This window comes from Brassica napus, chromosome C1, assembly GCF_020379485.1.
Source record: "Brassica napus cultivar Da-Ae chromosome C1, Da-Ae, whole genome shotgun sequence".
In the NCBI taxonomy this organism is placed as follows: domain Eukaryota; kingdom Viridiplantae; phylum Streptophyta; class Magnoliopsida; order Brassicales; family Brassicaceae; genus Brassica; species Brassica napus.
The window spans coordinates 48,634,251-48,705,917 of NC_063444.1; the positions used below are offsets into that span (position 1 = coordinate 48,634,251).

The 71,667-nt window shown below is 38.7% G+C and overlaps 6 protein-coding genes, 1 long non-coding RNA gene, 2 other non-coding genes and 1 pseudogene across 9 annotated transcripts in view; 4 read left to right on the top strand and 6 right to left on the bottom strand.

Moving 5' to 3' along the window:
• LOC106378037 (probable pectinesterase/pectinesterase inhibitor 25) overlaps positions 1-1,334 on the top strand; it is a gene marked incomplete at its 5' end in the record, with an annotated part of 1,507 nt that extends 173 nt beyond the window's left edge. Inside the window, 4 exon segments of the mRNA XM_013818229.3 lie at positions 1-221; positions 324-515; positions 683-987; positions 989-1,334. The exon segment at positions 1-221 is cut by the window's left edge and continues 173 nt beyond it. Of these exon segments, the coding sequence (XP_013673683.2) occupies positions 1-221; positions 324-515; positions 683-987; positions 989-1,192 (922 nt within the window).
• Positions 1,335-4,500: 3,166 nt separating this feature from the next.
• On the bottom strand, positions 4,501-4,607 carry LOC125581147. The gene has a single exon (XR_007318858.1). It is a non-coding gene; the product is annotated as a small nucleolar RNA R71 (small nucleolar RNA).
• A 16,324-nt stretch (positions 4,608-20,931) lies between these two features.
• LOC106379606 (putative pectinesterase/pectinesterase inhibitor 24) lies at positions 20,932-27,361 on the bottom strand. Its single transcript, XM_013819523.3, has 2 exons — positions 25,396-27,361; positions 20,932-24,659 (listed from the first exon to the last, which is right to left on the bottom strand). The coding sequence occupies exons 1-2, from the start codon at positions 26,396-26,398 to the stop codon at positions 23,983-23,985; spliced, it is 1,680 nt and encodes a 559-aa protein (XP_013674977.1). The 5' UTR covers positions 26,399-27,361; the 3' UTR covers positions 20,932-23,982.
• A 3,214-nt stretch (positions 27,362-30,575) lies between these two features.
• LOC125580362 lies at positions 30,576-30,917 on the bottom strand. Its single transcript, XR_007318110.1, has 2 exons — positions 30,878-30,917; positions 30,576-30,771 (listed from the first exon to the last, which is right to left on the bottom strand). It is a non-coding gene; the product is annotated as an uncharacterized LOC125580362 (long non-coding RNA).
• A 6,024-nt stretch (positions 30,918-36,941) lies between these two features.
• LOC106379391 (inactive protein RESTRICTED TEV MOVEMENT 2-like) lies at positions 36,942-39,251 on the bottom strand. The gene is made up of 2 exons (XM_013819357.3): positions 38,922-39,251; positions 36,942-38,211 (listed from the first exon to the last, which is right to left on the bottom strand). Exons 1-2 carry the CDS (start codon positions 39,049-39,051, stop codon positions 37,052-37,054), a joined length of 1,290 nt encoding a protein of 429 aa, XP_013674811.1. The 5' UTR covers positions 39,052-39,251; the 3' UTR covers positions 36,942-37,051.
• A 1,321-nt stretch (positions 39,252-40,572) lies between these two features.
• Positions 40,573-45,242, top strand: LOC106381181 (annotated as a pseudogene).
• A 45-nt stretch (positions 45,243-45,287) lies between these two features.
• On the top strand, positions 45,288-46,944 carry LOC106381182. Its single transcript, XM_013821049.3, has one exon. It carries the CDS (start codon positions 45,327-45,329, stop codon positions 46,776-46,778), a length of 1,452 nt encoding a protein of 483 aa, XP_013676503.1. The 5' UTR covers positions 45,288-45,326; the 3' UTR covers positions 46,779-46,944.
• A 1,452-nt stretch (positions 46,945-48,396) lies between these two features.
• Positions 48,397-48,467, top strand: TRNAG-GCC. Its single transcript has one exon. It is a non-coding gene; the product is annotated as a tRNA-Gly (tRNA).
• Positions 48,468-48,647: 180 nt separating this feature from the next.
• LOC106378038 (probable aspartic proteinase GIP2) lies at positions 48,648-49,919 on the bottom strand. The gene has a single exon (XM_013818230.3). The coding sequence runs from the start codon at positions 49,917-49,919 to the stop codon at positions 48,648-48,650; it is 1,272 nt and encodes a 423-aa protein (XP_013673684.1).
• Positions 49,920-63,484: 13,565 nt separating this feature from the next.
• Positions 63,485-64,489, bottom strand: LOC106378039 (probable aspartic proteinase GIP1). The gene has a single exon (XM_013818231.2). It carries the CDS (start codon positions 64,487-64,489, stop codon positions 63,485-63,487), a length of 1,005 nt encoding a protein of 334 aa, XP_013673685.2.
• Positions 64,490-71,667: the final 7,178 nt, after the last annotated feature.

The following is a 71,667-nucleotide window of genomic DNA, read 5'->3' on the forward strand; positions in this document are numbered from 1 at the left end:
CACAACCATTACTGATGCAATAGCAGCAGCACCTAATAACGCTAGACCGGAGGATGGTTACTTTGTCATATACGCAAGGGAAGGTGTCTACGAAGAATATATCGTTGTTCCAATCAACAAAAAGAATTTATTGCTTATGGGAGATGGAATCAATAAGACGATCATTACGGGGAACCATAATGTTGTTGATGGTTGGACTACGTATAATTGCTCGAGCTTTGGTTAGTTTTTCTTTTATCTTCTTCTAATTTGTTCACTTTACTCATTTGGAATTGTGCATAGCAAATTGCTTAGTGTATGATAGTGTTAATTTGATTTTGTAGCGGTGACTGGAGAACGGTTCATGGCAGTTGATGTTACATTCAGAAACACAGCTGGACCTGAGAAGCATCAGGCCGTGGCCTTGAGAAACAATGCGGAAGGATCCACTTTCTACCGGTGTAGTTTTGAAGGCTATCAAGATACTCTCTACGTCCATTCTCTTAGACAGTTCTATCGCGAATGCGATATATATGGTATGATCTTATTGTTTATCTATATATATATATATATATATGTATATATATATATATATTTGGTTATTGTGTTATTGGAATATGAATTTATACGATTTTACATCAATGCCTTTTTCATTGATACATTTTAATCCTTGTCCCCCTTTTCTTCATTTCTTTTGTTATAGGTACCATCGATTTTATATTTGGAAACGCAGCTGCAATCTTTCAAAACTGCAATATATATGCTAGAAAACCAATGGCAAAGCAGAAGAATGCAATTACAGCCCATGGAAGAACCGAACCAAACCAAAACACTGGAATCTCTATCATCAACTGTACCATCAAAGCCGCACCAGATCTAGCAGCTGATCCTACCTCAACCATGACGTTCCTAGGACGGCCATGGAAGCCTTACTCAAGGACGGTTTTCATGCAATCATATATTAGTGACATTGTTCAACCAGTGGGATGGCTCGAATGGAATGGTACCCACTGGATTAGACACGATTTACTACGGCGAGTATGATAACTTCGGACCAGGGGCAAAGACAGACCGGAGAGTGCAGTGGTTAGGGTACAATTTATTGGACATGGCACAAGCGATGAACTTCACGGTTTACAACTTTACCCTGGGAGATACTTGGTTGCCTCAAACCGATATTCCATTCTATGGTGGTTTGGTTCGCAAAGAATGATAATCACATCATATAAGATAATTTTTATATATGCACTTCCTCATTTAATTATAAAGCAATAAATATTCATTTCTTCTAAGTATTGGAGTCTTGATTTTTGGTGTTTAGTTATACAATTAATAAAATCATTTTATCAGTCGAACCATAATTGGTTTTGCATAATATATATGAAAACATTACCTCTTTTGAGTGTAACCAACTAACCATATTAAAGTATTTGACCAGTTTATTTGTTCATTTTATATAATTATGTATCTAAGATAACACATGCATAAAGAATTCGAACTAATAAATTTTGAATCATCAACCATATATGCTATATATGCAAAAGGCATACACAGGAGAAATAACGAACAATATCTAATGACTACGAAAAAATACAACTTATTACATTGTGTGTATTGAGTGTCAAGGATAAGTCTCGTTGAGTGGAGTTATGACACTGAACATCTTCACGAGACTGTTGCCGACTAATAAAGCGTTTCCCAGTATTTCAAGTTTCTTTTCTAATACGAAACCCTGGATTATTTCTCTCCCTCAGTTATTCCCTGATTTGGAAACGTTGCAAACTATATCGTTTGATGGCTACATTGGCTAGTTGTTGTGTTGCATTACCTCTTCATAAGTTGGTGCGGAAGGATTAAGTGATACTGCTCCTATTAGAGAAACAGAATCTGTTTGTGGAAAATGGATTCTAATCTCATTAACCAAAAAATGTAGTTTACATGGAGTTTATATACACTTACGTTTAACCATAGTAAACCACAATCAATTGATAAAGTCTAATCTACTCTAAACCGGAATGAACCTACTATCTACATTAATAGCCTCCCTCAAGATGAAGGTGCACAGATGTTATGCAAACCCATCTTGCGTATATTTTCCCGGAAAGGAGTAGGATAAAGTGCCTTGGTGAAAACATCGGCCAGTTGATCACCAGTACGCACATACATTGTCTTGAGAAAGCCATCTTTCATCTTCTGCCTTACCTTATGACAATCGTTCTCTATGTGCTTGGTGCGTTCGTGAAACACCGGTTACTCGAGATGTGCAGAGCCGCCGTGTTGTCACAGTAGAGATATGTAGGAAGTGTAATAGCTCCAAAAATACTTTTTTTTTATAAATACATTATTTTTGCATAGATACATATGAAATATGATATTTTGTATATTATCTTATTTCGTTTTCTATGCACATTGATGTGTCTAGGTTTTTGGTACTTGTTTATATATTTTTTATTATATTTTTCTCGATTATTTGTAGTTTTTCGTTCGTGTTTCAGGTATATAGGTGATTGAGCGCGTTAGGAACCATTGGCATGTGCATACTGGAATTTCAAGGGATTTTCATATCCATCTGAAGGGGTTAGAGCACAGAACGAACAACGGATCGAACCGAGACGCGAAGAAAAGGAAGAAAAAAGAATCCATTGATCGATGGGTTTTTCAATCAAAACCCATCGATCGATGGGAGATCATGCGCCGGAAGTTTTCTTTTAAATGCATCGATCGATGCGTTAGAGCCCATAAACCCATCGATCGATGCATCCTCGCTGTGTCCTGTTCCACCAACTTCCTCCACTTCACCTACTGCATCCACTCGTCTTTCATGATGAAATAGGAGCCTCTGTCGAAAAAAGAGGGTCCTTGGCCGATTATAAATAGGGAGGATGAGCTCCATATGAAAACACACCATCTTAGAGATCAAAACTTGAGAGAAAATAGATTTGTGAGTGTTTTTCTAGTTTGAAGATTTGTTTGAGTTTGAAGTTTGTAGAAGAAGAAGAGAATCCCTTTTTCTTCCCAGAGAAGCTTCTAAACCCTCTGTTTTTCTTTATTTTCTTTTATAATGTCAATTATGAATTCTGTTTTTGGTTCCATGTGTGAGTAATCTACTAGTTAGGCTAGGGTGATTCAAAGGAATCCATGAATCCATGAAACTGATGTGTTAAAGAAAGGGGTAAATCATTTAGTTCTTCATCTAGATCTATCTTAAAGCTTGAATTAGACGGTACACCTAGTTCTTGATCATTAGGAAGTTCAACACACCAAAAGTGATAGTTAAACTCCTGAAAAGAATCTAGATGAGCAAGTCTTCGTAACCAACGAGAGTTGTTGTTATGGAATTTGTGAACAAATCGAACCTGTTAAAATGCATGTTTAGAATTATGAATATGGCGAGAGTTGATATTTAAGATTCTAAAACATAGGATTTAGTACTGCGAGAGTAGGCTAAATTATTTAAGCTGTTTGAGTTCAAGAACGGTTCTAAAACATACCCCTTGTTTAATGTTTGTTTCTCGATTTATGTCATTCTCGAGAATTACCCAATGCCTAACGTTTTAATCTATAAATTAAATTTCATTTCAATTTATTACCTACAAGTTGTGACAATTAAAAACAACAAAAACAATCATTTTCGTTCTAGCTTGACATTACTCTAATAGATTCATAGTGTAACCTTGGTCTCTGTGGAATTCGATCCCTAAAAACTACTGCGCACTACCGTGCACTTGCGGTTGGTTTTAGCGGTAAAACCTGAGGACAACAAGTTTTTGGCGCCGTTGCCGGGGACCAATAGCGTTACCTTTGGAACTAAGACTAGAGTCTAGTCTAGAACCTAATTTTTCATATTACTTATAAATTCTTTCTCGATTTTCTTGCTTGTATTTCAGGTACATGAACACGAGAAGCCGAAGTTCTGAAAACTTGGCGGTTGTTTCTAACGAAGAACTTGCAAGAATCGAAAGAGAGAACAACAGAAACAGAAGAAGAAACATGGCTGGAGTGCAAGACCAGCACGATGGACCCGGAAATGGGCAAAATTTTCCTATCGGTGATGAGCAAAACGCAGATAACACTGCAAATGCTGTCAACGCTGCTGCTGCCGCTGGAGTTTTCCGACAACCTTTTCCTATTCCAGGACAGAGGCAAAATCAACCTCGTCCCATTGGATCTGTCGACGCTCCGCACACATTCTATCACAATCGATCCGCGATACAACCTCCTCCTGTCAACAGGCAAGACTATGAGATCAAACCTCAAACGATAGCTCTGGTCAAACAGAGCATGTTCTATGGTCTCCCGTCCGAAAGCCCCATGGACCATATTGAGACTCTTGAAGAGATTTGTAGCACGACACGATCAAATGGAGTTCCTGCTGATTTTCTACGTTGTAAGCTGTTTGCATTTTCTCTGGGAGATAAGGCGATGAGGTGGCTGAAGTCTCTACCTCCAGGATCTATCACTACTTGGGAGCAATGCAGAGCTCTGTTCTTGGACAAATTCTACACCAAGCACAAGACGGCTAGTTTGAGGAGTAAGATCACAAATTTTCAGCAAAATACCTCTGAGCCGCTGAGTGAAGCATGGGCAAGATTCAAGGAATATCAAAGAGAGTGTCCACATCATGGGTACTCAGATGAGCATATCCTCAACATCTTCTATGATGGAGCAAACTGGAACGTCAAAAACTCTCTCAACGCTGCCAGCAATGGAGACTTTATGACAAGAACCCAGGAGGAAGCTTACACATTGATAGAAAATCTTGCCACAAGCTTCAGCAACCAAAATGAAGAATATGATAGATCGCGAAAAGGCGGAAACTCAGAAATCAAGAAGCTGGAAGAGATGAGCGCAAAGATCGATATGCTTATGCAAAGGGATCAAAGGGTTGTCAGTTCCATCGAGGAATATGGAGAAGGAGCGTTTTTCTTCCCCAATCAAGAACCACAGGAACAGCAGGCTGTAGTCAACTATGTGAACGGACAAAACCTTGAACAGCAAGCTGCAGTGAACTACATTGGTGGACAAAACTATGTGCAGAACAAGGGACTCAATAAAAACTATCCACATCAGTCAGGAGGACAAGGACAACAGTTTCAACCACAAGCTTACAGACCAAACCAAGGACAGCAAGGATATCAAAACCAAAACTACGGGCAGAACCGACCTTTTGGACAGAGCTTGGGACAAAACCGATATCAGAACTCTAATTACAACCAAGGAGGATTTCAGCAGAAGCAGCCTTTCAATTCTTTTCAACCAAAGAATCCAACACAGTTTCAAACCGGGGAAAGCTCTGTTCCGGCTGCTAAAGAGTCTAAGCTTGAGTCAATGCTCCAACAATTGATGCTCAACCAGAAAAAGACAGCTTCTGAAATAAACACAAAGGTTGATAACATCAATGTGAAGGTTAATACCATGTTCCAAGACATGAACAACAAATGGGAGTCTCTTTCAGCACATGTCAAGAAGTTAGAGACTCAAGTCGCCCAAACTGCTGAAGCTGTCCAAAGACCTACTGGAGTTCTTCCTGGAAGAGGTGAACACAACCCAAGGAATGAATTTGTGAATGCTATCACTCTAAGGAGTGGGAAGGAGCTGGTTTCTAAAGAAAAGAGAAGCATGCCCGCTGACGAAAAAACTGCGCAGATTGAAGAACCCACTGAGGTACAAGCTGAAGAGGCGGAAGCTGCTGAAAACATAACGCCTATGGTTCGAGTATACACCCCTAAGCTGCCCTACCCAGTGAAACAGAGGAAATCTCGCAGAGATTTGGAGGCAGCTAAGTGCAAAGAGATGGTGAGCGAGTTGAATGTGAAGCTCTCGTTTGAAGATGCTGTTGAAATGATGCCTGCTCTGAAGAGATATGTCAAGAGCTTGGTGACTAACAAAGCCTCACCTAAGGAGAATGTTATGTCTATCTCCAAAAGATGTAGCACACTACTTCAGAACAGAGCACCAGAGAAGATGGAAGATCCTGGGAGTTTTGTGTTATCATGTGAGATCGAAGGAGCTGTATTCGAGAAATCTCTCTGCGACTTGGAATCTAGTGTGAACCTGATGCCATACACTGTGGCACAGAGGCTTGGTCTCACAAACTTCAGGTCAACGAAAATCCAGCTAGTCTTCGCAGATCGCTCAGTGAGACATCCCGTCGGAGTTATTTTAGACATCGATGTGGTGATCGGAAACCATAGAATTCCTGCAGACTTTGTAGTGCTGGAGCTCGATCAGGAGCCAAAGGACCCTCTCATTCTGGGACGTCCATTTCTGGCCACAGCAGGAGCTATCATCGATGTAAAGAAAGGGAAGATAGATCTCCATCTGGGAGACATAATCATGAAGTTCGAGGTGAATAAGATGCTGAAAAGACCCACACTGGATGGACACACATTCTCCATCGATCATGCCTCAGAAGATGATGATGAAGATGATGAAGTAACTAAAGAGCTGCTGAGAGATGACCCCCTAGAGATTGCTCTTACTCTAGCTGAGAGTGAGCACGGGTATTTAAACGAACACACTGCCGAATTTGTCAAGATGCTTGATTTCGGTTTCCAAACAAAACACGAAGTAGCTTCTATGAGCCTTGAAGAGGGAGAATCACCAACACAAAAAGCTACTACAGACCACGTTAACCCTTGGAGCGAACTAAGAGCCCCAAAGATAGAACTCAAAACCCTCCCAGCTGGGTTAAGGTATGCATTTCTTGGCCCTAAGTCAACTTACCCTATTATCATAAATGCTGATTTGAATAATGCTGAGACTGCCTTACTTCTATGTGAGCTAAGAAAGTACCATAAAGCAATAGGCTATTCACTAGATGATATTTCTGGCATCTCACCTGACCTTTGTATGCATAGGATATATCTAGAGGATGAATCGAGGAATTCTATAAAACATCAGAGGAGGTTAAACCCGAATCTAAAAGATGTTGTAAAGAAGGAAATAATGAAACTTCTAGAGGCTGGAATAATCTATGCAATCTCTGATAGTAATTGGGTTAGTCCTGTGCATGTTGTGCCTAAAAAGGGTGGGATAACAATAGTGAAAAATGAGAAAGATGAGCTAATTCCCACTAGAACTGTCACTGGTCATAGGATGTGCATAGACTATAGAAAGTTGAATGCTGCAACTAGGAAAGATCATTTTCCTCTCCCCTTTATTGATCAGATGCTAGAAAGATTGGTTAACCATCCATACTATTGCTTCTTAGATGGTTATTCAGGATTTTTCCAGATTCCAATTCATCCAGACGATCAAGAAAAAACCACATTCACATGTCCTTATGGTACATTCGCCTATCGCAGGATGCCATTCGGTTTGTGTTACGCACCCGCCACGTTCCAGTGGTGTATGATGTCTATTTTTAATGATATGATTGAAGATATAATGGAAGTATTCATGGACGATTTCTCTGTCTATGGATCTTCTTTCTCTGCTTGTCTTCCAATATGTGCAGGGTACTTAGGCGGTGCGAAGAGAAAAATCTGGTGCTGAACTGGGAAAAATGCCATTTTATGGTTAGAGATGGGATCGTCCTTGGACACAAAATTTCGGAAAAAGGCATTGAAGTTGACAGGGCAAAGGTCGAGGTCATGATGAGTCTACAGCCACCTGATTCAGTCAAAGGGATCAGAAGTTTTATAGGTCACGCGGGGTTCTACCGAAGATTCATTCAACACTTCTCAAAAATTGCCAGGCCCATGACCCGTCTGCTCTGCAAAGAGACCAAGTTTCATTTTGATAAAGAATGCTTGGACGCTTTTCACACAATAAAAGGAGCATTAGTCAGCGCACCAATTGTCCAGCCACCAGACTGGGAATTACCTTTCGAGGTGATGTGCGATGCCAGCGATTATGCAGTAGGAGCTGTCTTGGGACAACGGAAGGAGAAAAAACTTCATGTCATCTACTACGCAAGCAGGACACTTGACGATGCACAATGCAACTATGCCACCACCGAGAAGGAACTACTTGCCATTGTCTTTGCTTTTGAGAAGTTTAGATCCTATCTTGTTGGATCTAAAGTTATAGTACACACTGACCATGCTGCGCTGAGGTATCAACTTCAGAAGAAGGATGCAAAGCCAAGGTTTCTGCGATGGATTCTCTTGCTGCAAGAGTTTGACCTGGTGATCAAGGACAAGAAAGGGATTGAGAACGGAGTCGCAGACCACCTCTCTAGGCTAAGAGTGGAAGAAGAGTTACCATTGGCAGATAATCTTCCCGTGGAGAACGTTTATGCGGTGAGCATCCAGTGCAATGATGGATACGCACCTATCAAGGACGCAAGCATCCCTAAAATGCCTTGGTTTTCAGAAATAGCAAACTACCTGGCCGGAGAACAAGAACCGCTCAAATTCACAGGAAATGATAAGAAGAAATTCTTAAAAGACGTCAGACGCTATCTCTGGGATGAGCCATTCTTGTATAAGCAGTGTGCCGACAATATTTACAGAAGGTGTGCTGCTGAAGAAGAGATACCAGGCATACTCTTCCACTGCCACGGTTCCAACTACGCGGGACATTTTGCTGTAAGCAAAACCGTTTCGAAGATCCTACAAGCTAGTTTCTGGTGGCCTACGATGTTCAAAGATGCCCACTCCTTCATCTCTAAGTGTGATCCATGCCAGAGACAGGGAAATATCAGCAACAGGAATGAGATGCCACAAAACTTCATCTTGGAAGTTGAGGTATTTGACGTGTGGAGGATCGATTTCATGGGACCATTCCCATCCTCTTACAACAATAAGTACATCCTTGTTGCTGTTGACTACGTTTCCAAGTGGGTAGAGGCCATAACAAGTCCAACAAACGATGCCACAGTGGTGGTAAAGATGTTCAAATCTGTCATCTTTCCAATATTTGGGGTGCCAAGAGTGGTGATTAGTGATGGAGGATCACATTTCATCAACAAAGTGTTCGAGAAGCTGCTAAAGAAGAATGGCGTGAGACACAAGGTGGCGACTGCATACCACCCTCAGACAAGCGGACAGGTCGAAATCTCCAACCGAGAGATCAAAAGCATCCTACAGAAAACAGTGGGAGCAACAAGAAAAGACTGGTCAACCAAGCTAGATGATGCCTTATGGGCATACAGGACAGCATACAAGACTCCTATTGGCACCACTCCCTTTCACCTTGTCTATGGGAAACCATGCCATCTCCCAGTGGAGTTGGAGTACAAATCAGCATGGGCTGTTAAACAGATGAATTTTGATGTGAAACCCGCAGCTGAGAGAAGGATGATCCAGCTAAACGAATTGGACGAGTTTCGACATATGGCATTCGAAAACTCCAAGATATACAAGGAGCGCACAAAGGCGTATCATGATAGGAAGATCATTCCGAGGATTTTTGCTGCAAATGATCAAGTCCTACTCTTCAACTCTCGCCCGAGGTTGTTTCCCAGGAAGCTTAAATCCCGATGATCCGGGCCTTTCACTATCAAAGAAGTAAAGCCCTATGGAGCTGTTGTGCTTGTGGGAACCGAAATTCGCACTGTCGATTTCCGTTTAAATAAGTAAACTAGGAAAACCCTAATTTCCCAGAGGACCCGGATATCTTCTAATTACCACACGTCAAGCAATCAGAACACGAGAATAACAACGATAAGAATAAGAAATCGAAAAAGAGAGCAAAGTAGATCTTATTCCGAATCTGCGTATGAGCGTTTACAACAAGGTATAAGCCTGGGCTCGAGATCTGTCGGCGAGATTCCTAGTTCTAGCAACCCTAAGACGGCTAAACCTAATTGAGTCGCAGCTCGAAATAACAAAAACGGAAGATTGCCTAAATTGCTCTAAGTGCTAAGTTTGCTCTGAAAAGTGCTCTGCCATGCTCCTCGCCTAGGACTCCTTATATACTAGCTCCAAGGTCGGTTTACGCTTTTACTCTTCTGCCCTTAAGCCGTCATAGCATAAAAATGGAGATATCCCATTTTTCCCGATCTTCCAATTATCTTCAAAACTTCCGTATTTATCCGCGGAAACTTGATATTTATCCTTCCCTGTGGACCAAGCGTAAACCGTGCTGCGGTTTACGGGCTTTTGGTTAAGAAATCATAGGATGGGCCTCGAGTCGTGTTTTAGATCTCTTTGGGCCGTCTTCCGACTCGACACGTTTACTACGAATTCTTTTTGATAAAGAACAAACTTTCCGCGGTTTTTAATCCGCGAAGTTTGATCGATGAATTTGAATAGCGGAAAACATGGACTGAGCTTGCTACGGTCTTCGGGAGATAGCATTCGAAGGTTTGATGAGAATGCAAGGATTGATGTCGTATCGATGTTCGGAAGGGTTCAATCGCTACACAGCGACTGTACTTCGGCTCAAGCCCGGTTGCTACGTAGCGACCGAACGGGACGAACACTCGGTCGCTACGTAGCGACCGAGCTTTGGCTTGAGCTCGGTCGCTACGTAGCGACCGAGCGAGACGAACCCTCGGTCGCTACGTAGCGACCGAGCTTTGGCTTGAGCTCGGTCGCTAGGTAGTGACCGAGCGGGACGATCGCTCGGTCGCTACGTAGCGACCGAGCGGGACGAGTGCTCGGTCGCTACGTAGCGACCGAGCTTTGGCTTGAGCTCGGTCGCTATGTAGCGACCGAGCGGGATGATCGCTCGGTCGCTACGTAGCGACCGAGCTTTGGCTCGAGCTCGGTCGCTACGTAGCGACCGAGCGGGACGAGCGCTCGGTCGCTACGTAGCGACCGAGCTTTGGCTCGAGCTCGGTCGCTACGTAGCGACCGAGCGGGACGAGCGCTCGGTCGCTATGTAGCGACCGAGCTTTGGCTTGGGCTCGGTCGCTATGTAGTGACCGAGCTTTGGCTTGGGCTCGGTCGCTACGTAGCGACCGAGCGGGACGATTGCTCGGTCGCTACGTAGCGACCGAGCCATGGCTTGAGCTCGGTCACTACGTAGCGACCGAGCGGGACGATCGCTCGGTCGCTATGTAGCGACCGAGCTTTGGCTCGAGCTCGGTCGCTACGTAGCGACCGAGCGGGATGGACTTTCGGTCGCTGTGTAACGACCTGTTTTCGAGCTTTCGTCGGACATCTCGATTCTTTCTTCTGTAAAGCTTTTTCGTAAGGAAGAATCTATTTCGAAAAGTACTCTTTGGAGAAATTCTTGTTTTCTTCCTCGAACGTTTTGAATGTTAAATTTGTCGTAACCGTTTTTGATCCCAACAATTAGCCCCCCAGCCTGTTAGAGTTGTGACTCTAGTGGGCGGATAGATGACTTTGACAAGGTTAAGTGTATTGGACGAAATTCACATTTTAAACTCCGCAGAAAAAAGTTGTCGAGACGATATTTCGAGTCCATACTTCTATAAGTAGTGAGCTCTTGTCATTCATTTTCTTCACACCTTCCCTTCTTCATTCCTTCAAACTCATTCAAAAATTTAAAAACTCTCTAGTTTCATAATTTTCCTTTCAACATGTCTTCCTCCCAAGGTGATAAGAAGGATTCCGACGTCGAGATGGGCGAGGCCACTTCTCCGGCTCCGGTTCTAACTTCTCCGGCGGAAGCGCCGGCTTGTGTTGCCGGTCATCTTTCTTTCCGAGAGGAACTAGTTTGTCGTCAAGCCGAGAAAGAACTAGCTCAAGCTTGCTCTGAGTTTCCTTCTTCTTCCGCGCAGGTCGTTGCCTCGTGTCATGGGACCGAAGTCATGGCTCTTCTCCCGCAAGCCCTACCTGCAGGATCTTCCACAACTCTGATCCTCGTCGAGGACAAGGAGAAGGTCGCTGACTCTATGCCTCCTCCTCCTCCAGCCAGAAAAGACGTCGTTCTGGCATTGCGTGCTCCTAGCGCTGTCCTGGTTACTCAACCTAAGAGTCGGAAGAGGAAACTTGCCAAGAGTGGTGACGGGGAGAATTTGCAGCTAGATGGATCGAGCCTAGCATCGGGACTTCGCGGAAAGGTTTATCTCTTGTTTGAATTTTCGATCGTCTTTTGTGCATTCTTTTCTCGGACTTAGTCTTAAGAATTTTCACCGTTCGCAGTTCATATCGTTGATCGATGGGAAGATCGGCGAATGTGGTTCTGAGACCAGTCGCCTTTCCGGAAGTTGGTGGAGCTTCAGGGCAGATGGTCCGAAACCGAGGCCATGTTGACGGCTGTCAAGGACTCTCACTCTGCGAAAGTGTCGAAGCTCGAGGTTGCGATAGGAGAGCTTGAGAGGGACCTTGGGAAGACGGCGAGTTCCTTACTTAAGGAAAAGAAGGCCACGAAGGCCAAATCCTCAGAGGTGCGTCGACTCCAGCGTCAGATCGAGAGTGACACGGGACTAGAGCGCCATGGGATCCAAGAGGCTACGGTGCCCTTCGCGCGGAGTTTCAAGCTCGTTTGGCGAAGATTTCTGCTTCCCTGGGTTCCCTCGAGTGTATCCGGAGCAGGGATTTAGCTTTGGCGACGATTGAGGGCGGGATGGCCATGGTTCGGTCGTTCCAAAGTGAGACTCCCCCGACCTTGGAGGCCGAAGAGGCCCGACTGTCCGGCTGCAAGGGAGATATGGCGGCCGAGAATGGAGATTTCGGTCTCGTCCTCGCCGACTTGAAATCCGCGTGTTTCCTTCCGACGTGTTCAGAAGACCCAGAGGGGAAGGACCCGATGGTCGGAGAAAACGGAGGTGGCGCGGCTCCAGGCTCGGACGAGGCAGCGGGTGAAGAGGGGGCGTAAGTTCTGAGGATGACTTGGGTTAGATATCTTGCGAGAGATTTTTTTTTATGTTTTTATGTTTCGGCCTTGAATGGCCTTATTTGTATTTCGGGACTGGCCGTGTGTGGCTTTGAATCCCTGCCGCTCTGCGGCTTTCTTTTTATGGTAAGATAATCGGATAGCGCTTTTTATGAGTTTGCGAATAGTGAGGAGGAAGGTGATGAGTTGTCGTCTCATATCCTTCTTCGATTGTGAAATGTTTCATTCGAGACCTGTTTCAAGAGTTCTTCCGCGAGATGTGAACTCTGCGGGGGTGCTGAAGATGTCGAACATAAACATAGAGGCATGGTTTAAGAATCTCTTATCTTTTGATATCATGCCTTCGAGATGTTAGAGACCAGTGCGCTGGGTTTAGGGCAAGACCTAGGTTTACTCTCGGTTTAAGGATTGTCCGGTGACTAACCAGCTATCGTTTTTCCTGTCGCGATTTCTTCCTGATTCGTATCGATGTAATGTCCGCGATAGGTTCTCGGCTTATACGACTTGTTTGATACGAATCGAGCATCTCTCCGGAGACCGGAAGTGCTAGGCCAAAATTTCGGATTTTTTTTATAGCGCTATTATCCTTGTGTCGGATGTAAGAGAGTCATCTTCGTGAGATGGCTATGTCTGTTTAGGACGTTTTGTGAGTTCGATGTGATCAGCATCGGACTTGGTGGCGTGTGCCGTTGTTTCGAATTTTTTGCGCAAAACAGGTGCTAGTGTGTGCATATATATGTTTCTTTTGTGACGGAAGTTTCGTTCGTTCGAAATAAATAAACTTTTGAGGCATCTTTTGTGACGTCTCGCGATGCCGAAGGTTGCTTCTCCTAAACGGTTGACTAATATCCGAAGACCTCGCACTGATTTTACAGGTGAGGAGGTTTTGATAAGTCGAAAACACCAAGAGCGTGGTAAGAATTTTTTTTGATTTTGGGGAGTATACGTACCCACTCCCCCCTTTTTAATGAGGGGGGACAGCTGAATTTGCCTTTCGGCAAACTGCCTACGTACTCCTTGCGGAGATCAAACCGTCTCGTAGTTCAGTGATTGCGGGTTGGTTCGTTTAGTGATAGTATTTTTTGAGATGCATTGCGTTCCAGGTTCTAGGAATTTTTATGCCCTGCATGTTGGCTATTTCGTAAGAACCTGGTCGGACGACTTTTTCGATTTTATAGGGACCTTCCCAGTTTGCTCCGAGTTTTCCCGCGTTTCGTTCAGCGGTGTTTTGGAAAACTTTGCGAAGGACCAGATCCCCCTGATTGAACCTACGATTTCGTACGTTGGAATTATAGTATTTTGCAGCGGCGTGCTGGTAGTTTTGAATTCGGATAAGCGCTCGATCCCGGCGCTCGTTAATGAGGTCGAGATCATCCAAGAGCATAGCATCGTTGAGTTCCTCTCGTTCGGGTAATAACCTTCTTCGAACACCGGGAAATTCAACTTCTTCGGGAATCATGCATTCCGTGCCGTATACCAGAGCGAAGGGAGTTTCTCCCGTTGCTCACCTTGGGGTGGTACGGTGAGACCAGAGGACTCCCTGGAGTTCGTTGGCCCATTTGCCTTTTTTGGCCTCTAAGCGTTTCTTCAGTCCGTCGAGAATGGTCTTGTTGATTGTTTCAGCCTGTCCGTTGCACTGCGGATATCTTTGAGTCGTATCTTCCATTTTTCGCAGAATGCTTCGAATCGGGTGGAGGTGAACTGAGACCCGTTATCGGTTACGATCTCGTAAGGAACTCCATGCCTACAGATGATGTTTTTCCATACGAAATTCTCGACTTGGACGTCCTTTATACTTGCGTACGAGTCCGCCTCTACCCATTTTGAGAAAAAATCGGTAAGGACTAGAAGGAAACGCTTTTCCTTTGAATTATGCAGAGGTCCGACAATATCCATGGCCCAGCGCATAAAGTGGTAGGGCGATGTGATGGAGGAAAAAACTTCGGCCGGTTGTCGGATGGTTGGTGCATGCCTTTGGCATTTTTCGCATTTTCGTGCTAATTTTTCGCAATCTCCGATCATTCTCGGCCAATAGTATCCATGGCGTTTGATTTTCACGGCAAGTGATCTCCCGCCGGAATGGTTGCCGCAGGAGCCGGAGTGTATTTCCTCCATTACTTTTCTCGACTTTTCTCCTTCCAGGCACGTCATGAGTGGTCCGGAGAATCTCCATTTGTAGATTTCGCCGTCCACTGTTACGTAGCGTGCGGCCTGTGTTCGGATCTTGCGAGCTGCCCATTTTTCGGCGGGTAGTTGTCCGTCGACGATGTAGTCTCGAATCGTCTGAAGCCATGGGGTATCACAGCCGTAATCAGATTGCTCTGATGGTGGTGGTCTGATAATTTCTTCTTCGTCGTCTTGGCCTTCTATGAGATTGACGACGATTGGTGGTCCGATGCTCGGATGTTCGATGAACTCGACCGGAATTACCCTTTTGAGTCCTGGATCGGAACTTGATGCTAGGGCCGCGAGGGCGTCCGCCTGGACATTCTCGGAACGGGGGATCCGCGTAAGGGCAAAAGAGTCGAAGTCTTGAGCTAGACCTTGGACCAATTTGAGGTACGCGTCCATCCTTTCGTTTCTGGCTTCATACTCTCCGCTGAATTGATTGGCCACTAACTGGGAGTCGCAGTAAGCGTGGAGATTACGTATTTTTAATCCGTGAGCCAAACGTAGCCCTGCGATTAATGCCTCGTATTCGGCCTCGTTGTTCGAGGCATGGAATTCCAGTCTGAACGATTATTCCAAGATCTCGCCCATCGGAGAGGTGAGACGGATTCCGATACTCGATCCTTGCTTGGATGAGGATCCGTCGACGTGGAGGAGCCAGCTAGAATTTGGTTCCTCATTGGTTATTGTTCTCGTTGGAAGTTCGACCAGGAAGTCTGCGAGCACTTGTGATTTTGCGCTTGTCCTCGGTCGGTATTCGATGTCATACTCGCTCAACTCGACCGCCCACTTAGCCAATCGGCCTGATTGACTTGGGCTATGCAAAATTGTCAAAAGGGAAAAGTCGTGAGGATGACAATCGTGTGAGATTGGAAATATGGTCTTAGTTTTCGGGCCGATGTTACGACCGAGCATGCCAATTTTTCCATCAACAGATACCTAGATTCGGCATCTAGCAAGGTTTTGCTCATGTAGAAAATAGGTTTCTGCTCCCCGCGTTCTTCCCTGATCAGGACTCCGCTTACGGCCGTTGCCGACACATCGATGTACAAGAATAAAGGTTCCCCTTCCACGGGTTTTGCGAGGACTGGAGGGGTAGCTAAATAGCGCTACAACTGTTGGAAGGCGTTTTCGCACTCCTCCGACCATTCGAATTTTTTATTTCCTCGCAGGACGTCATAGAAGGGCAGGCACTTATCTGTTGATCGTGAAATAAATCGGTTGGGCGCTGCGATTCTGCCGGTCAGTCTTTGGACTTCCCGCTTATTCTTTGGTGAAGCCATCTCGATTAGTGCGTTGATCTGTTTTGGATTCGCTTCGATACCGCGGCATGTGACCAAGTAGCCGAGGAATTCCCCTGATGCCACGGCGAATCTACATTTTGTCGGATTGAGCTTCATGTTATGGGAATTTAATTGCGCAAAACACTCTTCGAGATGTGACACGTGATCTTTTGCTTTGAGGGATTTGACGAGCACGTCGTCGATATAAACCTCCATCGTTTTTCCGAGTTGTTTGGAGAACATTCGGTTTACGAGTCGTTGGTAAGTTGCACCGGCGTTTTTGAGGCCGAAGGGCATTACCTTATAGCAATAAGTTCCGCGATCGGTAATGAACGCAGTCTTCTCGCGATCGTCAGGATTCATCCTAATTTGATTATAACCTTAGAAGGCAACCATGAAGGATAAAAGTTCGTTGCCCGTTGTTGCCTCTACCAATCGATCGATATGTGGTAGAGGGAAGCTATCCTTTGGACATGCTTTGTTTAGGTCGGTAAAATCCACGCAAACTCGCCACTTCCCGTTTTTCTTTTTGACTACTACAGGGTTGGCGAGCCAGTCTGGGTTTCTTACTTCTGTTATCGACCCAACTTTAAGCAATTTTTTGATCTCATCGTTTACTGCGGCAGCACGTTCGGGTCCTAGCTTCCGCCTTTTCTGCTTGATGGGTTTGAATGTTGGATCGATATTCAACTCGTGACATGTTATGTTAATGTCGATCCCTGGCATATCTTCCGCAGCCCATGCGAATGTATTGAGGTTCTTTTTAAGACAGGCTATGAGTTATGTTCTTAAAGGCTCGCGGAGATTGGCTCCAATCTCGACGCAGCGTTCCGGGAAGGCTTCGTCGAGACAGATCGTCACCACGGGTTCGCATGTTGGCTCGCATTTTTCGTCTAGGGCTTCGATGCCGCGAGATTGCCAGAAGAGTTCCGCTGAATCTTGACCTCGTGTATCTTTGCTGGAGGTCTTTTTCTCCACTTTTCTAGGAGTGATCTCGAGGATTGGTCTTTTTCGTTTCAGTTCCGCGGCGAAGCAAACCTGTGAGGCTCTCGGATTTCCCCATATTACCTCGACTCCGTTAGGGGTCGGGAACTTGAGGCAAAGATGGTACGTTGATGGGATTGCGCGCATGGCGTTTAGCCATGGCGTCCCCATGATAACGTTGTAAGATGCGGGATGGTCAACGACTAGAAACTCTGTGACGTTCGTCACGGTTCCGGCTTTGACAGCAAGATTAATCGATCCGTAGGCCATGGTTATTTCCCCCGAAAGTCCCAGCAGTGGGCTTGGGTATTTTGTGACTTCGGATTGATTGACCCCCATTTTTTCGAGCTTTTCTTTGAAGATGATATCGGCCAAACTACCGGTGTCGATAAGCACCCTAGCAACGTCGATATATCAAATCGTCAACTCGATGACAAGGAGGTCGTTTCGAGGTTTGGCCCGATCGACCATTGCTCCCCCCTTGAATGAGATGACGTTCGCGCACGTCGAGTCTTGCATATCATTTCTGATCGTTGAGTGGCTTTTGCGGGTTAAATTGATCCGTATCCCCCCTCCTTCTAGCGCCAAACTGTGGGAACCGAAATTCGCACTGTCGATTTCCGTTTAAATAAGGAAACTAGGAAAACCCTAATTTCCCAGAGGACCCGGATATCTGCTAATTACCACACGTCAAGCAATCAGAACACGAGAATAACAACGATAAGAATAAGAAATCGAAAAAGAGAGCAAAGTAGATCTTATTCCGATTATCATCAAAACTTCCGTATTTATCCGCGGAAACTTGACATTTATCCTTCCTTGTGGACCAAGCATAAACCGTGCTGCGGTTTACGGGCTTTTCGTTAAGAAATCGTAGGATGGGCGTCGAGTCGTGTTTTAGATCCCTTTGGGCCGTCTTCCGACTCGACACGTTTACTACGAATTCTTTTTGATAAAGAACAAACTTTCCGCGGTTTCTAATCCGCGAAGTTTGATCGATGAATTTGAATAGCGGAAAACATGGACTGAGCTTGCTACGTTCTTCGGGAGATAGCATTCGAAGGTTTGACGAGAATGCATGGATTGATGTCGTATCGATGTTCGGAAGGGTTCAATCGCTACACAACGACTGAACTTCGGCTCGAGCCCGGTTGCTACGTAGCGACCGAGCGGGACGAACGCTCGGTCGCTACATAGCGACCAAGCTTTGGCTTGAGCTCGGTCGCTACGTAGCGACCGAGCGAGACGAACGCTCGGTCACTACGTAGCGACCGAGCTTTGGCTTGAGCTCGGTCGCAACGTAGTGACCGAGCGGGACGATCGCTCGGTCTCTACATAGCGACCGAGCGGAACGAGCGCTCGGGCTCGGTCGCTACGTAGCGACCGAGTGGGACGATCTCTCGGTCGCTACGTAGCGACCGAGCGGGACGATCGCTCGGTCGCTAGCTTGGCCGAGCTCGGTCGCTACGTAGCGACCGAGGGCTCGTCCCGCTCGGTCGCTACGTAGCGACCGAGCGGGACGGACGTTCGGTCGCTGCGTAACGACCTGTTTTCGAGCTTTCGTCGGACATCTCGATTCTTTCTTCCGTAAAGTTTTTTCGTAAGGAAGAATCTATTTCGAAAAGTACTCTTCGGAGAAATTCTTATTTTCTTCCTCGGACGTTTTGAATGTTAAATTTGTCGTAACCGTTTTTGACCCCAACAGTGCTGTGGAGTCATGATGGTAGTGAGTTTGTTGTGAACGGTCAGCGTCAAAAGCCATACCTAGCCTACACAGAAATCCCCGAAGGAGAAGATGTCTCTCTCGGAGAACCGCCTCGAGCTTAGAGCACACCGAAAGTCAAGCTAATGACTGTAAACAAGCGCTTAGTGGGAGGCAACCCACTGGTAAGTGTGAATTAGAATTAGTTTTCATCTCGATTTAAAAAAAAAAAAAAAAAAAACCTCTCCATCGATCTATCCGAACCCGGATTGATCGATGCGGATACCCAATCGATGGATCGAACAAAATCTCGGAGGCCTTTTTATAAACGCATCGATCGATAGACATTTGTACAAAAATGCATCGATCGATTACTAAGATGGCCCAATGCGTAACAAAGTGATCGATCGATCGGGATATCCAATCGATCGATGCGGATACCCAATCGATGGATTGAACAAAATCTTGGGAGCCTTTTTATAAACGCATCGATCGATTCGTATTTGTACAAAAATGCATCGATCGATGCGTGTGCGGGAAACAGAATTATAAGGCAAAACCCAACCTTTTTGGATCAAAACCTCAGAACTCTCATCCCCTCCGATTTCCCCTAAAATTTGACCCCCCCCCCCCTTTCTCTCTCTATAATCATCCGATTTGAACAATTTTGGGTTCTATTCCACTTGATTTTTCGAGCTCTACCCGATTCCTACACTCGTTTTCACCCTAAGACCGAGAATGAAGTGCACGAAAACATCAGCAAAGAAGAACACACAAGAAGAGGGTTCGTCTCAGCGAGAGAAGCAAAGGCCAAAGAAGTGAGATAAGTCTGATACCACCCACTACAACAACATGAAGAAGGTAGCCGTTCCGGCTACACAACTAGCATGGCCTGAGACGATGACAATATTGGGAATCAAATCAGACATTGAAGGGCTGTTCCAGAACATGGGTCTATGCCAACTATGCAACCTCAACAAACCCACTTATCCGGAGTTGGTACGCCAGTTCATAGCTTCCGCATACATCAGCCATCCCGATGGTAGCCATCAGGAAGGTTTTCTGGCATTCATAGTGCAGAAAGTATACTTTGAGGTATCTTTCACAGACCTCTGCGGACTATTTGGATTGAGTGCAGGGGAGAGGACATCTGGTCTTTATTGGACTTCAGAGCTGTTGAACTTCTGGGAAACGATTGGCACAGGGGTTTATAGATCTTCTCAGGCAAAGGAGTCACATATCCGGAACCCAGTACTGAGATATGCCACACGCCTCATTGGCTCATTGCTATACGGGACAACCACAGCCGCATCAGTCATGCAATGGGAGTTGTACCTCCTGTACCAAGGTGTGAGGCATTTGCTACCGGCATTTGGAAACTCTACATTCCCACCTGCTACTGCCTTCAACATGGGAGCGGTGCTGGCCGCAAACTTAGCAGGATACAAAGGGAAAGTAACCAAATCCAAGAGCATTGCATGTGGATTTGGTGCAGTGATTACTCGGATCCTTACACATGTGTGTGTAGACTGTGAGAACCATCAGGTAGCACTGGACAGATCGAACAACATTGCATGGAACTACTTGGATGTCATTTCTCTAGTAAGTAAGGAGTTCATAGTTGGTCCCTACTCGAGGATTGATCAGGATAATCCTTACGTCTACGTATTCCAGGACCGAGCGAAGAAAACACTCTACTGCCACCTGCCTCAGATCGGCCTGACTGCTCTACTTTCAGAGGCTGCAGTTGAGTTCCTACCCCCTGCTACCGCACTAGTAGACAAGCCATCCTTCTTCACGCCAAAATATCAGACCAAAGGCAAGGCCGTGGATGATGAAGAAGGAGAAGATGAGGCTGCACAAGCCATTCCAGATGATTCACAACCCCATCAGCTACTCCCATCAGACTCCAGCCAGTACAAGCTGCAAGAGCTTCCACCGAACGCCACTTCGCGCCAGCAACAACATTGGAGAGATCAGAGCATCAAGACAAACAACGACATGCTACACAAGATCTGGGCTGCCATTTCACGTATCAGGCCGTGTCGTTGCCAAAAGGATGATGTAGTTCATCGGGACAACTCTCCATCCAGCTCTGGTTCGGGTTCGAGTGGTACACACATGGCAAGAAAGAGGTCCAAGAGACCCGAAGATGCAGGAACATCTGGAGCAGGAGACGAGGAGTAGGAGCTATCACCGGCCAGTATTGTCATTTGATTTCCGACCGCGCTATTTTATTTTCATTTCTATTCTAACGTTTTATGGTTTTATTTTCTGTTGTCACAATAGGGACGGTGTAAACTAAGTCTGGGGGAGGGTACTTGTCATAGTTCCATTTAGGAATCTGCCATAATTTTTTCGGTTAATTTTGAACTTAGTTTTTTTTTTATATTTTATTAATTATGAGTTTGTATTTCTTTTACATGGTTTCTTCGTTTTATTTGGTTGTGTTTTGAGTAGTTTTTAATTCATATTCAGCTTTGCCTTGCTAAATAAACCAAATAACTAATATCTGAGTACCATTCTTTCAGCTATCAACTGCAGGCTGTGAAACATGGAAAAACCACAAACATTGATCAACCAAAAACATCCATGCTTTTAAGAATGTTCAAAGGATCCAAACTGACTGACCACTCAATCTACTCAAATTTTCTCATCTTGGGGCTTGGTATACACTAGATCGAAATCCCTCTTCAGGACTAAAAGACGAAGTTTGTATCGGTCTGGCTCCCCTCTCTTTTCACTTCGAAAAAAATAAAAATAAAATAATAATAAATAGAAGGATGCTAATAATAGGGGATAAATGTCAAAAAGAAGTGATCAGGGCTTGTGGCTGCAACCATTAAGACTTGAATCATGGAAGTCTGTCAAAAAAAAAAAAAATCTCAGTCAATTAAAAAAAAAAATGATACCCTTGAAATAAAGGGAGACATTGACTGAGTGGAGCGAGAAGAAAGGGAGGAAATGAGCCAGAAAAGACCAATCGCGTAATCAAAAACCTGAACGAGTAAGAATCCATGTGTCTTTTGATCGATTCCCCCATGATGAGACCACACCTTAAATCTAAAAAAGGTCGGCAATGGAAACTTTGGGTACTTCTTATAAGCTGTGGGCTGAAAATGGTCGAGAGATAAGGTTGGGGTCGAATTACGTGGAGTTCCTTCTAAATGTTGGTGCTAACTGATGTGGTTTAATACCAAAGGATGGTGAAGATGGTTGTTTGCAGGTTAACTGATGTATGTCTTTGCTTGAGGACAAGCAAATGTTCAAGTCTGGGGGAATTGATGTGTCTAGGTTTTTGGTACTTGTTTATATATTTTTTATTATATTTTTCTCGATTATTTGTAGTTTTTCGTTCGTGTTTCAGGTATATAGGTGATTGAGCGCGTTAGGAACCATTGGCATGTGCATACTGGAATTTCAAGGGATTTTCATATCCATCTGAAGGGGTTAGAGCACAGAACGAACAACGGATCGAACCGAGACGCGAAGAAAAGGAAGAAAAAAGAATCCATTGATCGATGGGTTTTTCAATCAAAACCCATCGATCGATGGGAGATCATGCGCCGGAAGTTTTCTTTTAAATGCATCGATCGATGCGTTAGAGCCCATAAACCCATCGATCGATGCATCCTCTCTGTGTCCTGCTCCACCAACTTCCTCCACTTCACCTACTGCATCCACTCGTCTTTCATGATGAAATTGGAGCCTTTGTCGAAAAAGGAGGGTCCTTGGCCGATTATAAATAGGGAGGACGAGCTCCATATGAAAACACACCATCTTAGAGATCAAAACTTGAGAGAAAATAGATTTGTGAGTGTTTTTCTACTTTGAAGATTTGTTTGAGTTTGAAGTTTGTAGAAGAAGAAGAGAATCCCTTTTTCTTCCCAGAGAAGCTTCTAAACCCTCTGTTATTCTTTATTTTCTTTTATAATGTCAATTATGAATTCTGTTTTTGGTTCCATGTGTGAGTAATCTACTAGTTAGGCTAGGGTGATTCAAAGGAATCCATGAATCCATGAAACTGATGTGTTAAAGAAAGGGGTAAATCATTTAGTTCTTCATCTAGATCTATCTTAAAGCTTGAATTAGAAGGTACACCTAGTTCTTGATCATTAGGAAATTCAACACACCAAAAGTGATAGTTAAACTTCTGAAAAGAATCTAGATGAGCAAGTTTTCGTAACCAACGAGAGTTGTTGTTATGGAATTTGTGAACAAATCGAACCTGTTAAAATGCATGTTTAGAATTATGAATATGGCGAGAGTTGATATTTAAGATTCTAAAACATAGGATTTAGTACTGCGAGAGTAGGCTAAATTATTTAAGCTATTTGAATTCAAGAACGGTTCTAAAACATACCCCTTGTTTAATGTTTGTTTCCCGATTTATGTCATTCCCGAGAATTACCCGATGCCTAACGTTTTAATCTATAAATTAAATTTCATTTCAATTTATTACCTACAAGTTGTGACAATTAAAAACCACAAAAACAATCATTTTCGTTCTAGTTTGACTTTACTCTAATAGATTCATAGTGTAACCTTGGTCTCTGTGGAATTCGATCCCTAAAAACTATTGCGCACTACCGTGCACTTGCGGTTGGTTTTAGTGGTAAAACCTGAGGACAACACACATAAAATATCATCGGTTCAAATGACGTCTCTAACGCGGTGCATGCGTGCTATCCAGTATCCACTCCTTAAGATGGACTTTTATTGAAAGGAGCCAATAGGAATGCAGCGACTGTTTCTCATGATTCATGATTATTTATAAGTGCTTATAATAATTAAGTGTTTTATTCTTCAGGACAATTAAATTTTTGAACGAAGTGAATCTAGAACAACTAATCTCTAGTACATTTCAAAGAAATATAGAGTGCTTTTGACATTTAGAACATGTATAATGGCCAACATATACATATGCAATGGAGGAGATTTGATCTATATAAGATATATCTTCAAAATGAAATAAAGGAAAAACAAACAAATTCTCAACTAATAATATAACAACACAAATTCACAATATGCTCACCTTGTTTATTTTTAGGTAGTGTGATTTGAAATTAATCAATCGAATGATACAATAGAATAACAATAAACACTTTCTTTATTCACATCCAAAAATAAAAGAGATTAAATTGGAAATCTCGTTATCGGAAAACAAACTCAGAGACCGGACCTGAACGGCACTTTAGTCGTCGGAAGCCATCTTTCTCCGTCGATGAAAGGTTTAACCGTAAACCTATTAGCTTCCTTCGTACTTAAAAACCTTAATCCCTTCCACTTAACTCTATTCTTCGTCGACGCACTAGCGCCAATATTCTTATACTCACCGTAAAATATCGTATCAGGCGCAGAGTCTCCGACCCACGGCAACCAACCTTTCGGATCAATAAACCCATGCAACGACGATTCCATTATCACCGTCGTCGAGAAATCCTTCCATGGCCGACCTAAAAACGTCTGAACACCAGTTAGGTTACCTAGCGGAGATATGTTGCAACGGTGAATCGAGATTCCTGTGTTCTGGTTCGGATCTTTGCGTCCTTGAGCCGTGATTGTGTTCTGCTGTCCCTGCATAGGTCTGCGAGGGCGAATCTTGCAGCTTTGTAGAACGGAGGCTGCGTTACCGAAGATGAAATCGACTGTTCCTATTATGGTGCACTCACGGTAAAACTGACGTTGTGCATGCACGTAAAGCGTGTCTTGGTATGCGTTCATTGTGCATCGGTAAAAGGCGGCGAGATCCGCGCTGACCACTAGAGCTACAGCTTGGTGTTTGGATGGACCGGCTGTGTTGATGAAGCCCATGTCTCTTGCCATAAACCCTTTCCCGAACACAGCTGTGGAGAACATATATAGGAAAGTATATAAACTGGTTTCTTGAAGCATAACAAAGTATAAAAACCTAGTTTCTTGAAACATAGCACATCAATCATATAACTGGTTTCTTGGTTGACAATCAAGGATTATATATCTTTCCTGTAGAGATTATGTCACATAAGATCTATTTCGGTTGTTTTATTAGGTAGCCACATGACAAGCATTCAAGTTATTTCATATAGCTGAAACTAATAATGTTCTAAAAATTGATAATAGAATATGCGATAAATCGGTCATAAACGAAATAACTTTTCCAAAACGTTTTTTTTTTTGAAAGATCAAGATAGTAATTCTATACATAGCGCCTAATTACCATCTAACAATTTTTGAAACAAAGCAAATTGAACCCTTTCTTGCAAGACAATCTATTTCTTCTTATTTATGATATTTTTTAAAATGTAAACATCATTAGAAAACAATGAAGAAGATGTTCAATGAAGCATTGAGATAATTAACAAAGAACCTAAAGAAGCTTGTTAAAGCAGATCATTCTAAACTACGTACCCAAATTGAAAATCTGGAGAAATTATTAGTTTTATTGATAATATCTTAACAAAAACAATCTTCAATTTTTTTGATCAAAAAAAAATCTTTAGTTCTCAACATTCATCCTCTAGGTTACTAGATTAGTTGGTTCATCATATCATGTTATGTGTTTGGGCATAAAATAAATGGTCAATATTTCGAGAGAATTACCGAACGTGGCGCTCTGGAAAGTGGGAGTTCCATCAATGACATTGAGTTTACCAGAGACAATACTCTTGCTCTCTCCATCTCCAACCACAACAACATTCCACATGGTCTTCTCCACTTTCACATTCTCAAAATAAACTCCTTTCTTCACATATATAACCGTCCTCTTGTCACTCTTCTCAGGCACATCCTTTAAAGCCCTACTTATCGTCTTATACTTCCCCGAACCATCCTTCGCCACCACAATATTCGCCACTCTCCTCAAATCAGTGCTCTGCAACAACCTCCTCCCCACGTTGAAGTCCACCGCCACGTCAGCACTCAGCAAACGCCTCCTGAGTTTGAAGGAGTCAGCGATCTTACCGAGCCATGTGATGATAGCCAAGGCGTTACTCGTTAGCTCCGTTGCGTTCTTGAGCTGACCTTCTCCGAACGTCTTAGAATCTGGATGGTTAGACTCAGCTAACGTCTCTATACAAGTATCTTGGTACGTCTCTGCTGAGCTCAGCCATGTACGGAGGTCACTGACTAGCTCAGGTAACGTGACGTCACCGTTTTGTGATGATGTCAACGTGTTTTCGAGGTTATCTATCGTTAGGTCAAGAAGCTCGACGCAAGCATGCATGGTGGTGTTGTCTCCTGAAGAGGAGAAGGCGTTGAGAGCTTTCGTGGCTTCTGCGATTGTGATCTTGACCGCGTATATAAAGAGCTGTTCTGGATTCAGACTACTTGCGTTTGGAGCTGATCCGACGGTTTCGAGACACTTGTCTTTATGTAGTGTAACGTCGCATACGGCTTTAACGGAAACGGAGATTGAGTCTCCGTTATCGTTGGTTTCCACCGTCGTTGACTTCTTGTTAGCCATGGTTCCGAAGACGGCTCCGATCACGATGCCAACGAGAACGAGTAGCGATACGACGATGATCGTGATTCTCTTCCTCGAGTTGCGACGAGCTTCGAGCGTTACATGTTCACGCTCGTCGACTTTGCCGTAGGAGGAAGACATTTTCTTAGCTTCCTTCTTCCCTATTGATGTTTTCTTCGTTTGAAGTTTCTCTTTAGTTATGTTTGGTTTGGAGATAGTAGCTATATATAAATACAAAGAAAAAAAAACTATAATTAATACTTTGAATAAAACTAACAACTTACGTGCGATGCACAAAGCAGGCTAGAAAAATTTATTTTGGTTATTAAGAATGTATATGAATTCATAAGTGCTTCTCATGTTTTTGTTCTTCTTTTATGTAAAACAACGATAAGCATGCATCTCGGTGCCAGTGCCGGCTCTTGACCATGGCAGGAGGGGAAATGACCATGGGTCCTTGGGTCCAAAATTTTGTTTAGTGTGATTTTAATAGCAATAAAAAATCCAAATTAATTTGTTAAAGAGCAAATAACTATTAACTTTATAACAAAAAAGTCCATAAAAGGTTCACATTAATTTTTTTTAGTGTGTATTGTTTTTCGTATTTAAAGAAACTCATATCTTTTGTGACAAAAAAAAGGAACTCATACCTATTTTTTATTTATTGTGGATTATTGAAACTTTTTAGTTGAACTTAAAAAATACAATGAAAGAATGTTTGAAATAGAACCTAATTTTTTTATGTTTGCCCAAGGCTATTAGATTGTTTCAGACGGGCCTGCTCGGTGGTATGTGTTTCTTATTTTTTTTCATAAGTCGCAACTACTCTTGATTAATTATAAGATTAACTTTCCTATGAACACATATAACTTTGATTTAAAAAAATTAAGTTTGTGTAATACTTTACATTCCTGGTTCAGTTTATTTGCTGATTACTCTTTTTATCATCAATAGTGTGATTTTTTTTTCTTATTCGCCAATTTTGATTTCAAGTGTTGTAAGTTCACATTGTCAAATTTAAATTGCTAGGCTTCACTATCACAAGTAGTTGACAAATTATTATTATTTTACTAGATTCTTTCTCCGCGCTATGCGCGGATAAAATATTTAAATTTGTTACATTTAATATTTTTATTTGTATTTGAATTTTTGTATATTAAATTATATATAACTAATTTTTAAATTTGATTTTTTGTTTTAGTTTGAAGTAAATATTTCTATTATATGTAACACAATTAACTAATAAAATATGAAAAATCAAGTCCGAGATTTTAGAGTTATGTAAAAAATATAATCATGTATAGAACATAAATTATCTTAGGCCTTGATTGGTAGAGCATTATGCTCTACATTATCCAATCAATAATTATCAGAAAAGCATTTAGAGAAGCATTTACTAAATGCTAATGCTCTCCAAATGCTCTCTAGCCAATGCTCTCATATGAAGATTTTAGAAGATCATTTGCATTTATAATTTATAAAATTAAGGAAAATATATAATTAATTCATTTATTTTATCTAATAATATCATAAAATTATTTTTATATTCAGAAATAAAATTTTGATTTCTAAAATTAATTTGCAATAAAAATATTTTTTTTAAAAAAACAGTATTTCACATTTAAAATATAATTTAATATATTTCAAATTTGGAAAATTATTTTTAGAAATAGATATTTTATAAACATAACTTTTAAATTGTTAAATAAAATAAATTAATTATATATCTTTTTAATTTTATAAGTTAATATATTTATATATATATTAGAAATATATTCATTAAAAATAAATATATTATATGTTATATACTAATTTTTATAATAATTTTAAATATCATACTCATACTGCTATACCAATCATCATATTAAACAGTTTAGCAAAAGCATACAGCTCTTGCAGCATACTGCTTCTATAGCATACTACTGCTGCTAATGCTAATGATCTACCAATCAAGGCCTTAGTTTAAAAGATCGGAATCTCATCTCGAATAAATTCACGAAAAGAAAAAGTACTCCAATAACCTGCTTAAAATATAAAACCCTCTTTTCCAAAAAAAAGCGTACTGAACAACACTCTTTTACGTGTAATAGTTGAAAACTGACAATTGAACATCGATCTAGAATATTATTTTAATATATCTAATGGTAAAATAATAATTGTAATAAACAAATTTTGAATTTTGTAATATTACATGAATTAGAAGTCTTTAAAATCTAAAATATATTTTATTAACATAACATATTTTTATTCATTAATTATTTTGGTGTTACAAAATATTGCTTTAGTTTTATTTTTATATTAATTTTTAATAATTTAGTTTCTTTTAAGTAATTTTAAAATTATCAAGAATATAATATATTTAAAATTATTTATTTAAATATATTCAAATATGATGTCTCATTTTTATGTGTGTTTGCGTTGAGCATATTTAATTTGTAGTTTGTATATTGCATAACACCTTGTTGCGTGCCGTTCTATGGATTTAATAAATGTGTTGTCATTTCATTTTTATTACTACTAACATATTTTTTTAGTGATCAGTGATAATGTATTTTTAACGTTATGTATTATATTTTATCGTATATTTTCTAACTCTTCATGCTGACACTTTTTTTTAGAATCATTTTAATTTGATAATATGTTTAAAGATGTAAATAAAACTGTGCATGTTGTAAATTTAGACTTTTTAGTGTAACTGAGCACTATCAATTATGAAAATTATATTATGATTTTATTTTAGTAAAGCTTTCTTTCTGTGTATATTTTTTGTTTTATTTTGTATTTTTACAATTTTATTCTCTTATTCTTTAATTGCATAGAATTGCTATTTTCAATTTTTGTTTCATATACCTCAAAAGTCATCGGTTGATTTTTGTTTGTTTTCTTTCTCCAATTACAATGTACAGTTCGACCGTTTTTTTTTTTTTTGAATCAAACTACTAATATCATTAGATTGAAAAGCTTAAACTCCAAGAATGAAATGAGTATTTGTGCTAGAGAAAACTGATTTAGCTTCATATCTATATAGAGTTAGTTTATAGATTACTCTATCTGTTTCAAAATATAATCAGTTTTAATTAAAATCTGTAATATTTAAAAATTATTACTTTAGAAAACTATCATTTAATATATAAATTTAATCAATTACACAGTAATTTACATAACTTAATTGACCACACAATATCCAATAAATATAAAATTACATTGAAATATAAATACAATTTATATAGTGAAACAAAAATACATTTAAACCATTATATTATAAAACAAAGAGAATATTCAAAATATATTGAAACACTAGAATAGTAAGAATCAGAAAAGGTGAAATTTCAACGTCGATCATTTACGTCAGTCATGCCTTAGACCATCTCCAATGTATTCCTCTATTTTTTTTCCTCTAAAATAGATGAATTTCATAATATAGATGAATTTGTCTCCGATGTATTTTTCTATTTTCTCTTCTGAAAAAGAATATTCTTAATATATTCTTTTCTAAGTTTACAAATAATATTTTTTATTTGTGAAACTTGAAAACCAACCCAATTTATTTTAGTATTTTATAAAATTATGATATTATTTACACTAAATATTTCTTTACAAACTATTATGTAAATAAAAAATATAATTATATTTATATAAATAATATATTTTCACTAAAAAAATATTTTCGGTTATAATTTTTTAAGTAAAAAGTTAAAGAATCATTTTGTAAAAGCAAATAGAGGAGGTGACACGACAAAAATATAGTTTCTCATTGGTCGATTATTTTCGCCTACGTGGACATTCTATCTAAGGCTTATATCATTTTTTTATTACTTGTTTGATATTTAATACTTAATTTTTAATATATTTTTGAACCATCGCGATAAATAAAAAACTTTTGAATTCTTAACTGGTTTCAAGATCCAATGATAATTAAATAACTCTATATACATAAATGATTTTATTTGGTAACAATCGCACAAAGTAACAACAACTCCAAGCTTGTAGACTTTGACATTACAGAATGTTAATAAAGCAGATTAACCGAGACCTCAGGTTTCATCTTGGAGAGGAGCGTGGTCTTTGAAGCGCGGTGGTCTAACAATGATAAGTCCGTACTCTATAGCTTCTTCTGAGTTGAACCTTTTCAATCTGCTCAAATCTTTGAAGATCTGTATCATCATCATTGTTTAATTATCTTCATCATCATCAGCATATGCACTCACAGGTGTCAATTATTATTTTGACAACAAAACTAACCATTTTCCACAGGCTGTCTTGTATTTTTGGCTAGTTAGTTGAAGAGGTAATCTCTTATCCTTGAAAGCTCATTTGCTTCATTTTGAATATCATCAGCCTGAAGGAATTTTGCAAGTGTATATATATAGCTTTACCATGTTACTATAAGAGAGGAAAAATATTTTTTATAGTCCATAGAGATAAGCGGCTTATAGCTGCACCAGCTGACCACGAGCTGCACCAGCAGGTGACTGGAGAGCGATCCTTAACAATGGCATCGCAAACCGTTGACCCTTTCACAGAAAACAATAATTCAACTTCAATTTTCTCAGAGTCTAGCTAGCATATAAGATCAATTTGGTTTCCACATGCTTCAAAAGAAGGTGAAATAAAGAGTACCTTTTCAGCGGCAGCAAGAAGAAAACCTGCAAGGTTTTAGGCAAACCCATTATGTAGGTGTACCTATAGGCATCATCTTCACCCGTGACCAACTCGCTTTCCCTTTACTGCAATAACACAAACCACAAAGCTAATGAACCCATCACATTCAAAGGCAAACCTATTCCAAAAGAAGAACATTGAGAAATACCTGGATTGCAAACTCTTGTGGATCCTGCCACAGAACTCCTATTCAAATTCTGATGCCCATTTGTCAAAAAGCCTGAACACAATTCCGACAAACAGTTGTAGTAACATTAAATAAATTACTTCACTCGTAAGAGACTAACCATATTTGATTTAAAGACAGAAACTTTCGAAAAGATTCAGAAGAAAAAGGAACATTCTTGCAGATTGAGGCTTCGATTTAAAGACATAAACTTTCGAAAAGATGCAGAAGAAAAAGGAACATACTTGCAGATTGAGGCTTCGATTTAAAGACAGAAACTTTCGAAAAGATTCAGAAGAAAAAGGAACATACTTGCAGATGTCCATTGACATCAACATTTGGACTCACAAAAAAAAAACGAAGCCCACCTTTTTTCAGACAATAGTGACTTGTGAAATTAAAATGTTTTGATTGGATGATTTTTTGTGCCTACGTGGACACTCTAAGAGGAGCTTATATCTTCCTTTTAGTATAGTATATATGTAGATTTATTAATAAATTCTACCAAATCCTACAATACACATTACAATATTTATTGGGATTATATGGTCAAATTTGGATATTTAAATATGTTTGATCGAAAGCTGTCAAGGAATAATTTTTGATAAAAGAATTGAAAATTCATTGATATAAGAACTTACTCGATTAATATGTTTTTCATTGACATTGTCTGCATATGTTTTCTCAAGCGCCTTTATAATAGACTAATTAAACCCTTTTTGAGAAATGACATCTATAACAAAAATAAAGTACTGTGACATATATAATAGACTAATATAATATACATGTTCAACTATTGACCTTTCTAGTCCGGAACATCATGGTCCAATGGTAAGGACGGGCTCCTTCCTGCACCCAGGTTGCGAGTTCGAACCCTGCCGGAGGGAACTACCTCATGATGTCTTTGGACATCCCACATGGATATGGGTCCATGCTTTAGGGCCCATTTGCATATCCGGAGAGAGGATCTATCCGTGGGCTGCACCTCCTCTTGGGGATTAGTCTGGGCCCTTCCATAGGCCCGAGATACCCCCAGGTTAAACAAAAAAAAAAAAAAAAAAAAAAAAAAAAAAAAACTATTGACCTTTCTATTTTAATCTTTATTCTAAGCCAAAATAAATATAACCAAATCCTCTTTCGGGACGCTCAGTGATTCAGGTGTGAAAAGACTCGAATAAATCATGTTTCATGACCGTTTAGTTATCTAGGCCATGGTGTGAGTAGTTGTGATGTGTGCAAAGTGAACCAAACAACAAAAAACAGACCAATTAGTTGAAGAAATTTGAATCAATATGTAAATTGTTTTAAATATTAACTAACAGAAAATTGATGAATAATGTTAACTTCAAATGCAATGAACATATCTTCTACTTTTCTGTATTGTTTGTTGCTCTTAGTTTAAGGATTTCGAGCTCCGTAATGTAGATATGCAACATTATTTTGTAGACTACATTTTATGCTTTTTACAAATAAATTAGAAAACTTTTGAGAGATGCATGATAGATAGATCATGGACGCATGACGCACTCTACAGTGGTTATGGATGGACATGGAAAACCTCAGGAGGAACAACTCAACTATTGGGAGTACGAAACCAGCGACGACGAATTTCACCACTTCACTCAGAGCTCGAGGCCCTATTATGGGCGATGGGTGCATGCTTCAGCTATCGACGTGTCAGGCTTTTGGCACCGACTGTAAGGATCTAGTCTCAATGATTCAAGATTCAGGAGCATGGTCCAACTTTTCAACTGAATTAGATGAGCTATAGAAGCTGAAGAGCAGATTTCCAGATTTCTCAATTGTTTTTACTCCTCGATCTGAAAATGTATCGTCTGATTCATTAGCTAAGATAGCGAGATCATTTCATAGGAACTTGTATTACATTGGTCGTTCTATTCCGGTCTAGTTCCCCAGACCACCTCAAACTTGAGAGTCAAAAAAAAAAAAAAATTAGAAAACACCATTTCTAATTATTTATTTTTCTTCATTTTTTTCCTTGTAGCCCAATTCTACTCGACATGTGCTGTGAAGTTTGGCTATACACTGAGTGTTGCTGGAGCGGTTAATCTAAAATTTGAACTATACTCATGGTAGTTCATCGGTAAATAAATTTGCTGAAGACACCTTATTGCAGTTTGTGAACAATTGTCCTTTTATCATAGATATGTTATGAAAAATATACAGGGATTAAGAAGACCAACAAGCCTAGATCTATATGAATCGAGTGAATTTATGTCGAACTATTTAGTGTTAGTATTTGTGATATTTATAAAGTTTCAAATTTTTGAATTTGAGAAGAATATTCTTTCTTATTTTGTTGTTGTTTATATCTCTACATCTAAGTGGGAAAAGATGATGAGATATGACTTGAAGATTTGATACTTGAAACATGCTTACAAATCATATACTTACATGAATTTAATTTCTTATATAACACATTTATGAAAAAATCAATCCTTCATCTGAATTTTTATGCATGAGCATCTTCAAGTTTTTCTTCATGCGGCTACGTGAAAGACGTTATCTTCACATGCATGTAAGCTAGTAAATTATTCTCACTATGAGTTATACTGTAATTTTAATAAAATGATTGGGTATTCTTTGTGCATAATGCACTGGTGTTGGGGCTTAATTAAAAGGTTTTGAATCAATTGTTCAATTCAGACCAAAGTTTTGAAGAAGAAAAAGGTGATATTGATGATGTTGGTTAAAAAGAAGAGCCACTCGACTATGTATACGTGGAAGATATTCATTCATTAGTGACTTTAACTCTTTATTATTTCCTAAAAATTGGTAGTCCATGTTATTTTATGATGCATCTCCACATCATTTTAAATTAAACGTATTGAATGTAATTTTCAAACCTATGTAGTTCTTTTTGGTAGTTTGGAAATGGAAGTTGATTAGCATGATCCATGACTAAATTATCAAAAAATAAAGCTTTGAGTAAAGAATATGTATAACGATTAAATCGGAGTAAATATTTAGAAAATGATATAGTTTGTAAAAACAATGAACTCACGGCAACGTCAACCCGTATCATTCTAATTATTTTACATATATTCTTGCAGATCATGTCAATGATAGGTAGTAGTGCTGATGCTACCCGAGCCGAGCTAGTCTGCACATTGTTCTACATGGCTGGTCATAACATGAATCCAACAACCATGCGAAATCACAAGAACTCACTGCGCTTTTGTGCATGAGGTGTTATACTGGTCAAATGAGGTAAGTTTGAACATAAAATTTGATATATATTTTTATGATTGGTTATTCGATAAATCAAGTTTCTTAAATAGGCCTTTTGAGATTGATCTCCCTGCTAATCATATACCAAATTACTTATACACCAAAAGAGTTCTAAAGCCATTGCAATCTTTTGGATACAATGTGTTATTATATTTTTAACTTTGGATGTTATTTCTTTTTGCATATACTTATATCATCAGTATTAGCTAATAACCAATTGTCTTTTTCTTTTGTTCTTCCACTAGGGTATTTTTGACAAAGCTGTCATTATTCCTTGGACTACCACAACTCAGTTCCATAGTGAATTTGCTACTTGTATTTGCTTGATGCCATTCGCTAAAAGATTTCCAACCGCATAATGTAGTAATAGAGAATGCAAAATGATTTTTCTTATTTTTTGTTGGAGCTTGAAGAAGGGAAATTGATTATTCAGAAGTGGAGGTTTGGGAGCTGGCCTGATGGTCTTGATTCAATGGTGAGGATCACTTTCGAAGAGCCTGAACCAAGAGTCACTGTTGTCAATCTTACCCACATTGATGTTCCTGAAGAAGACATACGGGAATGCGACTGTGGTGGAAACACAGAGAGAGAATGAAGAGATCTTGTATTCCATAGGATCTGTGATGTTTTGGCTTTGGAATATGATATGTGATTCTGATTATCAAATAAACAAAATCAACATTGCTTTATATGTATGATTTTTAAGTTTTTGACTTTTAGTTTGTGCATTTTCACCTGAAAAAAAAACAATTACATCGGAGACAATATTGTAAAAAATACAGTTTGTAAAAACAATGAAGATAAACTTGATATTCATTACAATTTTCTAAGCGACTAAAGCTTTTAAGTATTCAATGGAAAACTATATAAAAGATGCACAAATGTCAAGAATAATTTCTCTAAATTGATGAAATTAAAGTTGATTTATATGATTTGTTTTTTTGGGTGTGATTACACAAAATCAAAGGGTAATATTCATCTTGGGTAAAACTTGAAAATTATGCAAATGCAATTGAAAACAGAGGAAAATATGACTTAAGAGTTAAAAATATCCCACAGAAGTACTAGCTAGAGTTTATCATCTATAACATTGGGAATCAAATTCTATCACAGAATAGCTTTGTGACATAAATGAGGTCTCTTTTATTTGTATGGAATAGTTGAATATCTACTAACCATTTCACTTGTGTATGATACGTTTAAATTTTCCGAGAGTATCATATTTATAGAGATCTAAGTGACATAGTGTACTCATATCATAACATTGTTTTTGATATTTCCCACTCATAACATACTGGAGATTGCCCTGAGCATTTTGTTTCAAGTATTTGGATGCTTTGATTGTTTTGCTTTGTGTGAATCTAAACGAGATTGTTCATTCTCCAGTTAACTGCTATATAAGAGGCAGTGGCGAAGATGGAGTTTCTAATGATGTAGAATATGGTGTCCTGGTCTTCTTTTGTATCTCTTCTGAGATATATAGCTTAAAAAACTTTTAAAAGAAAGTGATATCTAGACAGGAGACTAATGTATATTGCTGAATTGGGAAATATCGTTGTGTCTGTGTATTCTATTTGCGTTCTGTATACAGTTTGAAGGATAAAGTATGTTTCAGGTGTGCATGTCTTTCTGGTTCTCTCGTCTCGTCATTACTGTTTACAGGTCAACGTGTCCAGCCACATGCATAAGCCTATGCCAGTGTTCCATTATATCTAATTCTAATTTGTAGATTAGCTCATCTTTCACTTAAGTCTTAGACATCTACCAGATTCAATCTTTATGTTATAGCTTTCTACGGTTAGTGCATCTCTGTTTCGTACTCATTGTAGTGGTAAAATGAAATGCAGAACTTCTATAGATTTTTTGGGGGATCTGAAACTTTTAGAGTAGATGAAAAGAATGTCAAACAGTTAATGTGTTTAAATTTGGTTTTCTGCTTACAGCTATAGACTATTAAAGGGAAATAAGATTTGGCTTGTACATTTTCAGCTTGATCTCCTGGGTTCCACATTCACCCGTTTTTTGGTTGACATGCCTGGTCTCTTAGGTCTTGCTTAATTTCCACATAATAGTTTGCACAATTGTATTTAAAGCAAAATGTATTTGAATGTGTTATCTAAAAAATCGTTTTGATCTTTGAAGGGCGTAGTTGGCTGCCTCAGTGGCTTAGCTCATCAGGACAGGGGAAAGACATTTTCCCCTGTCATGTTCTTTACTAGTACCTAAAACACTTGTAGTTTAACAGTTGAGTATAACTCAAAAGTACTTATCTGCATAATTGCCTTCTTCTATACTCAAATTTTAGCAAATAGGCTGTAAGGTGTACAGGAAGGAACCACCATTGGAGCTTTATGGGATTGTGCAAGACATTTTGACCATGTCGGTCTCATTTGATTATGTTGTCTTTGTTTGGATTTCTCGGTTGAGAAACATAAATGCAGATGCAGCAGCAAAGAACACTTTGTCTTTGTTGGAACAAGATGTGGTTGTGGATGAGTTAATTCCCCCAACAAATTAGTTAATGAATGAAGTTAGTTTGTGATAAAAAAAAAAAAAAAGGCTGTAAGGTGTATACACTATTGCTTGTGATAACACTTTTTACGATGGCTTTAAAGACTTGTATGAATTGAAAACCTTGGCTTCAGGCAATCTTGTTTTTTCTTTGGTTTATTCGTAACTATAAGTGAGTATGCTTTTGTTTTTTTTTAACAGAGTCAGTAGAACATTTTTACAAGTGGTAGGAAGACGTATGCACCAAACCCCATAATGACAAGAGAAGCTACTCCAACATTGACCAAAGATGTGTCATATATCTGACTCCTTTCTTCCTCATGTCCTCTTCCTTCTGTTGCAGTAGTATCCATGTTGGTCTTCCTCTGTTCTTCGACTAGTAATGTACCCTTTTCAGATTCCTCTTTGTCTTCACCTCCTTTGGTTAAGTCTTCGTTAACATCTGAATCTACCCTTCTTGGTTCCATGACTTCAGGTTTACCTTTCAGATCTCTTGTATTTTTGACTATACCGGCTTCTTCTACCTTCTTTTCTTCCACTTTCTCTTGAATCTCTCCTTCACTTACCTTGTATCCAACCATCTTCTCATCATGCTTGCTTATCACGTTAACTCTCTCTTTCAGCTTCTGACCTATTTCACCATCTCCCTTTCTCTCTACTATTTTTTCTGCTTTAGAATGTACCTTAGGTTCCAAGCTACCACCAATGGTAGGTATTCTAGTAGTTCCTTCCTCCTTCACCTTCTCTCCAGTCTTTTTTTGACCGATATCAGCTTCCTTCTTTCTCTCAATTTCTTTCTCTTCTTTTGCAAGTACCTTGGCTTCCAAGCTACCACCAATGATCGGTGTACTTCTAGCCTCTTCCTCCTTTACCTTCTGTAGAGTCTTTTGTTGACCTATTTGAGCAGAGCTGGCTTCTCCTTCTTTCACTTTCTCTTCATTCTTCACTTTAGCCGCTGGCACTGCTCTCTTATACGTTATGGGTTCTTCTTTATTCGCCATTGTAACAGCTTTCTCTTGACTTGTTCCCACTTGTTTCTCCTTATCCGAAGGTTTCTTCCGTCCCAAGCTACTCCCACCGAGACCAGTCCCATTATTTTCCTCATTATTAGCCCCCTGCACAGTCTTTCCCTGATCATTGCCTGCCTTTTCCGTTTTCTCGCCTTCCACCACAGCCGGAAACTCGATCGTCAGTAGTCCATGTGAGAAAGAAGTGTTAAGTTTCGTCATATCGCACGACTCGGGAACACGGTAAACTTCATTGAAACGAGCCTTGGTATGAGTAGAGAGTGGTCGCTGGCCTTGAATGTAGATAGCTCGTGTCTTCTCATCCTTCTTGATTTCCACTTGGTCTCTATAAAACCCTATCGGTTACAAGAAACTTACATAATTACTAAGTGTTTTCTTGCACCATATGCAGTAAGTAACCTTTTAAACTTAATTTATATTTAAAAATAAATTTTATTAAATATTATAAATTTTACTATTTTCTTACTAATATTTAATATAGATTTGATATATATTATATCAATTTGTATAAAACTAATAAAAATGATATAAAATTGTATAATTATCAAAAATTTAGCTTAAACAATATTTATAAAATTTGTAGATATATAAGAAACTAATGATCTTACGATTAGATATTTAAATTTTTAAAAAAATTTAAATTTTTTTGAAAACTTTAGTAATACAAATTGTATAATTATACCAAAATTATAATATTTCAAAATTTAAAATGTTATATATGAATATATTTATTTTATAGATAATGTATGAGTTATTATCATATTTTAAAAAAGTTTACCAAAAAGAAATATCAATATTAAATGTAATATATGAATTATTACCATATTCTAATAAGTTTGTCAAAATATAAATCAACATTAAATGAAATTATCCATGTCATATTTTTCCGGAAGTCATGTCATCAATTTCAGTAGCCATGTGAAATTGATTGTATAAAGGGCATGTGGCAAAATCACTTCGCAAATATAGTCTAGGGGATTATCAACTAAAAATTTTGGTCTTATCAAGAACAAATAAAAAAAAAAAAAAAGAAGAGAAAATGGACCAGGAAGATTGACATAGAGGATTATGGAAGATCCGGAGTTATTCCATTGAGCTCTTGGCTTGAAGTTGCTCACCGTTGGAGTCAATGGTGGCGGGTGACGGCCACCGCCAGGCCTTTGCCTCCTCAACATTGACAAGTCTTTTTATGTATATCGGAGCAAGTTTCTTTTGGAATAATAAATCAAACTGTGTAACAGAAAATTTCTAATGTGTTTGAATGATATAGCTATGTGTATATATGAGACACTTATGTGAATAGGAGGTTTTAAGGTTTGGGTTTAGGATTGCTTTAGGGTATTGACTTTGTCTCTTTCTTGGTCCAAAGGTCTCATATCATTTTTATACGGTTTCTTGTACTACAAGGAAAGCATAGAAGCGTTAGGTTATCTCTTCAAGAGTGTGACGAAGAAGACGCGCATCAACATGAAGTGACGTCATTTTAGACCTTTTTTGGTGGCATTGAACAACCTGTGAACAAGTGTGTAAAAAGACGCACATCAACATGCAGAAAGGAAGTATCATGGGAAGACCTATGAAGATGGGTTTAGAGAAGAGCATTAGCATATCTTTGTAGTATTCAGACACAAACCCAAAGATCACGAATTATATTAATGATGTTGATGATTGTGTTATTTTTTTCTCAATATTGTTGCGATGAGATTTTGTTAATTATTGTTAGATTGGTTTAGGCAAATCTTTATTTGTACTTCTGTACACAGTTGTTTATTGTCCGTAACTTGTGGCTACTGTGAGAAGAGAGGAGATCTCTATAATAATCAATGTGCAAAGACCCCTCTTAAATTCAGCCACATTGTCTATTATACACTCAAGACAAAAAAAAATTCATGATACAATAACTGACTTGGCGACCAGGTTTTTGATTTATTTATCTGAATTGATAAAAAAATGATGAAATGAAAGTTTTCAGGTTTTACAAAAAAAAATGATGTTAAACAACATTTCCAGTTGTTAAAATGAAAGTTTTCTCATAAAACACCTTATTTATTCATAACATCAGTCTAGACAATCAGCCACTAAGATGAGGCTGTGATCATCAAACCTAGCAACTGCTTGAAGAGCACATCTGTTAAGTCATCCTCTAGAACCATCAGTTCATGAGCTTCCTAAACCGAGTCTAGCATTCTTATCTCAAACCCAAGCTTCTCCCTTCTCTGATATGTCTACCAAGCTGGTGACTCCAGTTCTAACCCTATGATGAGACAATCCTCCTTGCGTTGGAATCTGACTAGATGTTGCAGATAGCTAGAGAATGACTAAAGACCAGCTGCTACAAAAATGTTATATGAACACGTGTGACATTCCTACCCAACTGACCAATACACATTGTTCCTTAGCTCAAAAAGGGTGCCATCTTGGCACAAGCTATGTTTACTAATTTTTTTTTCGGGTTTGTAAAAGATCATGTAATAAATGTGCGAGTTTACTGGCAAGAAAATCTATAAAATCTCCTAACCATGCAGTCATGCACCATTGTAGTCCTTTCCTCAGAGGCATATAGGTTCTTAATAAAATCATTAGCCGTTAAAAACAACATTATCAACTTCGTAGATGTAGGACCCATTACGTGCTCTAAAAGCCCAGCCCGCTAAGTATTACTGTGACGGTGGTATTACCCAAAGCTGAATCATAAACCGTTGGGAGGGATTTCATCTTACGGCTGTAAATAATCTGTCTTGGTATTTTACCGTGACGACGGACGACTCATTCGCTTGTTTCGGTTTACCAGAAAAGACGATTATACCCTCACTAATCTGCGTCGCTTTTACGCTCCTCTCCTTTTATTTTGGTTTCGGTATGCTCCTTCTTCTCGATATCGGCGCGACAAATTAAAAAAAAAAAAAAAAACCCTAGTCCCCAAATTTTCGATTTTTCCTTTCGCGGAAAAAGTTCGTTGAAACCCTAGATTGGATCTCACGTTTTCGTTTCGGCTGATGGCGAGCGCGGCACGGGGAGAGAGCAGCAATCCCTACGGCGGCGTGTTAGGAGCCGGCGGAAAGTTCCGGAAACCGCCGGCGAGAAGGTCTCATAAAACTCCGTATGATCGACCACCGACCTCTGTGAAGAACCCTAGAAATGGGATCGGAGAAGACAGAGGCGGCGGAGGCTGGTTGTCGAAATTGGTGGATCCGGCTCAGAGGCTTATTACGTATAGCGCTCATAGGCTTTTCGCTTCTGTGTTTCGGAAACGCCTCGTCTCAGGTGAGACGCCCTTACAGTCGCCGGAGCAGCAGCAGCGGCAACAGATTCCAGAAAGAGGTAAAGGGTTTGTTAGTTTGATCCAAAAGTTTATTTCTTTTGTCTCATTCACAGTTTCTTAGGGTCTTAGAGAAGTTTAGCTTTTACATAGATGTTAATGGAATGTTCTTTAAGTATCTAGCTTGTTTGCATATAAATTGAATTAACCTGCTGGGATCATAATTTCTTGTATTGTTTTCTGTATTAGTAGTTGGCTGTTTGTTTCAATCATGTATGTTATTAATATATGTATTTGTTTCTATTTTTATTAATCAGATGTGATGCAGGAGACTAAGGTTGGACACAGGGAGAATACTTCTGCTGTAAGTACATGAGCTTTAATAAAAATTTGTCTTCTTTGTTCTGTGGATTTCTTGTTCTTTCATCCTTTGTTACTCATGGTTTATGTATTGATGTGGTTTATGTGTAGTTGTCTATGAAGAATGATGTGGTTCGGGTACAAGAAGCCAATGAATCCGGCAATCTGAGCAAGGATGGATTTACTGATCTTGAGAAAATTTTGAAGGACAGAACTTTTACAAGGTACAATGTCTTACAAGCTTTACCTTGTACATTTAACCCAGTAAAGTAGCAACTAGGTTATCGAGCTTTCTTTATATTTTCATTCAGTTAACATTCATGATATAGAAGAGTGGAATATCTAGTCTCTATTATTTTTTTCCCTCTTCTTCTCTTTTGTGCGTTTGATTTCAGTATGTGTAAACATCTTTGATTTCCTGAATAACTGAAACGTCTTGTTTTGAAATTTCGTTGATCACGTTCGATGGTTTTACAGATCTGAAGTTGACCGATTAACTACCCTGCTACGTTCGAAAGCTGCTGATTCATCCACTGTAAACGGGGATCAGAGAAATGAAGCGAATGTTCCAGATAGTGGAATTATGAACGCCCTTGTTTCAACACCTCGTGGAAGTTCGAGGGTAAGAAAGTTGTTAGATCTGTAGATATACTAGTCTGTTTTATGTCGACCTTCATGCAAGATGGCCTTCTTAATCTTTTGATTGTTGATTTCATCCTTACCAGGCTCTCGACGATTGCATTGCTTCACCAGCACAGCTTGCAAAAGCTTACATGTGTAGCAGACCTTCAGAAGTTACTCCTTCTATGGTGCGGTCACATGGTCAAACGGGTAGGGAAGATTCTGTTTCCCTGAACAGAACCCCATTTCCGTCAAAGTCACGTACAATGTCACTGGTACCAAAGCTTTCTGGATCAAGACCTCTGGAAAATGGTTTCCTCACCCCTAGATCTCGGGGAAAGTCTGCTGTTTATAGCATGGCCAGAACACCATACCTTAGGCCTCAATCCACTATTAAGGTTTCATTTTGAGCCATTACCTTTTATTGTAGAGTTTGCAACTGGTTCCGAATTTTAATGTGTTTATTCTTTCTTTCTTTTTTTCAGAATGGTTCTCTTTTCCAGGCATCTCCAGGCACATGGGAAGAAAGCTTAGCTTCTGGTTCTAGAAAAGGGTTTCAATCGGTGAATTTTTTGACTATGCACCAAATAGTTTACAGATTGGTCTCTTAAACAAAGTATTGACATGACTTTTACATGATTTTGTAGGGTCTCAAACGGAGGAGCTCAGTCTTGGATACTGATAGAGAATCTGTTGGCCCTGTTAGGAGGATTCGACAGAAATCCAACCTGTCATCTAGAAGCTTGGCTCTGCCTGTCTCGGAAAGCCCACTTTCTGTTCGTGCCACTGGTGGACAAAACATGACGCATACATCTAGAGATGTAGGATATATTCCTGGTTCAAATTTTAACCTTGTCCCTTCCGTGTCCAGGGAGCTGGCTTCCAAAATATTACAGCAAGTTGATATAATGGTTTCACCGAAGAAGAAACTACCAAGTAAGTTGTCACCATCTATGCTACGAGGTCCGGCTCTCAAGAGTCTTCAGAATCTGGAGGCGCCAAAGTTCTTGGATAATCTTCCTGAGAAGAAGGCAAATTTGCCAGGTTCTAGTCATCAAAAGCAGGAAAAAATTAGAGAGACTGGCGCCAGAGGGTTTTCAGGTCTGAAAGAGAAGACTGGTGATGCTGCTGGGGACACAAGCAAAGCAGGTTCCAGTAAAGATCACGAGACTTGTGTTAGTGGTGCTTATTTGCCTCTCACAAGTTCTGTGGAAGAGCATCCTCCAAAAAAAACGAGCATTTCAGATGGTAGCGGATGAGGTAAATTGTTTCTTTCTCATATTTATATTTCCAGAGTATGCATTATGCAAATAAGAGTGTCAAAGCGGGCAACTGTAGAAACCCCAATCTTAACACCTCTGGCTGCAATTATGATTTTACCCATTTATATTTCCAATTAGTCTTAGTTGCTTTTTCTGTAAAAAAGTTCTGCTGTTTTTCATAGTTGATCATCATGTATGTATAACCTTTGACCATATTCAAACTGCACATCTTTGACCATCTAAATATGCAACTGTGAACTACAATGCAGGATTTTGATGATCATGGTGAGCCATCTACTCTATTTCAAGGGGCAGAAAAACAGAATACCTCGAAAGTGGAGAAAGGTGTTGATATCAGCATGCGTAGAGGGAAGAAACCACTTACTTCGTCTGACGCCATGGCCTCTACTTCATATATTCCTAATGGCAACGCCTCTCAGAGTACTTGTAATGGATCTCTGGAAACTGGAAGAAGTCAATTTTCTGCTTTACCCATTGAAGCTGTTCAGGAAAGTAATATGCCCTCTGAGCCAACTTCTAAGTTCATCCAAGAGACTGAGAAGTCGAGTATTTCTCCCGCCAAGCTAGCCCCAGAAGGGGAAGATATCTCTCGGGAAGAGCATACAAAAGCTGCTTCTGTGTTTCCCAGCACCTCCTCGTCACCGGCGGCTACTGACTTACTAAATCAAAACACGGGTCAATCTGCAGATATCAAGTTAGAAAAGCCGAGCAGGTTGGTGGCACAATGATTTGCCCTCTCAATTTATAGACATTAATTTCATTACTCGAGTCAATCCACTATGGGGCCTCCTCATCCATACTAGTAATGAAAGTTTTAGTTTGGTTTACTGGCCTCTGACTCTCTTTCTTGCTGTTGCAGCTTTGCTTTTGGAAAGCCAACTGAATCAGAGGGAACTGTTAGCAACAGTGCTTCGAGAATTGAGTCAACTACCTCAGCTGAATCAACCCTCAATGGTAGTATGTTCTCAGGCGGAGCAAACGCTATCAGTGAACTGAGTTCGACAAACTCCTTTGCAAGCTCTAGTGGTACATCGAGCACTTCCCCATTTGGTACAAACTGGCAAGCTCCCAACTCTTCTCCAGCCTTTGGTTCCTCATTCACCACTTCCTCATCTCAAACCTTTTCATTCGGAGGATCTTCTGCTGCTACCGGTTCAAGCACTTCTGCTCCCATCTTTCTCAGCTCAGCCGCTCCTGCCATTCCTCAACAGTCAGTATTTGGTAACCCGGCTCCCTCTACGACTCAACACCCGGGTTTTTCCCACCACCAAATACAAATGGTTTCAACAATAACCAACACATGATCATGGAAGACAGTATGGCAGAAGACACAGAGCAAGCTAATAAATCATCCATGGTACAACAACCAACGTTTGGACAACAGCCAGTGTCAATGCCTCAACCCGCAACGCCGCCTCCATCAATGGCTAACCCGTTCCAGTTTGGAGTCCAACCTATTGCAAGCACACAACAGAACGCATCGCTTTTTCAGGCATCACCCGGTCTAGAGTTCCAAGGAGGTGGGAGCTTCTCACTGGGAAGCACTGGAGGCGGTGACAAGTCAGGCCGCAGAATCTTCAAAGCGAAGAAAACCAACAGAAAAAGATAAAGCACTGTGGATCATCGTTATACAACATATTGCTCAGCCTTTTGGTCTTTTTTTTAGTACCCCATCAAATTGGATTCAAAGGAATATCATCTGTCATTTTCGTATCAAGAGTCAGGATTTGGGGTTATAATGTTCAGGTTTATAAAGTTGTAGGAAAGTTTTGTAATTTCAGAAAATACTCAAAGCCTGTAAGAGTAGCTAATGTTGTCTATGAATAACGTTTTTGAGTTCTAATGGGCCAACAATTCTTAATGGGCTTCTCACTGCTTTGAATCTCTGTTTCTTTCGTCGTCTCTCTCTTTACTCTGTTCTGCATCGATGGAGCAACCACCAGATCGAACGAAGCGACCATGGAGATTCTCGACGTTCGTCTACTCTTCTTCGATCTTATTCCTTCTCCTTTCTATACTCATACTCTTCTTCACCACGACCGATCTCTACAAATCCCAAACTCTGAGATTCACCTTCACCACGAATCGCATCTACACTTATCTTCAATCTCTCTTCTCCAATTCCAATTCCAAATCCGAAACTCCAAACACATCGCACTGCGTGTTATGGATGGCTCCTTTCCTCTCGAGCGGTGGCTACAGCTCCGAAGCGTGGTCCTACATCTTATCACTCCACCACAATCTCAAACCCTCTAAGTTTCGAATCACAATCGAGCACCACGGCGATCTCCAATCAATCGAGTTCTGGAACGGTTTAGCCACAGAGACGAAAGAGCTCGCGATCGAAATGCACAGAACAGAGTGTAGACCCAACGAGACGATCGTCGTCTGCCACAGCGAGCCTGGTGCATGGTATCCACCCTTGTTTGAGACTCTTCCTTGTCCTCCTTACGGTTACTACGGAGACTTTATGGCTGTGATTGGTAGAACAATGTTTGAGACTGATAGAGTCAATCACGAGCACGTGGAGCGATGTAACAAAATGGATCGTGTTTGGGTTCCTACTGAGTTTCATGTAGCGTCGTTTGTGAAAAGTGGTGTTGATTCTTCAAAGGTTGTTAAGATTGTGCAGCCTGTTGATGTTGAAGTGTTTGATCCTTTAAAGTATGAGCCTTTGGATTTGGTGGAGATTGGGGATTTGGTTTTGGGTTCTGGAGTTAGGGGTTTGGGTTTAGGGTTTGTGTTCTTGAGTGTGTTTAAGTGGGAGCAGAGGAAAGGTTGGGATGTGTTGTTGAAAGCTTACTTGAGAGAGTTCTCTGGTGAAGACAATGTTGCTCTGTTTCTGTTGACTAACGCTTATCATTCAGATAGAGACTTCGGGAACAAGATTGTTGATTTTGTGAAAGAGTTGAATTTTAAAGAGGGGGGAGATGGTTACCCTTTTGTTTATGTGATTGATAAACACATAGCTCAAGTCGATTTGCCTCGGTTGTACAAAGCGGCTGATGCGTTTGTGTTGCCCACGAGAGGAGAAGGATGGGGACGGCCGATAGTGGAGGCAATGGCGATGTCTTTGCCTGTGATTGCAACGAACTGGTCTGGGCCCACAGAGTATCTGACGGAAGAGAATGGTTACCCGTTGGTGGTTGAGGAGATGAGTGAAGTGAAGGAAGGTCCTTTTGAAGGGCATCAATGGGCAGAGCCGTCTGTGGATAAGCTTAGGGTACTGATGAGGCGGGTAATGAGTGAACCTGATGAAGCTAAGGTTAAAGGGAGGCGTGGAAGAGAGGATATGGTCAAAAAATTTGCTCCTGAGGTTGTGTCTAAGGTTGTTGCGGATCAAATCGAGAGAATCTTTGAAGAGAAAATAAGGAGATGACAGGATCTCACACTTTGGTTTAGATCACATAAGGAAAGTGAACAGTGATTGTATTTTCTCATTCAAGGATTATTCAACAATCATACTGTATATCAAGGACAGCTTATTCTCTGAGTTTGTGTTTCTTTTTCACTGGAGATGAGAAGCGAAACAGAATTTGTTTGTATACTGGCTTCTTGTATTTCAATGCTTGAAATAACGAGACTAAAAGATGAGTGAGGTAGAATCTACTAAACTCAACGCAAACTGTTGAGTTTAATTTGGAGCAATGCAACAACCACTCTATTAAAGAAATATAGACATAAGTTGTGAGTCTTTGCCTCTTTTAAATGAATAGAGACATTCGTCTGTCTAAAACTTGACAACAGTTAGGGATGTTAACTGCAGGTCAGGGTCTAACCCTCTTTTGTTTATTATAAGTCTAGTCCTATTTTAATCCGGCCTTATTTTAATCCTATTATAATAAATGGTTAAGACTGGTACCAGGGTTAGCCCATTTAATTGAAAAAAAATATTTCATATGTTTTTGTTCTTAAATGTTAAAGATAAAATTAGAAAAATTAAGCTATATCTATGATTCTTTTCTCTAATTTGTTGAGCATCAAAATCAAGTTTTCTTCCCAAAATCGCAAAATCGAGTTTTTGCCTCACAACTAAGAATAAAGTTTTTCCGTCAAAAACAAAAATTATGTTTTGTCCGCCAAAACCTAATTTGAGTTTTTGCACCAAAACAACAAAATCGAGTTTTCTCGCCAAAACCGGAAAATCAAGTTTTTTCGCCAAAACTGCAAAATCGAGTTTCCGCCAAAACAAAAAACCCCGAGTTTTTCCATCAAAACCAAAAAATTGATTTTTTTCTCGCCAAAACCGAAAAATGAGTTTTCCCGCCAAAACCACAAACCCGAGTTTTTCCGCCAAAATTGCAAACCCGAGTTTTTCCCGCCAAAATAGCAAACCCGAGTTTTTCCCGCCAAAATGAAAATTTGAGTTTCCCGCCAAAAACAAAAAGTCAGGTTTTTCGGAAAAAAAAATCACAATTGGGGTTTCCCCAAAACCGAAAGATCGAGTTTTCCCGCCATAACTTAAAATTGAGTTTATTCGGTTTTGGCGGGAAATTTGATTTTGTGGTTTTGGCTGGAATACTCTATTTTTAGTTTTTGGTGGGAAAAACTCAGTTTTCGTTTTTGGCGAAATAACTTGATTCTTAGTTGTGGGAGAAAACTCGATTTTTAGTTTTTGGCGGGAAAACTCGATTTTCTGTTTTAGCTAAAACCTGATTTTCCGTTTTGGCAAAAAAATTTGATTTTTTTTTGTTTTTGAAATTTTGAAGGAAAAATTCTATTTTGCGTTATCTAACAAATTTAAAATTAAAATTTCAGTATATATTTAAATATTGTATAATAATTGTGTGAATCAAAATTAAAGAGTTAAGATTTAAGCCCTAGACCTATTAGGGACAGCCCTTTTTAAACCCTGTTACATAAATAAGGGTTAGGACTACAAATAGTTTCACAGGGTTAGGGTTAACCCCGTAGGGTTGAGCCCATTTTAACATCCCTAACAGCAGTATATGTTAGTTTAAGATTGTATGTTTGAAGAGAGAATAATGTATCAGCAAGCACCAGTGGTCTAGTGGTAGAATAGTACCCTGCCACGGTACAGACCCGGGTTCGATTCCCGGCTGGTGCATTTTTTCTTTTTGATTTTGCAAGTCAAACTGTTTTTAATTTTAACTTCACACTGTCACATAAATAGTTGAGTCAGCTTCCGAATCCAAGCATTAAACGGCTCTAGATCATATGTAATCACATTTGACAAGTAAAATGAACAATAAGAGTATTTAATTTTATAAAATAAAATAAAAATTCATCACAGTCCACTACATGAAGTATTGTGACGCAAAAGAGAAGAAGAGAAAGAAAACTTAGAGGCATCAAGATCAAACTCAACTAGATTATCTTCCATCTGATATCCTCCAATCTCAATAGGAATTCTCGGACCGTCTCCAGCATCCACAAAAGCTAAACACAAAACGGTCTTCTTCACCTTCACAAGCGAGTTTGGTCCATAGATATCCCACTTGGCTCCTCCTCCCAAAACCAAACTAATCACCGGAACCTCTTTCTCCAAAAGAGACTTTCCTCCAAAACTTTTATAGCTAAAACAGTCAGTGAAAGGATATATGGCTTTTCGCTTCTGAGCTTTCCCAACGAAGGCTTTAGCAAGAGCTTTGTAGATGGAAGTCTCCAAGAGAGTGTAAGGGATTATGTTGCTGATCTTTGTACCTCCCCAATGACTCGTCTTGTTAAAAGTCAACAAATCATGATTAAAAGAGAGCTTCTTTCCGTTGACTTGGATAGATTTCACGTCTATGTAATAGTTATCCTCCCCTCGTTCTCTTGTCTCCGGGATTGAGACAAGAGGAGTGGAAACTAATAACCCACTAACATCTTTACGGTTCGGCCTCAGCCTATATGGGCGGCCGCCTATGTAAACAGCCCCGGAATCATTTCCGGGCTTAGAAGGCAAACAAAGAGCTACTTTAAAGGGAATCTTGTAAGAAGAGACCATGGCTTTAACGAAAGACGTTGAGCTATTACCGAGTCCGAGAATGCCCTGAGTACCATACGGAAGCCCGGCCACGACCTCTGACGCAGACATGCAAGCGAGAGGGAGCCTAGTTGATGGTGACGTGTAGCTTAGGACAACATCATCTTTAACTAGAGAAGCGAGGACAGTGTTGTAGGTCATTTGGGTTTGGAGGTAAGCGTGACAAGTGTCGTTTCTGCAAGATGGTCCGTAGGTGCCCATGCAAGTGAGGCACTGATCTTTAGTTTGTTCGCAGCCGTTGGACCCACAGAGAATAGGGGTGTAGGTGGTTGAGTTATAGCCGAGCTCGTCGCACTGGAACCATAAGGCTGAGCCTCTAACGTCTACGGCTAGGTTAACCACAAGGGATGGTTTGCCGACGGTCACGTTGGTGTAGTAGATACCGGTTTGGGTGTCTTTAAAGACCGTAAGTACAAAAGCATGAGGCTTTTGCTTTGGTCTTGGCTTAGGCTTTGGGTTGTGTTCAGTCAAAGATGTGGTGGTTGCTACTAAAACGAAGAAGATGTTTAGAAAAATGAAGAGACGAGCCATATCTGCTGGTAAAAGAAAGGTTGTGATGTTTATCTTTAGAACTCATTAGACATTTATATAGAGTACATGTTGTAGTATTATTGACCTATTGTATTAGTATTTATAAATAAGTTGCCGACGATATTTCCCGGAATGAGTATAAATAAATAATAAACCAAGCGCTTGTGGTCAAGTGGCGCGAGGTGAATTCGTTGGTCCTAAATGCCGCGGGTTCGATCTTCTCCCTCAGATATGTCCAAGTGTTTGGCCAGACAATTGGGTATCTAATTCCTATAGTAACAAATGGGCTACCTCGCGCCGAGAGGTTAGTTCTCCGGGGGTTGAGATTCCTCCACGTTAATCAAAAAAAAAAAAAAAAAAAAAAAATATATAAATAAATAATTGATATGGTATTAAAATATATAAATAAAGTTATAAAACGTGATAAAAGTAGATTCGGTCATTAAATAAAAGAAAGTTAAATATGTCAATACGACTGAAGTCAAAGATTCGTTGGCCCTCTGGATCCATAATGCATTGTGCGCGCCACATGCCGTAATTTTAGCAAAGTTCTATACTATTATTAAAGCAGGATTTTATTATTCTTTTTACTTTAGTCTGTATTTTCTTTACTAGCATTGCATGGTATATTAATGGCAAACAATTAATATTAATAACACATCTATATTGGATCATTTTTTCGGATCCAGCCCACATCAGATCTCTCTTGGGCCATTTGGGCCGATTAAAAAATCAGATCTAATTCTCACATTTTTTTTTTCCTTTGGGCCATTGAGTCCAAGTTCAAATAATTTTTTTTCAACTATTCTTAATTATTTTTCTTTTCTTTTCTTAATATAATTTAAGCATTCATAAAAAAAAATTGAATTTTTCATTGAAAATTATAAATCTTTATTAAAAATATATAATTTTTTTTATTAAAATATTAACTACATAATAAAATTAATTTATCAGAGTTATACCAACTTAATTCATTAAAGAAATAAAGTTTAATTTTTTTAAACATAAATAATCATTTAAAATAAAATACGATAAATAAAGTTAAAATTTTAAGTCTTTTAAAAAATAAAACACAAATATATGAAAATGTGACATTTACTAAATATTTGTTAATTGAAAAAAAAATATCCGCGCTTTGAAAGCGCGGATCAAAATCTAGTAAATAATTAAACTCGAAGATGTTTCCTGGAATTGGGGATATGAATAAATAATTGATATGGTATTTACAGAACGTGACAAACTCATTTAAATAACTAATATATAGGCACAGGCGTTCGGATACCCGTTCGGGTTTGGATCGGGTTTTTCAGATTTCGGTTTTATTTTGTAACACCTCCTAGGTTCCACTCTAATAAATTACAAGTACGGATCAGATTCGGATATAACACTTCGGTTTCAGATCGGTTTGGATATATCCGAAGTAACTATATATAATTTGGATTCGGGTTATATCGGATCGGTTCGGATATATCCAAAGTAAAATCTAAAATTTAAAAGTAAAACATAGGAAATATATACTTCTTTGTATATAATGAAGTATTTAAGGTACTTATTTAAATTTTAAATACTTATCGTTATATATCATATTCAAATAAATATGAAATTGAATATTTGAAATACATATTTATGTTTCAAATATTTATATCGTATATTAATATGGACATTTGGATCGGTTTGTTTGGATATTTTTTGGGTTTTCGGGTTATCTATTCGGATTTGGTTAATAACACTTCGGGTTCGGATATGTTTTGTAACACCCTACAAGATCCATTGAGGTATTTTTTTACATTTCGGTTCGGGTACGGATCGGGTTTTTTGGTTCGGATTCTGTTCGGATTTCGGGTTACGAATTTTATGTCCAAGCCCTATATATATATAATGTTTGCGGGCCAATCTATTAGACTATTTAATGAATGTATGCCCTATTTTCCATATTAAGAGTTCGAATGGGAGATGGAACAAAAGTGGTTCCTACACCATTATGAAGCATCCACCTAAAATTTGCCATTCAAGAAAAATAATAACAAAAGTGTATGTCCCACTTTAAAAGAAATCTGATACACAAGTGGTTCATTTCGTAAAGAAAATCTAAGAGCACCATTATCCCAGTTTCTGATTAAAGTTTCTTTTAATAATAGGTGATTTAATTAAATGAAAAGAAAATAAATAGGCAGTTACCGATCCTTAATCTGGCTATTTGGAAAACGCTAAGGAGTGGGTTTTCAAATACGCGTGTCATCTTGGAAAGAAAAAGAGACTTATATATATTTTTTTATTTCTCTTCTCTTTCTTTCTTTCTTCATTTCTTCCTTTCTTCCTTTGTGTTCTCCGTCTTCAAAGAGTCTTGTCTTCGTGTTCTCCGCAGGACGACGGTCTGTTCCTCACCGACGATCCCATCCTCCGCATCAATCTCATCGCCTTCTTCTGTAACTTTTCTCCGCATCAAAGGCATCACCTTCTTCTGTATCGTCTTCTCCAGAATCCCCTCTCTTCGTTCTTCTCTGATTGCATGGCGGCAAACAGTCAAGGGTAAGCAAAGGTTGATTCTTTTAATCCTGTTTTACTAGATTCGAGCTTTTAAATTTTTTTTTCTAAACGATTGAGTTTCTGGGTTGTGAACAGGGGAGGGATGATGAGGATTGGATCGATCACACCTGAGTATGCGTTCGATGATGAGGATTCGATCGATCTTGCATGTTTCCATCTCCACGAAGCTGGTAAAGTCTCGACCTGTGTAATAAAACGTTGTTGATCCTTCTCCGAGTATAGGATGAAAGCGATAACCTTTGTGCTGTTTTGTTCGTTGTAGGTGTGTTTGTTCAGTGGATGCTTGCGTTTTTTGTGGATCTTTAAGGCCTTTGTCGAGGTAATGATTCAAGCTTTAGTCTTGTTGGAGGCTTAATTAGGAGCGGATTGTTTTGTTGCCTATTAACTGATTTAGTCTTGTTGGAGGTTTAATTGATTGAGATGTATATGTGATCAACTTAAGAGCTTTGTTATTGGATTAACTGACTTATGTTGAAGAATGTATATGTGATCAAGTTAAGAGCTTTGTTTATTGAGTTGTTGTAGTGAATGATCTCTGTTAATTACTTTGTTTTAATGTAAAGAGCTCTTCATTCTCTTTATTAATTTTTTTGTATGTCTTGATTGTTCTGTGTGAGGTGTGTTCGTGGTTGAGGGTGCTGTGGCACATGCAAAGACATCTACTTCTTCGCAACCACAACCGGAGACTATTATTGAGGTAAGCTTGTCTTTACTCTTCTTAAAGTCTGCCTTTATTCTTTATAGCTTGTCTGGAAAGTAGTTGTCTGAGGGTTTAATGCTTCTTTGAGTTAGGTTATGATTTAGTGTTGAATCCGCGTGTGATGAAAGTAGTTGATAGATGGTTTAATGCTTATTTTAGTGTTGTATTAGAAGTGTGTGGTATTATTTTAGAGAATATAGTAGGTATTGAGAGATTAAGGTAGATTAGAAAAGGTTAATGGGAGATTTATATAGAGATTAGGTAGTAAACATGTTTAAGAGTATTTAAGAATCATTATGAACAAGAGAGAGAGGGTCTAGAGAGATAATCCCAAACTTCTTAATTATTAATCTGATCAGAGTTTATAATATATATGAGGAGACAACACTAGGATGAGGGTTTCATAAAGAGGCACTATTACAAGAGATAAGGTTTGCTTTAATTCAAACCATCCAATGAGCTTCTTCCTTGTGCATAAAGCTCCTTTTGCTTTATCCAGCTCTTCTCCAGCCTGTCACACGCGCGTCCTCTTCCCTTGCAACGGTCTGATAGCTAAGGGAATATGGCTTCTCTTCTTCTTCCAAAGTTACTCGGGTAACTAGTATAACTAGTATACTAGTATTACTAGGGTAACTTTGGTTTACCCTTTGTAAGTTACTCGGGTAACTGGTATTACTACGCCATGTACGGCATCTTCATCATACTCAACTCTTCATGTCTTTCTCTTCCTATATATTGCTCTCATCTCAACACTCCCCCTCAAGCTTAGCTTTGTGAAAGTCTAAGCTTGGATAGCCATGAGATCTTCCTCATTAAAAACCTCATCAAGGAAAACCCATTGAGACAAAACCTTGATGAGGGAAAAAGAGTAAAGACCTCATGACTTAGGGGATCAGCTACTTCTCTTCCCAAGATCTATGAGTTCCAATCTGATGTGAATGGACTCCATAGTCTTTTGTCTTGCTGCCTTGGTGAACACATCTGCCAATTGATCTTCACTTCTTGTATAACATGGCAAGATAACTCCCAAGACTATCATCTGCCTCACCTTGTGGCAGTCTACTATAATGTGCTTTGTCCTCTCATGAAACACTGAGTTCGTAGCAATGTGAATAGCCGCCCGATTGTCACAATGCATAGTCATTGGTGTTGCTTGCTCAATCTCCAAGTGCTTAAGAATTCCTTTGATCCATACCAATTTGTTGGTAAGCTTTAGCATAGCTCTATACTCAGCTTCAGCACTAGAGCATGATACAACCTTCTGCTTCTTACTCTTCCAAGTAACCATGTTTCCACCAATGAAAGTGCAATAGCCTGTTGTAGACCTTCTATCTGCTCTATCCCCAGCCCAATCAGCATCACAATAACCCACAACTTCAGTGCTCTTATTGCAGCCCATCCATATACCAAGTCCTTGAGTTCCATTCATGTACATGAGAACTCTCTCCACCATGCGCCAGTGATGCTCTCTTGGAGCTTGCATATGCTGGCTTACTTGGTTCACAGCAAAGCATATGTCTGGCCTGGTGATAGTCAAGTATATCAGCTTCCCCACAAGCTTCCTATACAGCTTTGGATCATGGAACAGCTTGATGTCTTCAATCTCCCCCTCACGTGGAACCTTGTACCCATCCTCCATGGGCATCTTGGCTGTTCTTCCTCCATACGCACCAGCATCCTTCAAGAGATCCAATGCATACTTCCTTTGAGAGATAAATAACTCTTCATTGGATCTGCACAGCTCAATCCCAAGAAAGTACTTCATCTCTCCCAAATCCTTTATATCAAATACTGATTTCAGAAACTCCTTGGTGGCTCAGATTCCTTCCTTATCACTGCCTGTTATGATGATGTCATCCACATACACAAGCAAAACAATGATGCATGAGGGAGTATTGATGGTAAAAAGGGTGTGATCAAGCTCGGACTTCCTGAAGCCTCTACCATTCAGTGTTGTGCTTAGCTTATTGTACCATGCTCTAGGTGATTGTTTCAGTCCATAGATGGCTTTCTTCAGTCTAAGAACATTTCCTGGCTTCACCATTCCTTCAAGGCCCGGAGGTGGTAGCATATAGACTTCATCTTCTAGCTCTCCTTGGAGGAAAGCATTCTTCACATCCATTTGCCAAAGATCCCACCCAAGGTTGGTTGCAACTGATAGTACAATCCTAATGGTATGGAGCTTTGCAACAGGTACAAAAGTATCAATATAATCCTCTTCATAGGTTTGTGTGAAACTTCTTGCTACCAGCCTTGTCTTACGCCTATCAATCTTTCCATTAGGTAAATACTTGATGGTGAATATCCACTTGCATGACACAGCTCTCTTCCCCTTAGGCAACTCACTCTCATACCATGTATCATTTCTAATCATGGCATCAACTTCATCATTGACTGAATCCCTCCACTCTTGAATCAGCATTGCTTCTTCATAGCTTCTTGGCACATAGCTTTCATCTAAGCTTATCATAAAGGAGTAGTGCTCTTCCGGAAACTCAGCAAATGAGCACACAGCTTGGGAAGGATGCTCCACAGCCTGGGCATTGTAGTACACTTTCGTGTTTACCCAGTTTCTCGTGTTTGGTCACTCGGAAGCATCCCTCCTTACCTGTGTGCTTCTTCTCAAAGGAACTTCTACTTGTTCCTCAACAGCTTCTTCTTGTATCTGGATTTCTTCTCCAGCTTCCTAACCTTCATTCTGAACTTTTCTTACTGATTCATCTCCACTTTAGAAAAGAGAATCTGAGTCTTGATCTTCTAGACCTCCAGCTTCTTCTGAGCCTTGATCTTTTAACCCTTCAGCTTCAGATTCACTTCCCCCCTCATGTTCAAAGTGGGATGGTTCTTCAGCGGCCACTTGAGTAGGCTCTTCATGCCTGCTCTGATCCTGGGACACGCCAATACCGAGTTCTTCTAGTATGTTTCTCAAACTAGCAGCTCTATCTGATGGTTGAGAAAGCTCTTCAAGCTCCTCCCAATTCTTCTCTTCATAATACCTTTTATCTTCCATGAACTTCACATCCCTAGACACCAAGACTCTTCTAGCAGTGGGATCAAAGCACTTGTATCCCTTTTGAGATGCGGAATATCCAATAAGCATAGCCTTAGTGCTCTTTGCTTCAAGTTTGTTCCTCATCTCTCCTGGCACCAGTACATAGCACACACACCCAAATGTCCTGAAGTGATCCAGAACTGGTCGACTCTTGTTGAGTACCTCAAATGGAGACTGATCCTCTAGGATTCTGGTTGGTATCCTGTTGATCAGATAGCAAGCAGTCATCACAGCATCCCTCCAAAATCTCTTAGGGACACTCTTGTGGAACATCATTGAACGGGCCACTTCCATGAGGTGTCTGTTCTTCCTTTCAGCAACTCCATTCTGTTGTGGAGTGTAAGGACAGCTAGTCTGATGTAGAATCCCATGTTGAGCTAGGTGATCTTTGAATGCGTGGCCTATGTATTCCCCACCATTATCTGACCTGAAAATCTTAATCTTGGCATGATAATGGTTAGTAACATAGCTTTGAAATTTTTTAAATGCATCAAGAACCCTATCTTTTGTTTTAATGAGTGTTAACCAGGTGTATTTGGATTTTTCATCAATGAATGTGACATAATACTTATAATCATCCCTAGATAAACAAGGTGCGGTCCAAACATCATAGTGAATTAAATCAAAGCAATTCTCATAAATAATGGATGATTTTTGAAACAGTGTCCTATAATGTTTGCCCAAAATACATGCCTCACAATCATTATTTTTAAATGTGACACCTGGTAACATAATGCTTAAAGCCCTAACATGTAGATGTTCAAGTCTAGCATGCCACAATGCATCTTTACTTAAGGAAGAAACAGAACTAAATGAGAAGCAAGAACTATAGATGAGACTAAGATCTTCAAGCATATAAAGGTCTCCTTTGGTTGCTCCTTTCCCAATCAACTTACTGCTCTTAATATCCTGAAACTTAACATCATCAGGACTAAAGATAACATTGCATTGAAGATCAGTGGTGCATCTTTTGACAGATAAAAGATTAGAAGTAAACTCAGGCATGAAAAATGCTTTAGAGTCCTTTTTAAACAGTTTTAGTTTACCAATTCCTCTAATAGGAATTCTATCTCCATTAGCAATCATAACATGTCCATGAGCCGGTTCTATGTCTTTAATCAGATTATTATCACTAATCATATGGTGAGATGCACAAGAATCAATGATCAAAGGTTTATGCATGTTTCTAGTAATCTCAGTCCTTGATGGTTCATTTTGTTTTATCAGGTTTCCTAGTAATCCTAACATCTTACTAGGTATACTAGGCTCACTAGCAGCAGTGTAAGCGCTTTTAAACATGTCTAGTAAATTATCAGTATTACTAGGATTACTAGCAGCAGTGTAAGAGTTTTTAAAAATGTCTAGTAACTTATCAGTAGTACTAGGTAATGTATGAGCAGCATATGAGTATCCAAGGGTGTTTCCGAGAGTGTTACCAGACTCCTTAAGAGCTTTGAAGAAGGATTCAAGATCATCTCTCTTGAATACCTCCTGATCCATACCCTTTCCAATCAGTTGATGAGATGCTAAGGCTCTACCTTCACTTTCACCCACCTTAGCGCCTGAGCTAGCTCCGGATGAACCAGCACCATTTGCTTCAGCAGAAAGATGAGCCTTTGCTTCCCTATCCCTATTGAACCCGCGTGGCCTGAGGTGAGGATGTAGGATCCAACACTCACTCTTCTTGTGACTGGTCCTCTTGCAATGCTCACAGCTTCCCTCATACTTCTCATACTTCCTTCCTGAGCCTCTGTATGCAGACTTGTTTGCTTGCAATCCTTCAGCTTGATGAGCCACAGTGAGCTCACCTTTGCCTCCAAACAGGCCAAGAGATCCCTCCTCCTTCTGAAGTTGCGCGCATACTTCCTCCATGGATGGTAGGTTAAGCGATCTCAAGATGTGTTTGATGACATCCTTGTAGAAAGGATCCAATGTCATCAACAACCCAAACACTTGATCTTGTTCTCTTATTTCCATAAGAGCTGCTTGATCAGTGGTGTTAGGCCTTAGACTTTCAAGTTCAGACCATAATGATCCAAACCTTCCCATGTGTTTGGTGAGCTCTCCTCCATCTTGCTTAATGGAGTTAATGGCTCTCTTCAGCTCAAACACACGGCTGATGTTGGAGACGTTTCCAAATGTCTTTAAGAGGGTCTCCCACAAGTGTTTGGGGGTCTCACAGTAGCTGTAAGCTTCAAGAAGAGGGACATCAAGAGATCCTTGCAGCACGGAGAGTACCATCAAGTCTTCTTGCACCCACTTCTTTGCTTCAGCTTTGGTGAGAGTCTATTCCTCTTCACCTTCTTCAGTTTCTTTGGCCACTGGTTCTGGACCATCATCAGTGATGTGGCTCCACAGCCCTAGCCTTCCAATGGCATTCTTCACCACTCGAGACCACAAGAGGTAGTTTGAACCACCTTTCAACGCAACCGGGACAGTAACTAGCTTGCTGAAATTGTTTCCCTCCATCTTCTCTTGTTTGAACCAGAAATGACCAGAAAGCTTCAAACTTGCAACTCAGCTAAAGAACACACAGTACCAGACTTCAAGACCACACAAACTCAAAGCACATCACTAAAGACTTCAACTTTATCAAACAGCTTCACGGAACACTCAAGAGCACAAGAGCAAGAACACAAGAACACAAGAGCTAGAGAAAGAAAGAAATGGAACGAGGTTTCTCAATACCAAAGCCAACATGGCTCTGATACCATATTATTTTAGAGAATATAGTAGGTATTGAGAGATTAAGGTAGATTAGAGAAGGTTAATGGGAGATTTATAGAGAGATTAGGTAGTAAACATGTTTAAGAGTATTTAAGAATCATTATGAACAAGAGAGAGAGTCTAGAGAGATAATCCCAAACTTCTTAATTATTAATCTGATCAGAGTTTACAATATATAAGAGTAGGCAACACTAGGATGAGAGTTTCATAAAGAGACACTATTACAAGAGATAAAGTTTGCTTTAATTCAAACCATCCAATGAGCTTCTTCCTTGTGCATAAAGCTCTTTTTGCTTTATTCAGCTCTTCTCTAGCCTGTCACACGCGCCTCCTCTTCCCTTGCAACGGTCTGATGCCTTAGCTAAGGGAATATGGCTTCTCTTCTTCTTCCAAAGTTACTCGGGTAACTAGTATAACTAGTATACTAGTATTACTAGGGTAACTTTGGTTTACCCTTTGTAAGTTACTCGGGTAACTGGTATTACTACGTCATGTACGGCCTCTTCATCATACTCAACTCCTCATGTCTTTCTCTTCCTATATATTGATCTCATCTCAACATGTGGTAGGTAATAAATATTGTAGATTCATGTCAACTCATGTATTAAACCCATTCTCTTCTCCTCTATTAAATCCGAAGCATCCTTCTTCTCTTTCTTTTCATCTTCTCGAAAGCATCCTTCTTCTCTTTCTATTTGTCTTGTAACACATTTTTTCTTCTTTCTCTCTTCTTCGAAATTTGGTGATCTTCAACGTCTACTTTATATTGGTGAGCAGCGTGAATTTCTCGGGATGATAAGAAGCATCGATTGTATGCATTAGGAGTGGAAGAATTGTCCCACCGCTTGGAAATGGCAATATTCGTGTGGTTCAGGTAAACAAACAATCGTTTTAGAGGCGGTTGCTTCATATGATCTCTGGATATGACATGCATTTTTTGGACCTCCAGGTACCTTAAATGATATCAATGTTCTCGATCGCTCACCTGTTTTTGATGACATAATAAACGGCCGAGCTCTGCAAGTCACTTACTCCGTCAATGGAAGAGAGTATCATTTGACTTACTATCTCACTGATGGTATTTATCCAAAATGGACAACTTTAATCCAATATATTCCAATACCACAAGATCCGAAAGCAGGTTTATTTGCTCAACGTCAAGAAACTGCTCGAAAAGATGTTAAACGTGTTTTTGGAGTCTTGCAAGCTCGTTTTGCCATTGTTAAGAATCCCACACTTTTTTGGGATAAAATCAAAATTGGAAATATTATGAAAGCATGTATCAAACTCCATAATATGATAGTAGAAGACGAACGAGATGGATACACTCAATTTAATGTTTCAAAGTTCCAATAAGGAGAAGACACCGGAAGTTCACATGTCGATCTCACATATTCTATAGAGATGCCTTCAAATATCACCAATATGATGGTTGTTCGAACCAGAATTCGGGATAAACACATGCGTCAATTTGGACGTGATGAAGACAACAACTGAGCTCCGATGTTTTTTCTAATTATTCTTGTTTATTTTAGTAATCTTTGTTTTTATGTTTTTATTTTAAATCTTATGTTGAAAATGTTTTATTTTAATATGTTTTATTTAATAAATAAATTTTATGTTAATTTTTTTTTTTAAGAACTCTTAATTAAGAAACTATTATTGGAGGCACAAAATTGAACAGTGTATTTACCAGATTAAATCTGTCCACTAATTACATTTATATATTTAAATAATCATTAAAAAACACTAATGAATTTTTATGATAATGGTGCTCTAAGTAGCACTAGTAACAGTAAACACCCGGCTAAGAATGAGAAGCAGGAAAAAAGCATTTCTCCCACCAGGTGGATAGACCACCTATTTATTTGTCATTCATCAATTGTTGTTTGATAAAATATGATCCACCTTTTTAATAATAAAAAATTAAAGAACCACTAGTGGTTCAATTTTACAAAGGGGAAAATCAAATTCCGCTATAAACAGTATAAAAACATTTTTTTTTTTTTTGTAAACAACAGTATAAAAACATCACGTAAGGAGTGTTCTAGTATAGGTTAAAGCAGTTCTTTATTTTTAAATTAATATTAATAGTTTTATCATTTTTTTTTTCGTAAAAAAATAGTTTTATCATTATAACTACAATAATACATATTTGATATAATATGTTTCATCATTCAAATCCAAAGTCAACATATTAAAACTAATGTGTTAATTAATATTATAGCTCAAAACTATCACATTAGTTTTGATATGTTAGTTAATATTAAAGCTCAAAACTACATTCTTACCAAAAATTTATAATTGTTTTAAAAGCATCCAAAGTTATTTATTTATATATTTAATTTAAAGATCAGTTTAATTTTTACATGTTTAATTTTTTTATTATATTTTGAATTAAAACTTATATTTTGGACATTACAAATTTTATTTTAAATAACTACTCTAGTTATGAAAAAATAGTAACAAAAAGTTAAAAAAATATTTTAAATTTAAGAAAAACAATTTAATTCTTTTGAGAAATAATTTTAAATTGATTTTACACCACTTTTATCGAAATATAATTATTTCATTTACAAATGATTTTAAATAAACTTTTTAATTATAAAAATAAATAGTATAAATTTTTTTATAAAAAATAATTTAGATTTGTACAGTATTTTGAACCACTTTTTATCTATTTTTACCATTCAAATATATGTTTTGTACTGCTAGATCCGCTTGATCCACTTTTGTTCCGTTCGAGATCCGCAACGCTTGATCTGATTTCTCCATTCGGAGCCATATTGTTGGCATATCTACTGTAGATAACAGTTCTTTAGTTTTTGTTCATAATATAGTGGCATATCTAGTGGTTCTTTATTAATTTATTATTTTAAAAGCAGTCTAAATTTAACTAGAAAATAATAGTGAATGGAGAAGAGAAGGTGGTGCATCCGTTTGGGGTGGGTCATCCACTTTTTATATGCTCTCCATTCCAAGCCTACAAGTGGTTCTTTTTTCTTAACATATAACATATTATTATAATTTATAATAAAGTAATATTATATAATTCATTCTACTAATATATACTTTAAATTTATTTATGTATAAGTTTATCATTGTTAAAAATATATATTAAGATTTATTTAATATATATTAAGATTTATTATATTTATGTTGATTATAATTATTTTTAAATAATCGTAAATTAAATCAATAACTAAATATAATTAAATTTTTAAAATCATCCAAAATAAGATAAATATTTAATTTTAAAACTAAAAGTAATAATATATATGTTTAAAATAATTTTCTATTAAATTATGAATAAATTTTATTTATTTATAAAGTATTTTTAAGAATAATTCTTCTTAATTATGAAAATAAATAGTATAATAAATATTTATATACATTAATTTAAATCTGTACTGTACTTTGGACCACTTTTTATCCACTTTTACCATTCAAACATATGTTTTGAACCGCTAGATCCGCTTGATCCACACTTGTACCACTCGATACGCTTGATCCACACTTGTACCACTTGATACGCTTGATCCGCTAGAAACCGCAACGCTTGATCCACTTTCTCCAAGCCTAATTACAAATATGCATATGATCAGGATCAGACCTGGGGAAGTATGGGTGAATGAACCGCCTTTTACCATATGAACTAACAAGATTTTGTTTTATATACGTTAAATTTTAATATTATTTTGGGTGCACTTACCCCCGCACCTTAGAGCAACTTTATTGAGATGTTTTAGTTTAAGGTTCTAAAAATACATATATATATGTATATATTATATTTATGTATGTAATTGCGGAATTCTAAATTTTACGGAAAATAAATTTTACATTAATACTTTGGATTACGTTTCCCGTAAAGTTTAGAATTCCATAATTACATACACATATAAATATATACATATGTATTTATGTATTTTTAGAACCCAAAACTAAAATTCTTCATTGGAGATGTCCTTGTATCCGGGCTTCGCCATTATAAAGAAAATAGGCCAGAGAGGAAGACTGAAGTGAATGATTGGTTGGCGCGCGTTGGAAGTAGGCCTAGTTGGAAGCATAGCTTACCGCAGCTCTTTTGCCAAGAATCAGTTACAACTTGCAACAAAATATGCATATTTATATTTCCTTATCCAAAAAAAAAATTTAATACTCCATGCATCTTATAAAAAAATTTAATATTTTATTTCTATGAAACTTTTTGAATACTTGCGTTGGTTTGTTAAAGCTTTTGACTATAGCCAATAAATTTTCAATACCTCCAAATTGCTTTTTGTAAACCAATATAACGTAGTAGTAAAAGTTATTATTATAGCATTTGTCTTGTTTGTGATTTTGCAAGGTCAAACATTTTTCTGAAAATGTGAGGTTATAAGAAAATCACATTATGAAACTAAAATGAACAAACAAAAGTAAAAGTTCAGCGACCAATAGGTTCCTTAGAGGAGAGCCTTTTGTCGACTTCTTATTTATAATATGGCGTTTGTGCCGGAAGTAGAAAGATTATTAATGAGTTTTATATTAACTAACTCATCACTGTGGACTGCATGATGTGTTGTGACGCAAAAGAGAAGAAGTGAACGAAAACTTTGAAGCCTCAAGATCAAACTCAACTAGATTATCTTCCATTTGATACCCTCCGATCTCGATTGGAAACAGTGACTCAAATTCGTCAGCTTCCTGAAACGCTAGACACACAACATTTTTGTTTACCTTCACAAGCGAGTTTGGTCCGTATATATCCCACTCTGCTCCTCCTCCCAACACCAAACTAATCACAGGAATCTCTTTCCCCAGCAGAGACTTTCCTCCAAAACTTTTATAGCTAAAGCAGTCAGTAAAAGGATACACGGCTTTTCGCTTCTTGGCTTTCTCGGAGAAGGCTCTGACAAGAGCTTTGTAAATGGAAGCCTCCAAGAGAGTGTAAGGAATCACGTTCTTGATCTTCGTGCGTCCCCAGTGGCCCGTCTTGTTTTTCAACAAATCATGGTCGAAAGAGAGCCTCTTACCGTTGACTTCGATAGATTTGACATCTATGAAATAGTTGTAGTCCTCCCCGTGCTCTTTTGTTTCCCGGTTCGAGATAAGAGGAGTGGAAACAAATAACCCCGCGAGGTCTTTACGGTTCGGTCTGCCGCCGATGTATACGGACCCGGGGTTGTTTCCAGGTTTGGAAGGCAAACAAAGAGAGACTTTAAAGGGAATCTTGTAAGAAGAGACGAGGCTACTAACGAAAGATGTGGAGCTATTACCGAGACCGAGAATGCCCAGAGTATCAGCCGGAAGCATACTGAGGAAGCCCTCGAAGTAACCTCTGCAAGCTATGCGTGCCCTCACTGGGTGTTTGGGTGCAACGTAAGCTGATGATGGAGACGTGTAGCTTAGCATGACATTGTCGTTAATAAGAGTAGCGATCTGGGTGTTAAAGGTTAACTCGGATTTGACGTAAGCTTGACAAGTGGTGCATTTATCTTTAGTTTGTTCACAGCCGGGAGACCCGCAGGGGACAGGGGTTGAGGTGGTTGAGTTATAGCCCATTGTATCGCATTCAAACCATAAGGCTGAGCCTCTAACGTCTACGACTAGGTTAGCCACAATTGGTGGCTTGCCGACGGTCACGTTGGCATAGTAAAGACCACTTCTGGTGTCTTTGAAGACAGGAATTACAAAAGTATTAGGCTTTGGCTTTAGGTTGTGTTCGGTTAAAGATTTCGTGTTTGCGATTAAAACGAAGATGATGTTTAAAAAAATGAAAAGGCGAGACATTTTTTGATGGTGGGAAAATGGTAGAGATGTGCGAGTTATGTTGTTGCTCTGTTACTCACTAGGCATTAACATATATAGTTACAAAGTTCTATCGGATGTATTTTGATATGGTACATAAGAGATAAATAAATGAAATTATAAACGTGACAAGAAGTTTTTTAACTGAATTAAAGAAAGTAAACTAAGCAAATGAGGAAGACTGAAACTAAAGATTCGTCGGTCTGCTTTGGATCCATAAAAATTGGAAAACAAGATTTTCTAACGTTTTATACATATTATGTTTTTAGTGATTTCTTTAGAATTTTATTTTAACTTTTGATTGCCAAGAAAAAAACTTCAACACCTGCCGTAAAACGAGTATATATAAACTATTAAAAACCTTCTTCATGAAAAAAACTTATAAAATCATTTTAATCAAAGGAAAACTATTTTTTAGCCTAATACACTTTCTGTTTCATAATAAGTGTCGTTCTAACATTTTTTTCTTGTTACACAAAAAGTGTCACTTTACAATTTCAATGCAAATTATACTTACTTTCAGCTGAAAATTAATTGCAAACTGCATTCATTTTATAAATAATTTTATTTATCTCAAATACTATTGGTCAGAAAGGTGTAATTAATAACAAATTACATATATTTCATACTTTTTAATCTATGTGAAAGATGTAATCGTGACACTTGGGAGTAGTATAGTGTTATTATAATAGCAACGTCAAGAGGCCAAAAAAACCCATGTATATGTGCAAATCACTAACGAGTAACGGCCACCGTACATAAAGTGCATAATTGATATGGTCGGTGATGTAGGAGACGTAACAAAAATAGAGTCGATGATTTATTTTTTTTTATTTAAGGCAGCAAGTGATTAAGCTTGAAGTCAAAGACTCGTTGGCATGCGATGGATCCAAAGCGCACCTCGAACCTTCTGCCAAGTGTCAGTTGCAACAAAATATGTAGTTAATTTTCCTTGCGTTTCATACTAAAGGGGCTTATTGTATTAGGGGTTTGAGAAAATTTAGGGAGTTTTAGATTTGGTGGAGTTTAGATGGAATTTGAAGATTTTGTTTGGGAATTGAAGATTTTTGTGAGAATTTAGATGGGTGATTTTGGTAAGAATTTTTAAACCATTGGATTATCTTTAAACTCAACCCGTTGTGTTTGTTGAAGCTTATAGCTAATTAAAGAAACACACAAAATGGCTTCTCTCTGGTTCCAACTACACGTAACACCACAAAATTTTTGTTTGTGTTGTCTACAATATTACATTACTAGCTAGATAAATCTTATTAGCCACTTTTATGACTAGGCCTATTAAAGATGGCAGGAAGTGATATAGTAGTTTCAAGACTAATATTGTTTGACTTTGGTCAAATTCCAGTCTAGATATGGATTTGAATAAACCAGTTTAGTTGCATGATTCAAGTGGAGATGATGTCAGGACAATCATAGCTGTCATCTCCAGTCCTATCTCTCGCTGTTCTTGGACGTGTGATAGCTACAGAGCCGATTGAGCAGATCCATGAAGCTCCGCTTCAAACTGGTTATACACTAGTTTCTTCAATTATTAACTCCAAATTGCAGGAGTTAATAATTGACAACAGATCTCAGCTCATATAGTTTTTTTCTTTTTTTCAGCTCATATAGTTTTTTTCAGGCTAGAGCTATATACAGATTATTCAGATTTCTTAGCAAAAGAGATGGGACTTCTACATATTTTGCTTGGAGACAGAAAAAAGAACTTGAACCTGCAATTAAGAACATATATGCAAATGAAGTTCTTCAGTTGGCGCAAGGCTTAAAATATGTAACTTCTGCATTGTGGTCAGTATGCTCCTCTATACAAAACCTCAGACAGAGATTGTCCATGAAGCTATTAGCAAAATTCAAAAGACAAAGGATTGTGTTAAACATGTCTTGTAAGGATTGTTATACTTGTTGGAACCTCCAAAGCGCTGCTGATTGCGGTTGTTGTTGCTCTGTTTGTTGCCATTGTATGTCACCGCATTCGCTGAGACAGGGACCAGAGATGCCACAACAGCCGTCTGAAGCTTAACCTCATGGTTTAGAAGACGTTCGTGTACCTCAGTGAGAGATGGTGGTGTATCACGCCCTTCAATCTGATCAATGACCACTTTGTATTCCTCTGGAAAACCTTCAATCACATACTCAATTTGATCTTCATGATCCAGAGGTTTACCTAGTAAAGCGATTTGATCAAACCGGGTCGTCAGTCTTAGAAGGTATTCATCGATGGACTTTTCTTCCTTTTTCCAGTGTTTGAGTTGCTGTCGCAACTGCTTGAAGTGAGCTCGGCTTGGCTTTGCATACGTCGAGGACAAGGTAGTCCAAATACCGTTCGCTGTTTGCGCAACAGAGAGGAGAGGCTGGAGGGATGTTGAGATCGCTCCAAGAAGAGTCGAGTAGATCAGGCGATCTTGACGTTTCCATACAAGAAACAATGGGTTTGTGGAGGTAATGCCCTCGTTGTCAATGTTGGTGGTGGAATCTCAACAGATCCGTCGAGATAACCCGCAAGATCATCCCATCGAACAAAGCATGAATCTGTCGACTCCACATGATGTAGTTTGTGGAGTTCAACTTGGTTACATTTGTCATATTGACATTGATGATTTTGCTTGCGTCGGAGACATTCACTCTGATTGGCCGGAGAGACAGACATGGTGATGAAAGAAGAAATAGAAGAGAAGAAGAAGATGATGGCGGCCGAAATTTAAAAAAAAGATGTATTAGGTTTTCCTTATCTCTGATACCATGTAAGGTAATAGGCTGAATGATCTTATTAGAATAACTCTACAATATATATATTAGAGTATTTAGGTTCTATATACACATAATAAATCATAATTAAGTAAATAGCCTTTCACATATTAATATATTAACATATTAATAATCCCATTTTACCCTTTTCCACATTGTCCTTCTCTCTCTCACGTGTATCCTTTGATTCTCCTGCAACTTCTTATTGATTTTTACTCTCAAATTATTGCTTCCTCTCTATCGTTTTCAACCATACGCAATTTTCCGTGGCTCCACCCTGATCCATTCCCTTTGTTATTAATTGTATGTTATCATCTCAAGTACCTTTTTCGCGAGAACCGCAGATGGAAACAACACCCCAATCGAGACAGTAGTTAAGCTTCGCTGTACCGAGGATAAAATTTGTGTCGAGTTTCATTACCAATCTTCTACCACCATGAATCTATTTCAGGCTAGGTATGTTTCATTATAGAGGCATCATATTGGTCCGGTGAGTACTTCTCTCTCGACGAGATTGTCTACCGTAGTTGTTCACAATTTGTTTAAAGTCTTGATTTAGAGGATTTAAAGTGGTAGCTTGATTTACACCCAAAAAAAAGAAGTGGTGGCTTGATTCATGAGTTCGTGAAAACACATGGCTTTATGGATTGAGCGCATTATTGAAGAAAGAGTGGGGTTTTCCCGAGGACGTTGACGGCGATCTGAATCTTACATATTTGAAAACTTTAGTCTCAAGGACACATTTTATGTTTTCAATTACCCATTTAGACACTTTGAATTTGGAAGACACTTTCCCAAATCACTTTGTCCAATTTGCCCTTGAACTAGATATCAACGTGTTTGAGTAAATAATGAATTATAAAAACATTAATTTTTTATATATTTTGCATTGTTAACTCAAAATCTCCAGATCCCCTTTCTCTTAACCTAATCCTAAAAACAATCTTTCATATTCATCTATCATCTTGGACAATTACAATTGAACCAAAGCACCGTCGTCTTCTCCATCACTTTATGAGACAGTCGAGTTCACCGTCGTGTTCTTTTGTGATAAAAGATATCAAATTTGCCATGAATATGGATACTGACGGATCTTTGTGATGTAAATGGACACTGATGAAGCTCTGCGCCACCTCTGTCATCGACGCAACGGCTTCAGTGGCGCATACGAGAAGCAAGATTCTAAGAAGAATTGAAAAAGGACACGACAAGGACTATGACGTGAGTATTTTGGGAGAGGGAGGGAGAACCTGGAGGAGAATTAGGGAAGACGATGGTGAGCAGGTCTGAACTCCGGAGTGGAGAGGACGACGACATCGAGCTCTCGTGATGTAGACAGAGGATGTGTGGATGTCATCGGTATGGACGACAGTTGTATGGATGTCATCATTGTGGACATGAGACTTGGAATCAACACTACGAAAAAAAGATGGATATTGTGACTAATTTTTGTGTCAAAATAGTTTGTCACAATATTGTGACTAATTGTTGACTAACTTGTGACCACGTTATTACGTTATGAAATGGTAACTATTTGGTCATAATATTGTGACTGAATGTTAAGTAACAAAATAATGTCACAGATGATGACGAATTAGAGACGAAAAATTTGTCATAAATGTTGCTATAAAGTATGCGATCAAAATGTTATTAATTTTATGATTTCAATGCCTAAAATTATGCCATCAACGTAACTGTTATGAAAAATCATATAATTTTTGCATGTGATGAAATTAAGCAATAAAATAAAATATATATTAATCATGTAAAGAGTCGGTAGAACAATAATAGTCTAGCTATTAAACTCAAGCACATAAGTTTTCTTTGTCAACTATATGACAATGATTAATAGAATAAAAATATGTGCCACATTATGCAAAAACAGAAAAACATGCGAACGTTCTATTATAATTTTGATGACCTAAATATGAGGAAATCTGTTATTAAGCTTTGAAAAAAGAGGATATTTATTTACCTTAGATAAGAACAAAACAAAGTTTTGTTTTAAATCAACACTTATCACAAATGCGAACACGTGAGTTTAGAAATACAAATAATTTTATAGCTTTGTTATTAAATAATTTTGTAACAAATCCCCAATATATAAAAATATTTCACCACAAAAAAAAATAATCTTTTCTTTTTGTCTGCCAGAGCTGCAAAATCCTCACGTCTCCTCTGATGGTTTTGTGAATTCTAAATTTACATAATGAGTTCAAGTGGCCATATTTTCTCTTCAAGAAGTTGGATGTATAAGCGAATTAACCAAACAACTAATGAAGTTTCTGAAGAATTCTGTCAAGGTTTAGAGATCTTCATGAAATTTGCTATGAATCAGCCATTGTTTATCTAGACTGGTAAACTTTTTTGTCCATGTATTAAATGTGAGAATGGAAAATTAAGCAGAGAAACAACAGTCTCCAGTCATCTATATAACAGGGGGTTTATGCTTAATTACTGGGTTTGGATTTCTCATGGAGAAGATTATGATATTTTGAACAACAATAGTCATGTGGCTTGAGAAACTTCGAGATATGATTTTCAAACAGAGCAAGAGAATCCTTATGTGGACATGGTTTCAGATGCATATGTTCAGAACATGGAAGAAGAACCTAACCCCGAGGCAAAAAAATTTTATGATATTTTGGAGGCTGCTAAACTTCCAATATATGATGGGTGTACAAAAGGCCTTTCACAATTATCTTTGGCAGCTCGGTTTATCTTCCGATGCAGATCATTAGATTTCTGGACAAACGGGAGGGAGAGTTGGGAATCGTTTTGACAAAGCAATGGTGACATGGTTTGGATAAAGAGCATAAAAGCATACTCTGTTCTGATTTTCATGTAAATGTAGGTTGAGTATCAAACCACACACACGTTACATGCATTGTACAAGTGTTTTTGAGATGAATAATTTAACTTTCTTTCAAAAAAGAGAAAGAGAGGAATGTGAAGGTGGGTCGAAGAGTTCATTCATGAAACAACAGTGGTTTCTCTCCTTTTGGCGATGGGTTTTCTTGTTCATCAAGTTTCGTCTTTTTTGGGGAATTGTAATGTTCTCTTAACCAAACTAAGCACCTAATTAAGTAACAAAGTGAAATACATAAGCTAGCTAGAGATGATGTTCAAATTATCTGAAATATCTTGAGTTTCTATCCGTTTTATAGAGTACTCTGTTAGAATGAGATAATTATTGAGAGTTTATTTATGGAGAATGAAGAACATGAAGAACATAGAGAGAGAGAAAGTAGATCTCAAAATGTAAGAAAAAGAAGGAGAGAATAGTTTCCTTAATTTAATTGTGGATCTGGGTACAAGTATTTAAAGACAAGTGACCTCAGTACACAATATAATAAAATATCTTTTTCTCTCTTCTTCTTCTCTTCAATAAAATCGAGCTTATAAAACCCTTATAAAGCCTTATAAAACCTTATAAAGTCTGGCAGCTTAATTCTCAAGTCTGGCAGCTTAATTCTCAAGTTTGGCTGCTTAATTCTTAAGTCTAGCTGCTTAATTCTGCTTCATGTCAACACTCCCATTTGTCTCACACTAATAATTCATTACTAATTTTATTTCAATGGAACAGGTTTAAACACAGCACTGAAGTGTCAACTGCAATCAGAAAGATCATTCAAGGTTGTTTTAAAGGACCATGGTACTCTTGGAAAAAAGTGCCGCCTTATTATAAACGAATATGGTTTTCAATGTTTAAGGTATGTTTTATTTTATGTTTCTTATCTAATTCTGTAATGCTTTTATAATAAATTCATCATCTTTTCTATACTATTTTTCAGAAAAAGTTCAATTGGGATGCTTCGATCAACTATTCAGCTGAAAAGGAGTTTAAGAAACTTGCTGCCTATCGCCCAAAGGAATGGTAAGTGTTGCAAAGAAGGGAGGAGTAAAACCTGACTGGATTTTGCCTGACTATTGGACCATTATGCAAGCTTATTGGGCAACACCGAAAGCCAAAAAAACGAGTTCTAGTGCACGTGCTTCTCGATTGTCTGATCGCAATGGCTTAGGTCCGCATCGACATAGAGCGGGTTCATGTTCCTATGCCAAAGTTCAAGATGTGCTGGTAAGGTTTATATTTCCATTCTTAGTTTCTGATCACTTGTATCATTTCTTTTCTAATTCTGTAATTGTTTATAGGAAGCAAACAACGA

Coding starts and splice junctions, on each gene's coding strand:
- LOC106379606 (XM_013819523.3), bottom strand. CDS start 26,398: ATGTCTTCCTCCTACGGCAAAGTCGACGAGCGTGAACATGTAACGCTC. Junction 24,660..25,395: donor TTTCCAGAGCGCCACGTTCG/GTAATTCTCTCG, acceptor TGTTCTCCACAG/CTGTGTTCGGGAAAGGGTTT.
- LOC106379391 (XM_013819357.3), bottom strand. CDS start 39,051: ATGTTGAGGAGGCAAAGGCCTGGCGGTGGCCGTCACCCGCCACCATTG. Junction 38,212..38,921: donor CCTCTATGTCAATCTTCCTG/GTCCATTTTCTC, acceptor TGTAACCGATAG/GGTTTTATAGAGACCAAGTG.
- LOC106381182 (XM_013821049.3), top strand. CDS start 45,327: ATGGAGCAACCACCAGATCGAACGAAGCGACCATGGAGATTCTCGACG.
- LOC106378038 (XM_013818230.3), bottom strand. CDS start 49,919: ATGGCTCGTCTCTTCATTTTTCTAAACATCTTCTTCGTTTTAGTAGCA.
- LOC106378039 (XM_013818231.2), bottom strand. CDS start 64,489: ATGGGCTATAACTCAACCACCTCAACCCCTGTCCCCTGCGGGTCTCCC.